Source organism: Scomber japonicus, chromosome 22 (assembly GCF_027409825.1).
Source record: "Scomber japonicus isolate fScoJap1 chromosome 22, fScoJap1.pri, whole genome shotgun sequence".
NCBI classification, from domain to species: domain Eukaryota; kingdom Metazoa; phylum Chordata; class Actinopteri; order Scombriformes; family Scombridae; genus Scomber; species Scomber japonicus.
In genome coordinates this window covers 10,693,996-10,754,943 of record NC_070599.1, presented here as the reverse complement: position 1 = coordinate 10,754,943, position 60,948 = coordinate 10,693,996, and the positions used below count along the sequence as shown (strand labels likewise).

At 40.3% G+C, this 60,948-nt stretch overlaps 3 protein-coding genes, 1 long non-coding RNA gene and 1 other non-coding gene across 5 annotated transcripts; all 5 read left to right on the top strand.

The window, feature by feature from the left end:
- Window positions 1-325: 325 nt before the first annotated feature.
- LOC128383320 (uncharacterized) lies at window positions 326-4,529 on the top strand. Its single transcript, XR_008323887.1, has 3 exons — window positions 326-491; window positions 2,941-2,982; window positions 4,305-4,529. It is a non-coding gene; the product is annotated as an uncharacterized LOC128383320 (long non-coding RNA).
- A 9,077-nt stretch (window positions 4,530-13,606) lies between these two features.
- LOC128383315 (DNA damage-inducible transcript 4-like protein) lies at window positions 13,607-15,320 on the top strand. The gene is made up of 3 exons (XM_053342928.1): window positions 13,607-13,700; window positions 13,960-14,109; window positions 14,591-15,320. Exons 2-3 carry the CDS (start codon window positions 14,019-14,021, stop codon window positions 15,079-15,081), a joined length of 582 nt encoding a protein of 193 aa, XP_053198903.1. The 5' UTR covers window positions 13,607-13,700; window positions 13,960-14,018; the 3' UTR covers window positions 15,082-15,320.
- Window positions 15,321-23,576: 8,256 nt separating this feature from the next.
- On the top strand, window positions 23,577-44,640 carry spag17 (sperm associated antigen 17). The gene is given in 49 exon segments (XM_053343075.1): window positions 23,577-23,678; window positions 24,247-24,387; window positions 24,671-24,730; window positions 24,932-25,060; window positions 25,359-25,521; window positions 25,741-25,953; window positions 26,048-26,226; window positions 26,373-26,513; window positions 26,803-26,875; window positions 26,998-27,116; window positions 27,470-27,670; window positions 28,964-29,068; window positions 29,267-29,417; window positions 29,576-29,788; window positions 29,961-29,998; window positions 30,114-30,230; window positions 30,658-30,812; window positions 31,009-31,118; window positions 31,319-31,389; window positions 31,541-31,801; window positions 31,988-32,102; window positions 32,446-32,583; window positions 32,741-32,851; window positions 32,958-33,085; window positions 33,209-33,344; window positions 33,682-33,845; window positions 33,967-34,081; window positions 34,216-34,367; window positions 34,527-34,671; window positions 34,837-35,076; window positions 35,128-35,318; window positions 35,502-35,687; window positions 36,171-36,310; window positions 36,554-36,684; window positions 36,886-37,019; window positions 37,123-37,311; window positions 37,538-37,651; window positions 37,768-37,819; window positions 38,002-38,092; window positions 38,189-38,239; window positions 38,440-38,533; window positions 38,785-38,896; window positions 39,028-39,067; window positions 39,353-39,417; window positions 39,833-39,969; window positions 40,363-40,541; window positions 40,765-40,825; window positions 43,949-44,096; window positions 44,474-44,640. Coding segments are annotated over 49 exon segments (6,468 nt in total).
- trnag-gcc (transfer RNA glycine (anticodon GCC)) lies at window positions 27,775-27,845 on the top strand. Its single transcript has one exon. It is a non-coding gene; the product is annotated as a tRNA-Gly (tRNA).
- A 1,030-nt stretch (window positions 44,641-45,670) lies between the features above and the next one.
- LOC128383305 (transmembrane protein 151B) lies at window positions 45,671-56,029 on the top strand. Its single transcript, XM_053342917.1, has 6 exons — window positions 45,671-45,739; window positions 52,605-52,943; window positions 53,776-53,910; window positions 54,294-54,433; window positions 54,550-54,589; window positions 54,770-56,029. Exons 1-6 carry the CDS (start codon window positions 45,671-45,673, stop codon window positions 56,027-56,029), a joined length of 1,983 nt encoding a protein of 660 aa, XP_053198892.1.
- Window positions 56,030-60,948: the final 4,919 nt, after the last annotated feature.

Sequence of the window (60,948 nt, the reverse complement as noted above, 5' to 3'; positions counted from 1 at the left end):
GTTAATGATGGTTTCTTGGATAGCGTGCTGTATTTTTTTGGTTTATTTACCCAAAGCTTTGTTGACATTACTGATCACAAAAAAGAAATGTTTTTGCACCCAGTAAGTCCCAGCCTTCCTCCTAAACTGGTCAAGTGGTGTCAGAGCAGGAAAAAATATGTGACAGGAGTTTACATCGCATTCAAACACATTACACCCAAGTAAGATTCCTGTCAAATGGACTGAGGCTCGCACCCGTCTGCTGGTATCCACAGCCGCCCACTTTACGTCAGGAGGGGAAGCCAGTGTATTTCCTCCCCTTCTTTATCTAAGGGAAGTGCCAAAATAAGCATCAGCAGCAGAGCTCCCAAGCTTGGACACCTTTTCCACTGCACTGGTCACTCTGTTGGCATCTGAGGAAGAAATCAGGGTTCGCAGCTGCAGGATCACCATGAAGATCATCAGGGTTCTGGTCCTTCTTCTTCTAGCATCTGTCCCGGTCTTTACAGACGGTAAGGGAGCTATTCAAACTATCTTTAACTGATACATGCTGTTAGGACAGTTTCAGTCATGTGTCTGTGCATCATCATCTCATTTGCTGATGGGCGAAACAAAATTGAATCTGAAATCTTATAGTGTCAAAAAAATAGAATTTTCTATCAAGTTGACTGCATTGTTGTGAGGAAAATGAATATAAAATGTCTTTTTTCTCGTGCTTCATCAGTTGAGATTGATTGTGATATACATTTAACTCTTTTTTTTTGGTGATGTAATTTTGTTTTGTTTTGGTATGTGCAAAGATAAAGATCACAGTGTTGGTTGAAAGACACTCACACTTTGAACGTTACCTTGGAGACATCCAATTAAAGAGTATATTTCCGTTCATCCAGGCTGAGATAAGATATCTGTGTGTGTGTGTGTGTGTGTGTGTGTGTGTGTGTGTGTGTGTGTGTGTGTGTGCGCGTGCGTACGTGCGTGTCTCTGTATGCATGCATGTCTTCAATTGTCCTCTGCTTTTAATGCAGACTATTTGTACTAACAAGAAAGAAAAACATATCACAAATAATTTAATCATTTTAGAGATTCAGTCAAAGTGAAGATAGAATTTCTTTTTCCTTGTGAAGATTAAAAATCATAATTCAAAACTATCAACCAACATGACAACCAAGTGACAAATGAGTGTCTCCTGGTTTAAGGAGCAAGAAAAAGAAAAAAGAAAAAGAGGGCTGGCTCTTGATTTATTTGTTTGCTTTTCATACAGAGAAGCAAAATAAGTTTTATCTGTCCTGCACTGTTCAGATAGGTGATCTAACTACAGATAGCCAGTGGGAACCAAACTGCCCCCTCTCTCACAGAGAAAACTGATCATTGTCCTGAGACCAAAATGTCCCAACTGGCAACAAATCTACTTCCAGTGTTTAGCAGTAAACATCTGGAGGAAACACCCTCGCCCTGCCGACAGCTCAACCAGCGGAGACATTTTTTTAACACAGTATATTAAAAAAGTTTTTTAACACAGCATATTAAGTTTTTTAACACAGCATATTAAAAAAAACAATATGAAGAAAAGAAAAAGCTTGAATGTCTTTAGGTTTTAGTGTGTTCTCCACAACTGCAGTAGCAAAAAATGTGAACTTGACATCAAACTTAAATGAGTGAAGAACAGCAGAGCCTATAGTTACAGTATATACTACACTCTAATTACCAGACCATGCAGTGAAAGGACTCAACTTTATAGAAACTACTTTTAATACACATAAAACAATGATCTGCATTCAGAGGCTTTAAAGGCTTCCATTCTAATTCTCAATTCACCTTAATAGGAATCTTCTGACTTGACTTAAAGACGCCAAATGAATCAGGATTTTATTAAAGCCTTGCTCCAAGACCTTTAAGAGTTAATTTGGACTTGTTTAAAGTGACTTCAAGTACTTGAGACGTGCACTACTTGAGCCTACTTGAGCTTGCACTTGATTAATTGATTGTTAGATTTTTTTTTTAAGATAAAATTTACATCTGCTCCTGAATACACCATTTTTCTCCTGAACTTGTCTCCAGTGGATTTAAAGTTTGATTAAATAAATCTTTCCTTGTGACTCAGTTTGGACATTTCTGGAATTACTAATGGACTTGAGATTTGACACATTCTCTAAAATACTTGAGGCTTGATTTGGACTAGTCTCATATGGCTTGCTGTAAAGGACTTGAGAGTTAACTTGGACTCCTAATGGCAAGAAGAGTTCAGCTTATCTTTCAGCTGTTCACACCCATGAAGCCAGACAGAGCTGCATGTGGTCAGTGCTAAAACGTGCACTTCAGCCCTTGAGCGAGTGCTCTCGTGTGAAATATACTGAATGTAGTCACAGCTGACAGCAGTAAAGACAGGAAGCCTGGCTGCACAGGTCAGGGGGACAACAATAGTGTGTCTGGGACAGGATGCAGCTTCACACTGTTGCGACGCTTCGAGCAGAGGATATCCACCTCGACACACCACCACGACCACCACCACTATCTTGACCTCCCATCCCCAGTCTGACACTTGAAGCAAGACTCTGGCCTTTAAAGCAGTGCCAAACAGGAATGATGCAAATATGCAACCATGAACCTAAAATAGAGATTCTGTCTGAAGACGTGTTTTACAAAGACAAATGCATGCTGATGTTTTCATGATGGGAACATTTTGAATTACTGGCTAACACATGAGTTTGAAATATTGCACTCAGACAGTAAGGATGTAGAGCGTAAGAGTCAGCAGGGTTGTTTAATGATCCCAATGTCCAGTGGCTGTGAGCATGTGAGGCTACAACATTCAGTGTGATTGATGAATTTGTCTGCAACAGAAAAACAGACTATTTCAAATTTTCAGTCAATGTATATGATGCAAATGGCTACCAGCCCCATGGTTGTGGTGTGACATGTTACAGATGTGTTTCTGCTTTCTGTTTTCATTATGCCCTCCAGATGGCCAACCAACTACTGCCTCACCAACGTTAAAGCCAGATGGTAAGTGTGGCATTAAAGGAATTATTCAACAGTTCTTTTTTCTTCTTTTGGTGGAGATTCAGATGAGAAAACTGATACCACTCTCATATGTGTGTTAAAATTAAGACTACATCAATTGCAGCAGTTTAGCTTAGCTTAGCACAAAGGCTGGTAACAGGGATAACAAGTAGCATGCAGTTGCCCAGCAGCCCCAAAAGCTCAATAAATAACATGTTTTATCTCAGTTGATAAGTCAACAGAAACCAGCCTTATCTTCCTGGAGTCTCAGCTGGTTGCCTGGCAACTCCTATCCAAGAAATTGTCACTTCAATTAAAGGACCAGTATGTAGATTTAGAGAAATCTATTGGCATAAATGAAATACAATGCTTATAAGTCTTTTTTAATTAGCGCACAATCACCTGAGTATAAGTATCATCTAATCGTACGGCTCTTCTGGACTTTCAAAGTGTGATTGGACCAAACAGATCAAATTTTGATACTAATGATGAGTCATTTTGCGGGGTTTGTGACGCGCAGAAAAAAATATCCACTGATTTACAGACATCTCCTTCACAAAGTAAGTGTATGGGGGAAAGTCTTTTTGGGTCCAATAGCATCACATGATGCTGTAATTACATAGTTCAGCAGCTATGTCAAATTAGCTTCAAAGCCCAGTGCGCTTCCTGGGAGCTTGGGAGCAGGTCCTCTTCCACGGATCCCACAATGTTTCTACAGTAGCCCAGAAGGGTCAAACCAAACACTGGCTCTGGAGAGGAACTTTTGTGTTTGTCCTTTAAAACAGCAAATTGTCATTTTTAGGCTCCAGTTTTTGAACTGATCAAACAACTGAATTTTGTTATCTTCAGACTGAGAAAGGATAGTTGTTTCTGTTTCCAGTCTTCATGATAAGCTAAGATAACCAGCTGCTAGAATAGCTTAATAATTAGACCAGATAAATAATGATAGCCTAATCATTTCCCCAAATGTATAACTGTTGCTTTGAATTAGGTTAAATATTGAAATAATTTTCTAAGAAGAGAAGAAACAGTTCATTTTTTTTCACGGTACACAAACTGCTATGGGAAGTGCAGGGTGGGGCGAGGTGCAAACATAGATTTTTACAATCCTACATTTTGTTGTTGAGCCCAGATTCCTCTGTTGAAATTATAGTAATTGTTTGATTCCCCTGACAGCATGACATGACAGAGTTTATTTTCTACTCTAACCCCCTTAGGCAACCATTTTTATGTCAATGTCTATCTTTTTCCACCAGCAGCACCAACAACAACAGCAGCACCACCAACACCAGCACCAGCAGCAACAGCAGCACCAGCACCAGCAGCAACAGCAGCACCAACAATAGCAGCAGCAGCAGGTCCAGCAACAACAGGTTGGGGGATCTATGGATGGATGGATGGATGGATGGATGATTGATTGATTGATTAATTTATTGATACTTAAAATTCTCATAGGTTTTTTTTGTCTGCAAAACTGCAAGTAGGCTTATTTTGCCATGTTTCTGAAAACAGGTATTTTCCCTTTTTTCCGTAAAAAAATTCCTGCTCTAGGCCCAACACCTAACAAGACTGTAATGACTCCAACATCCAACCAGGAGGTGAACACTACACAAGGAAGTGCCCAGTCAGATGCTAAAGGTCAAACTCAGACTTTAATCTATTATGTTTTGTTTTTCATTGGTTGGTGGAGCCACATTTTACATGTATTTATGCAAATGCTGTGTCACAGATTTGGGCCGCTAAATAAACTCCATATGTGTCAAAAGAAAACTGCTTTGCAAATTTGGCACGATGATGGCAGAGTGAAGCATGTCACCTGGAGTATATATCAAAATATATAATTTACCTGTATCAGAGTCATAATTATTAGTAATGATCATAATTAGCTATTAATGATGGATATTTGTTTAATAAAATGTTCTTTTCTTTATTAACTTTATTAGGGCCTGGGAATGGAAGTACCATGGTGCCAGCATTGACTACTAGTGCAGTAAACAACTCGGATGTTCAGACAAACAGTACTGCAGGTGAGAGGAAACAAGTATTACATTATCATATTATCACGTATCTTATCAAGTATAAGAATCTTTTTTTTTTTACATTTATGAATAAAAATGTATTGCCAACATAACATGACATATAGTCCACACACTGTCTGTGAGGTGGAGACATTTACTCTAATGGCTTCACACATCTATGACAATGTATATTTTAACTATTTACAGTCTTACAAACTTAATATGAACTTTGTAACTTTAACATCTTAATTGACGTCTCATATTTTCATGGTTTAAAAATAAGGCAAAACAATTATCAAATGTTTACACAAAATGGTCGTATTAACTTTTAAAATGTAAAGCGCTTTCACACTGAACATACACATTTGAATTCATTTCTTAATTAAACTGTATGGAAAATGAAATTACACTTTGGATCGAATAATTATTAATGAAACGAGTTTAAATATAATATTTAAAATGCTGATATGTTTGTTCTTCTCTGAAGGTACTGAAGTCCCTACTACTAAGTCTGGAAACATTTCTAATGCCACATCAGAGCCAACAGGGACGAATGCGCAGGGAAATAGTGCTAGTAAGTTATACTGTTCTACCATATGTGATTATACTGGATGTGAAGCCACACATGAAGAATAAATAAAGTCATGTTAAATAATGAATTATCAATTGTACTATTCATTAATAAAAGACATGAAACTAATCAAAAAACATGTTATTTCAAAAGATCCTCAGATTGACAACCCAGTATCCCCTCGCCAAGGTAAGGTACTAAACTATACACTGCTCTTGTTAGCTGGGTGCCCTCAAATATGTGTTTCACCAAGTGGCCACAAAATCAGTTATTACAAGTTTAACACACAAAGAAAGAGTTAACATTTCATACTGCGCATGCCAACACTAATTGGGTATTTCAGGAAAATTCAGACCAATGATTAAGCAATTGCAGCTTCTTAAAGTTAGAAAGATTTAACCTTTAATGAGTATATGCGAGGCCCTACAGTGTGGAGACTGTGGCGGTAAAGTGAATAGTTTGATTGGGATAGTGTAGTTTAAGGTCAGCAGCTGCAACTGTTACATTACTGGTTTACCAGTGATATTTTATCCTCAACTGACAAGTCAAACTGGATTAATGTGATGACGATCTCCTCCTGTTTTAGCCGCCGCAGACACAAGGCTGTGGTGGATCTTGTTGCCTTTTGCCGTGGCCATAGCTGCGGTCGCCATCGTCCTCTATTTCAAACACAAGACGGGCCACGATCACACAGGTACAGTTAACTCACTTATAGATTATTGAAATGAAAAAAGACATATTTCAGCTCCGAAAAGAGCAGCAAAAATAAAATCCCTTCTCTTCAATTCAACAGAAACCATCGACACTGGAACTGAGAAGTAAATTTAAACTTTTTTCATGTCATGTAATGGTTTGTATTGTTAAGATGCCTTCACCATCAAAACATTCACCCCTTTGTCTCCTGAACCCTCCACAGTGCATCTTTCCAAAGCAGGCCCGAAAGCACCAAAGATGGTGTCATGCTCCTGGGCGTGAAGTCATCAGGCGGAGAAGAGAATGGTGAGCTGCCTTCCATCTATTTCCTGCAAAGGCTCCTTCCAAGTTCCTTCTGTTTTTGCATTTTTCCATCACTTGTTAAAGCTATTTCTCCAGACACAGACTTGCAATTATTCCAGGGAAGTGACTGGCTTTTAATATCTCATTGTGCAGTATGGGCTTTTGGGCTTTGCTGGGCAACAGAAGGTGTTTCCTGTGATTTCGCGCCCCCGCCCTCGAACAAGCAGCAGGGCTTGAAAGATAGGGACTTCCTAACATAAACACAGATTATTTTGGACAGGAGCTATTGTGCAGCCAGTAAATGTCAATGTGGCCCAGACGTTGTGGGCATGCGTGTCGATGGGGTGAATGCATGTGCACATGCACGTGTAGCTACGCATGTGTCATACAGATTTGCACACACCCTATATACCCCTTCAACCCCAACCATGAAAATAATAAATTTGGTCATTAAATGTCCTGCCTCCCTTCCTTAATACAATCAGACCTTGATGACTGGACTGCGAGCTTTGGAGGGAAATGGAGTCATGCTTTTGGAATTTTGCTGAGGAAGAAAGTGTTTATGTTGTTACAGACTACTGGAGGTCTTTGGGTTGCAGCTTTATAAATTCTTATCTGACTGCCAAACTTGTTCGCCACAAACTGTACTATGCACAGATAAATTCACAATCCCACGCTCAAGCTCTCAAACAAAAACTGCTTCTTTACTGATTTATCAGCAAGTACACCATAAAAAATAATCTGTTCAAATAATCAGTTAAATGAAATATAACATAATGATTTAACACACTCATGTTTGACAACAGAAAATTGTGCCCTACCCCTAACTCTACCAACAAGTTTTTTTTAAAATTTTCAACAGGTGCCATCTCTTAAGCAGGTTCATTACGCTGCCATACTCTCAATAGTCAATGCAGCACTGCCATCTAGTGTTTCATTGATGAAGGGCAGTGGTGGGGTGGGGGTAATATACAAGACAGCAACTTCATTTAGATCTTGTCCAATCACTGTTTTTCTTTATGTTTCAGCTGCTGCAAGATAAAATGAAAGCCAGCTGGAGCATTTTGGTAGCTGAGTGGTTACCTCGCATACCGCATCATGGCAGAATCCCTGATTCGATTCCGGCGGGGGACCTATAATGCAGGTCATTCCCCTCTCTCTCTACCCTTTTCCTGTTGGTCTACGTGCCAACTATTATCAAAAATAAAGGCAAAGCTCAAAACTAAATGTAAAAAAAATAAATATCATGTCCGAAAAATAACTTAAAAAAGAAAAAAGAAGGGCAGCTTTCCAGCAGATGAGTCACAGGTGTCCCCCCCACCCCCACCCCCCCCCCACCCCCCAGCCCCCAACTGTGATGGAGAAACTGTTTATATGAATTTTTATGAATATAAATTTTATTTTACTTTTTTGTTAATTTTAACAGCAGGCTATGATTCTGTATTCTGAAAGCAGCTTTTTACTTTATACATTTGTGACTGTGACAATAAGAAATGTACTTTGCAACATTCCTGAAGACTTAAAACTGTAAAAGTCTTTTTGATTGAATTGACATTAGCAGATAACTCCTTGCCTGTGGAATATAGTCTCTCTTTTTTTTTAAAACAATTCTTAATCGACACAAACGTTTATTTCAATATTGTAATGATAAAGTCATGTTGGATCACAAAACACCTTTTCTGTACAGTGCACTGACCTCAGATACATCACATATTGGATGTAATAATTGATTACATAGTTTTATATTATCATAATTATCATATGTTCTGGTAGGTTTGTTACTCTTCATTTATATGCTTTGAATTGTGTTACAGATTATGATGGCATCATGTTGTTAAATCCTCATGTTAAAGCTGTATTGTTGTCTTTTGCTACTCAGAGAACAGACTTGTATGTGATGTTTTTTTTAAAGAAATCTCTGTACAATCTAAAGTTGTGTTTAAAAGCAGGTGGTTAAATATTCCATAGAATGTTTTGAAGTTAACAATCTTCCCTCTCATGACAATACTGCACATTCACCAGCAATTTTGTTTTGTGCATGTTGCTAAACTCAAAGTCATAAGAATCTGCAGTGGTGGTCTTTTCAAATGTGTGTTTATTCGACTCAAGCAAAAAGCAAAAAGCCCAGGGGATGCAGAAGATTTTATCTAAAGACACTGGAACAGTTTTATTGCTGGAATTAAACCTCAAATAAATCACAGCAAAATGTTGTTTTTTGTTATTTAGCCTCAGTGCATCAAATGTAATATTTAACTGATCTTGAATTATGTCTTTGGGTGGTTGGTTTACTGAATAGTGAAAGCCTTGCTCGCGTATCTTTTATGAAAATACACAAGACTGATAAAAATAACTGATTAAATAGTTTGTCTCTATGATAGCAGGAAATGTGGGAGTAGTATGTTTTATGTAACCTATGATCTCCACTAGGTGTAGGTGCAGTGATTCACCACTGGGAGGAGCAGCACTATGGTTTGACCTCCAGTTCATAAGAAAGTGTTTATTGCTGAGAGGTTTCATGAGGTTGTTGACAGTGGAGTGAGATATGGGAAACCAATGAAAAATCTCACTCTGTCCCTGTTTGAACCACAGCATAGTTTTCATACAGTACATAACAAATACATTTACAACCTGTGTCATCAAATCCAGATGTTTTTTTTAAAGGAAAGATACCTGAATAAATTCAAATGAGTTAATAAGAAAAAGTTTTAACCATTTTTTGTAATGACCTCAATTTCAAACTGATTCACACTCTGACTCGATCTCTGTGGCCTTTGTAAGCTGAGACTTGGTAACAGCTTCGACCGTGGGCATATTTCCACCAATGAGACAGTGAGCAGATTGGCAGGAGGCCCATCACACACAAGTATAATGCCCTCCCAGCTGTGGCATGGGCTGAGTTACATTCAAGATGCCATGCCAGCCTTTTTCCCTCACAGTGTTTGATCTCACTCTTTAGGCCAACTGTCTACTTTTCCATTTTCAAGATATTTTCACTTTCTCCTTTAAAGCACTTTAAGCCTCTGACAGCAAAAAATCAATGCAATTGTTGCCCTTAAATTTCATTTCAGTGGAGTGCTTTTTCTGCTGTAACAAAACTGAACCTTTCTGAATGTCGCATTTGTAAGGCAGCAATCTCATTGATTGAAAACAACTGTGTGCTTCCAAGAACTAATGGAGGTATTTTTCCACATATTTAATCTCTAAATCTGACATGTTTGCTGCAAATTGTACAATTTAGCACCATGATTACTGCCTTATCACTTTGCTCTGGAGGAAGTGACTTACTTAAAATGTCCATCAGAAAACGGACTGGTTGGAATTCATAATTGGCACATTAAAGCACTTATGACCCATAATTTGTCAATGATAGGATCTTGATGCCAGCTAGATGAACATTTAATGGCTCCCTTTGAATTTATTATTGAATTAAAGCAAAATCAGACACAATTTTGGTCTGTCAAATAAACACATTCATAATACATTGCATTCAGTTGGCCTTTGGTCTATTTTATAGCCGAATTTGTAGCAAGGAGTAACTCAGGGAGTGTCACAGTCTAATTATTTCAGCTGTGACAGAACACTGATCAAAATCTGCATTAAAACCAGGCATTAATATGACCTGGGTATAGGTTTGCAGGGGCATTTAGAATCAAGTAACATTATTACATGAGATGGAATAAAGGAGAGAGTAAATCAACAAACTGCAATGATAACCAAAAAAGTATTTTGTCTGCTTGCACTAACAAAGAAATAAAATCTTTTTGCATTTTTTTTAAACTAGAAGGACTTTGCTCCCTCTCGTATACACATCAGCTATGTGCAACACTAGCAACCCTCTGGCATGCTCAAGGAATACTCCTGCACATTCATCCAGCTATCTCCCATGGCAGAGAAATGCAACTCAGCAAAAGCACTCCTGTTGTTAAATTTCATGGGGGAGAGAAGTAGCACGTTTCACTGAGCGGAGACTTGGCATACCAGCCTTCTTAACAGAGCCTTCATTTAAACTAGGATGGATTAGTAACCTGAAACACAACACGTTTTTATCTTTTTGCCTCATCCAAGGAAAGAGGAGCTGGCACATGGAACAAATTCAAAAGCAGATTTTGGTTGCCTTACCAACAGACAGTGAAGGTCAAGGTACTTCACATTACTATAGCCTGGTCTCCACTCTTTTACTGCAAGTCTTTGTACACCAGATGTTTGCCACACAAAAAACACGATAGAAAGAAACAAATGTTTTGAAATTCTTTTTACCAGTGAAATTTAATTGAGATGAAAACATTTGTATCAAGCTCTCGTCTGTTGTAACTGCAGCACAGGAAGTTACAGAGAGGAGTGTTGCAGTTCATGGAAAAGCAAAGTTCATATACAAGCAAAATGTAACAGAGAGGCACGGGAGACGTCTCAGCAACAACAACAAATGGATTGATCCACCAGTTGCTGTAAACACAGTAACTCTCCTGGGCCTTAAGTCGGAGGATATTATTTCATGGAGTTCAGAGAAGGCTTTCTTTCTGAACTCTGAACTTTAGAGACGCACACAGAAAAAAACAAACTCAATCAGAATATACATTCATCACTAAATCCTCTTGATAGGTTTTAAGTAAACCAATTACAATATATTTTTTAATCTCATTCTTAATATGCTAACTGTTTCCTAAAAGATTTTTAGGTTTATGAAGCTGCTACACAGTCCCATCATATATATATGAATTACTGTTACGCTCATAACTAAATATATATCACTGTATTGCCCTGATTCTGCCCCGTATATATATAATTTACGACAGTGATATGTGATATATATGATTTTACTGTCAGCTGTGAAAATTGCAGTAACATCCCAGTGTGCTACTTTATTTTCATCTAGGCTCCTCAGTAAACCCACATTGTTGCAAAGCGTGACGGCATCAGTAGATAAGAGCAAGGGCACTATGGGGTAAAGTTTCAGGCACCATGTGATTTGTTAGTTTTATTCCTCTTTACATCAAATACATGTTGAATTTGAGGTTTAAAATTTCCAGTGAAGCTCACACTCAAAATGACAGACTTAAGAATATGAAGATTTTTCACTTACAATTATTTTTCCATTTAATTTGGCTGACCTGCATAATTTTACTATTTAAATGACTCCAAGCTTGTTAAGTTTTTATGATGCAGTATAAAATGTAGGCTATTGGGTCTGCATGCTTCGCTTTCTCAGAAACTGTAGAACCAACATAAATTTAGGTTAAAACCTCATTAAAATCATGTCACAATGACTGCTTAAGTTACACATATTTAAACTGTGATCTCCATAACTAAGATTATAAACTCTTTTTTTCTTCCTTGAGACTGATGGTGCCATGTTTCTTGTCATAAAATCTGCAGAAATTACCTTGACCTACCTGTATCACACAATGTATTAAATAACCCGAAAGCTTAATATTATCCTGTGCTAACATCAGTGCCTTTTGCACAGAACTTAAACAAAGGCCTTGCTTATCCAGCACTTTACACGGTATGCCTGCCTCCACAAAGGCAGTAACACTAGCTAAAGCATGTGACTTTTTCTGAGGCATATCTAGTTCTCCCCATGTGACTGGAGGAAAGCGCTCTCTCGTCCACTGAATTCCATCACCCTCAGCCAGCCGAGCTGCTGGGGGTAAGAGGGGCAGATCCAGTTACTGGGAGAAAATTTCTCTTGAGAAATGTTGTTTGATTGAGGATAGACTGCTGATGAGCAAAACAACTGTGCTCAGTGTTTTCCCTGCCAAATGTACACACACACATACAGATACAGTAAGATGGGACATATAGGCTCAGTGAACCTGATCAAGGGGCATCATCTTTCCACAAACGTATGTTTTGATTTGTGTCAGACATCCATCTGAGATATTGTTTTTGTGCTGATAATTACATGGCTGTGGTAGAAAGCCACCAGAATTTCATTCTGAGCTACTATTCTTGAATATTCTTTCATATGCCAACCACTAATAATGCTTCATTTTGCTGCAGACGCCTGCACCCTCCTGGTTTGGCATGTGAAGGTCCCAGGAAACAATTTTGGAAACCAATGCTTTTCAGGTCAAACCAGAACACTCCATATGCTTCTGCCTCTTGAGATTACCATGTTTTAAGAGTTAATTATGCTGAAAATGCTATTCATGCCTCAGCTCTTAAGATAAGGATTTACCTCAGCTCTTAAGATAAGATTCATAGGGGTTATATGATATGACAAACACATAAAATGTAAAACTATACTGGACATTAACATTTGGACAACTCGTTATCTTAACAAAGGCTAAAACAATAATTAGCACACTGTCAAAGCCTCAAGCAACCTGTAGCTGTTGAATGGTATAAAAATATAGTCCTTGTTTTAAATCTTTACTTGATTTGTATAGAGATGATACAATATGTGTTCAAAGAGCCTAAACTTCTCCTCTAGTGCCTGTATTTTAACAGCATGGTTGTTTTTACATTTTTAAATTTACTCTTACCAAGAATAGGCTAATATTAAAATGTTTCTTTGGGCCTTACAGCACAAAAGGTTAAAAGAAAACTTTCTCTGAATGAAATAAAAATATTTAAAATAATGTAATGCTTCATTTATGTTTTATATTATTATATTATGACTCTAATATGTCAGTAATATTTACAAATCTTCTATATTTTCCCAATAAAAAGGTGTATAAAGTTGATATGACCCCAGTGTTTGTCCACATTTTAAACTCGTGGGTGTTATCCCCAGTGAGCAAATAAAAAACAGGGTTCAGGTGGATTCGTCACCAATCAGCCTTTTTTCAAGGTAACTCATCTCACAGGCTAGAGCCGGAATATTAGTCCTTCCACATAGCAACCAAATTATACTCCCACAAGCATTGGTCAATTATTTAAATCAAGCCCTATTTACCGCCAATCAGGAATAAGCTCGAGTCTTCGAGAGGCGTGCTGTGATTGGTCCAACCCTCGGGTCAGCTGAGCAGGAGGAAGGTATAAATACTCCTCAGAACTTTTACCTTGTGTAGTGTGTTTGTGTGTTTGTGTGTGTGTTGGTGTGGGAAAGAAAAGAAAAGAAAAGAAATGCGTCTATGAATTTATTTATGAGAAACCGTCTAAACTAAAACATTTTGCACTAAATAATATTTAAGGTAAGTCATTTCAATATTGACTAGAAATGGTATAGTTAGCTGTTAACGGCCGAGTAACGTTAGTAAACTTCAGTTTTGTCGGTGGCGGGCATGAAGTGACTGTTAATTGTTGAATTTTAACTGTTTTAAGGCATTTACATGATGAAATGGTTAACTTAATGAGCCACCTAGCTCTTCGTGAGCTTAAGACTAACCGCTTCGACTGTTGCATTGACCCCTAACTACATCGTTGTTGTTTTTTGTATGTTGTTTTTTTCAGGCAGCTTTGCTGAAACCACAGGAAAGCAGTCCACTCCTGGAGAAATCAAGACTGTCACCATGGTTGCCACAAGCACATTAAAGACCAAAAGCAGCGACTGCATATCGGATTTGGTTGAGCGAAGATATGACCAGGCTTGCATTGAGAAAGGTAAGCTTACCGGGTCTTTGTGTGTTTTTGTCTTTATAGCTAACCTGCTAGTTGCTGGATACTTCCAGTTGTGTGCTTGTTTATCCCTGTGTGGTGCATGGCTGCTGCAGTAAGGGGGGCGGAGGGGGGAGGCAACAGAGGATGAAGTCATCCCTTCAGTCTGTCTGCACAACAGCAGCCTGCGTACAATAACAGGCTGCAAAACCATCTTTTGCTGTCAAAAGCTGGCTTATGTAAACCCTGTATTTAGAGTTTGTATGAAATGTATTTTTTTGAAAAACGCATCCAGAAATTGCAACCAGTAGGTAGTTATGAATCCCTGCAATCACTTATTTACTGGCATTTTTAGACTGGTCAAATATAAACAGCAACACTTAATGTGATTTGTGGATGTTGCTATCTTGAAATAGTGTTCTGCAGCATTTGGATATTAAATAAGAAAGCCACTGATTCCTAAATGTTACATTTTGTTTTTCCCCAGAACTGGATTTCTGGGATCACTGCTTGGCTGAGCCCCAGAGGAGTGCAGATGTCTCTGAAGACAGAACCTGTCAACAGCTGGCTAAGATGTTTGAGAACTGCCTGTCACGAGCCAAGAAGACAACACTGCACTGCTCCTCTGTGCTGGTACCCGAGAAGCTCACACGGAGGATAGCTCGGGAAGTCCTGCGACTGGCGTCTTGTGAGCCCTGCGGCCTGCGTGGCTGCGTCCTTTACATCCACCTGGAGCTGGAGAAGGGCTGCAAGAGGCTGGAGCGCATTGTGTACGATGCCACCGTGGTGCCCACGTTTGAACTGACACTTGTGTTCAAGCAGGATGGCACTGCCTGGCCCAGTCTGCGGGACTTCCTCTTTATGGGAACCTGCTTTGCCCCATCTTTCAGACATGTACTTAAACTGAGTCCAGGTTTCCGACTCGTCAAGAAAAAACTGTACTCCTCCTCGGCTGGTACCGTGGTAGAGGAGTGCTGAACTTTGAGGGAGGTTAGAGTGGGATAATGGGTTTCCTGTGGGTAAATGCACTTCTGCCCAAATGTAAGACACACATTTTCTACAGTGTTTTTGTAATACAGTTTGTCAGTTTATCAAATAGCAGCCAGTCAGTTCCTGAGTGACTGTTTGAAACTTGGGATACAAAGTTGAAAGCTTATGCATAAATGAGCCTGATAGTTCTGGTTTGGCTTCAGTGTTTCTAAGTGCTTTTTTTTTTTTTTTTTTTTTTTAAATCAGCAAAATTGTAATATTCTGGATGTTTTTCTAATAAGAGCATTTGTTGTCCGGACACAATTTTAAATTGTACATTTTGCAAATGAATGTAAAACTGTTCATGATTGAGAGGGACATGCATACCATGGGTACACTTTTGTGTACACCTTTTTCACTAGCCACTTTGTTGATGCATCTGCGTGTTTCCAGATACATTGAATGTGTTCAGCAACAGTAAACACTCCTAGGCTTGAATAAGAGACTGAAATTTAAGCAGTCTTTTGGGGCCATATGTAGCTAGTTGTGTTTGTGCTGTATTTAGGGCTGCAGATATTTAAGCCACTGAATGTCTTGTAAAGATGCTGCTGTCACGGTGTGGGCTTCTCACACTTAGGGAATGTGGATGCCTTAAACGTCATATCGTAAGTGTTTGGTTTGTTTTCCTCCACTCAGATCACCGCTATTTGTAAGTTTTAGTGTCAGATTTTTTTATTCTTTTTTTTTTTAACGCCCCTCCTTTCCCCTAGACACTTATCTGTTATGCCATTTGATAACAGGGAGGTGCAAAGAAATTACTGGAGGTCCAGCTGGGTTTTTTTTGGTGAATTCCCTAGTTTGCTAACTTTTGTATGCCATTTGAACTCTATTGACACTCGTTCTTGTCTATTGGACAATAAAAGACTTCAACCTTACATCACATGTGCAGACTGATTCATATGCATCTTGTATTTAATGAAGAATCTCTGAATAATTGTGCCTGTTCAGCAGTCACAGAACATTACTGTGCATATTCTGGAGCCATGACCAAGCCTGGAGTGGGCAGGCAGCAGAGGCACAATGCAGGCTTTTTGAAAGGGGACAAAAGGCACAGAAAGATCTCTGCAAGAATGTGGCGTATGTGTTTATGCTTGATCCTGACTTGCATAGCAAAGAATTTCTGGCTTGGCATCTTAACAGTCACTTCAAGGAAAACTAGAGGCATCCTAGTGTGTGTTTTTTTTTTTTTTTGTGTAACTTGTATAAATGTAATGTATTTTACTGACATTGTCAATGATTCAGTTACTGCTCTTAGCAGCTCTAGTTCTTAGTCTTCCCTTTCAACAGGTCTTATTAGAGCTTGGAAACTCTTGTCAGGTTATGGTTGCACAGAGGTTTATTCTGTGGCAGTAGCAGCTTTTGGACAGTGCTGTGGCTGTTTATATAAGCACATCAGCTGCTTGTGTGAATCTGCAGAGTTTGTGTGACATTTCTCTTGCTGTCTTTAATGGAGGTGTCTCCATAGTGATTTTGAGGGCTGGTGTTTGTGGGCTAGACAAATGAGTCGGATGAATAAAAGATTTTGGCACTTGTGTGGGATATTTGTAGTAGTTGCATTTAAGCTCAATACTTACTCCTCCAATTCAGCCTCTCATCTTTGTACTTGCAAAGTTTGAGGCTGAAGTAGGCCACTGACATAATGGTGGACTACTTTATGTTGATTGCATAAACATTTTTCCAATTATACTGTCACGTCTCTCATGCACAAACAAGAGAACAGGGTGACTTGGTCACAGTAGGTTAATGACAGAAGCACATGATCTTGTGCAAGATGCATCACAGTCATTGTGAAGGGACAAAGCACCAGTGATCATTTACTCGGTCTTACCCTATCCTCGCCTGATCCCTTTCCCTTGCTGTGCTAATGTGGGTCAGCAACACAAGTTTGCATTGTTGAGCCCATAAAAGTATACAATGCTCTGAAAATGTATCTGGAGATTCACTGGTGCTACTGAACATTTTCCAAATCATGAGACTGATTCATCCAAGCTAGCAAGGAAACTGTATTTATGCCATAATATCTAGTTTATGACTTTGTGATCCCCTGACATTTAATCTGGTGCCAATAGCGAGGTTGAGGTTTTGAGCAAGATGTCCCAATGATGACCACATTTATAGCCATGAAATTTGATACACATGTTCATGTTTCCTACATGAATGAATTGCTGCATCTACCTTCATAGTACCACCATCATTGTCATCAATACTTCAGCATCTTATCATTGTTATTGTGAACATGTTAGCATGCTGACCTTAGCATTTAGGCTAGTTCACAGCACTGCTGTGCCTAATTATAGCCTTACAGAGTTGCTGGCATGGCTGTAGACCTGTTATTAAATAACCAATCTCCCTGAGTATTTAGCCCAGTCTTCCATTCTGAATATCTATGTGGCAAGATGAGAGAACATGTTGTAGATTCATTTACAACTACGCTGAAATCCCACTAAACACTCTGTCAAATTTTGAATTTTATTAGACCACTAGGTCTGGATTTTTGTCAGTAAGTTCCTTTAAAATGTGACATTTAAAGTATATTACATTCTTGGTTTATGCTCCATGTCCAAAGAAGCAGTATGGTCTGCAAATGCTCATACTGAGGAACACACCAGCATAATTAATGTAACCTCGTATGGAAAAGTACTGAAGGCTTTTTCACACTACTGCAACCAAAAGAATCTGAGCAGCACTGCACAGGTTTGGCAGCTCATTCACTCAAGCCCATGAATCTATTGGTAGTACTTGAGATCCTCAGTGTCAACATGATTCATCTAAACCCGCGTGCAGTGTAGGTTTCAGTGACAGCTCCATGTGTTGTGAAATGAGTAGAGGGCGTTCCTTCCCCCCATAGCTGCAGAGTCATTCACACTGATCAGATTGATCACACACATGCCTACACAGCATATAGCCATGAACGACTACAGATGTTTACCAGTTCTGAGTTGCCTCTCCATCCCCATAGGGAGTCTGTGTTACTTGATAGGACTGTTTGTTCCCAGGGGATAAGCTGGGCTCAGTTCCACGTTTCCTACTGACCCACAGAACAACCTCTTTCAGGAACGATGGAAATCTGATGATGATCTGAACTTGGATAAAGAGTACATGCATGTCACACTGGGACTGGATATTATTTCATGATCTACATATGTTTATCTGTCTCCTAAGTGCCTGTAAATAACAACTTTTCTTTGCATACAAGTTAATCCCAGAATTGGCTGTTTTTGTGCGTCTTACTATCTCATATAGTGTATACATAGTAAATAGTACAGTGGATATAAATAGATCCTTGTTTACTCATTCACTATTACGATTTGGCATTAGGTAACAGTAATGTTGTAATGTTCATTTCACACCAGAAAACATATAAATGCAAGATTTAGCCTGTTGAGTGTCATATGTCATTGGTCATGTTATTACCTAAAACAGTGACATTAAAATTTAAACTATCTGGAACTTACTCAATTTGGCCACTTCTGCCAGGTATGGTTACGTAACAATGGTCATGAGTCACCATGACAAATCAAACACTGACTCCCAGAACGAGATCTCCATTCAGAGAAAGCTACACTAACTAAGTGCTCTGTTTGGTAAACAGGGGCTCACTGCTACCTCTTTACTGAAGTTACATCTCATGATCCTTGGGTATTGAAATTCAAACCTTTCAAACACTTGCGTCTAACGGTGACAGTGCTGGCAACACGCACTGCCAAATGATGCTTAAGTAGAGCAGAGAGTGGGCAGTCTGACAGGAGTTAACACGGGCTTAAAGACAGAAGTTATAAAAAATGTCATCTCAATTCTGCTATTTATTTATAGTCATGGCTTCTCAGCTGTCTAAAAAAATAGAAACACATGTATAATTTAATGAAATACAACAAAATGACTACATTAAATGAACAAAATATTGAGTTTTTATTCAGACTATTTTACTTTATAATGTTTTGAGGCTGCATTATGTATTGGTGTTTAATTGGACTGCTTTATAATGAAATATGTGTCTGATATTTCATCCACCTCATTAATATATAAGCAGGGACAGTGCCAAAAATGTTAAGACAGACCTTTTTGTATAATGCAGTGCAATGCAACAACATGAAACATAGCCTCAAAAATAAGCATATAAATAATATACAATTACAGTCATATAAATTATGTTTTACAGAGGTAGTTTGTAATATTGTGCTTATGTAATTCATTACATTCACATGTTTGAGTTTTTCTCTCTCTTTTCTGTCTGCCAGGTGTCATCTCAGTATTTTAAATCCTGCTACTTTATAGTTGTATGACCACCCTCTAAATACAGACTTGTGTTTGTGAGCACATGACTTTAATCCTGACAACAAAAATACAGAATATAAATCTACAATGTTAACAAGCGCCAAGGTGTGAGGTTTTTTGGTGTTGATGTCCAGTATTCTTTGTCTTTTCAGGTCAGTTGTGTGGCTTCAAGTAGTGTTTAGTGTACCAGGGGTACAAAACCCTGGAAATATTCTAAGTTTTTGAGACTGGACATAGAAAGCACAGTCACAAAATCACTATACATAAACTTATAATGTGGAAGAGTGCTTGTAAGGAATGGCAAGGTAGTGCTTGGGGTCCCAGGGATACAAAGTAGTGAGTGGTATGCCAGAGACGTGAAGCCCCAGAAATGTTCTACATTTTTCAACTGAAGATAGCGAGCGCAGTCACAAAATCAATATACAAGAGCTTGTAATGTGGAAGAGAGGATAGAGGATGACCTGACCTGGTGCATCAAGACCACTGCTATCATCAAGAAGGCACAGCAGAGATTGCACTTCCTGAAAGTACTCAGGAATAACCAACTCGCACAAAAACTGCTTGTGTCCTTTTATCGTTGCTCCACAGAGAGCATTTTGACCTACTGCATCTGTGTGTGGTTCTCCAGCTTCACAGCTGCAGACAGGATAGCGCTCCAGATGGTGATCACCACAGCCCAAATGTTTATCAGCTGCCTTCTCCCCTCCCTGGAAGATCTGTTCATTTCTCGCTGTTTCGGGAAAACTCTCCATATCATCAGGGACCCATCTCATCCAGGACACTGTATTCCAGGACACTGAATGAGATGGAAAATGCTTCAGGACATTGAGAGTATGCACTAATAGATTACAAAACAGCTTTTATGCTAAAGCCATAAATCATGCTTGATTTTGAGTATCTAATATTGAATGTGAAAAAGGACAATTACTATCTGCCTTTCGAGTTTTGAACTTACAGGGAAAAACTTCTACAGAAAACTGGACTGTGGGGCAAAAGCAATGTCACTCATTTTTCTTATCAGCTTGTGTGTGATGCTAAAGCGAACATTGCTGTTTTATCCCATGAGTGGGTTCAAGTAGCATGGAGTACCAGGGCTGTGAAGAAGTTGAGTTTTCACATATACTTTATTACATTTTTGCACAGGGGGTATTCATACATACAAAAGTAAAATAAATAAATAAAATGCAATAATAATACATCTTCAACAACAATACATTATTAAACAGAGCACCTTGGTAGTTGAGTGGTTACCGCGCATACAACATAATGATTCGATTCTAGCAAGGGACCTTTGCTGCAGGCCATTCCCCTATCGTTCTCTCTCCCTCTTTCCTATTGGCCTCTATGCCAAGTACTTTCAAAACAAAATATAAAAATATTGTTAAGGTGGCATGTGATCATGGATACCTCAAAGTCCTAAGTATAACACAGTGTGAAGTTCAGGTGGTGTCATCCCAAGAACATAGTGTCTCATTTTGTTTGCCGTTTCAAAGACTCAAATATGTTTTCATGTCCAGTTTTGGTTTTTATGTATGACGTGGCGCACTCCCTATCAGTATCATATTATATCCACTTGAGTAAGATGTGTTCAAGTAGCAAGCAGATGAAGCTCTTAAATAAAACATTACGCCTGCTGCTCAATGAAACAAAATAGCCCTACAAGACACATGATAAATATGTTTAACAGCAATGTATTCCTAAAAAATACTGATATTTTGAGATGTTGCTATGCTATTAGTGGCAGAGTGGACAGAGTGTTATTTCAGTGTCACTACAGTGTTTATCTGACTGTAGTGTGTGACCTTCAAAGGATGATGTCTCTGAAACATTTGGATCTGACAGCCCCTCCATGACAAATGAACTGCTGTTGGCTTCCATTATGGATTTCTCTGGCATCTAACAAGTGGGCGTTGTCTCACTTTTGACCTTTTATGGTGGGCTGCTGAAATCAGGTCATGGGTGGCCTGGGTGAAATCACCTTCATGACAATGGCCCCTTGCATTAAATAACTGTTCTGAGAGGATTGATTGGGGATCTGTGCCAAAACATGACTCTGGTAAAGAGACGTGATGCATGAGATTCTTGAAAAAGCAGAGCAAAAGGCATTCCATGAATTAAGTCCCATTGCGTCATCGTTTATAGAGGCCCAGTGTACATCCTGTCCTGTATTGTGTCATTAATTTCTTAATGGAGCATCTTCTCTGACTCAAATAGACCTTGTTCAGACTGTGCGGCTCTGCACAGTAAAAATAAACGTCTGTTATGCAATGGTGTAATGATTGTAAGTTCATAAAAATCATCATAACAGTGTATGTGCCAAGATAAATCCCTCAGAAAAACATAACAATCAGCCTTTCTGGTTGGCTTCACCTTGCTCTCATTTTTGTGATTTTTTTGATGGGTTGAACAAAAACTCAAAAAAGTGAAACTGTTCTCAGTTTCACTCTTTTGCTTATTTCTCATTATTTTAAGTAAAGTATCATAATACAGTCAAGAAATTGTTTGGTCTTCTCCTGAAAAGCAAGTTAATAACTCATTCAGCTTTTTGCAAATAAAATAAAAAAATAAATTAACTAGCAGTGATTATTATTTCACCACTTTACTTAAATCAGCAACAGAGAAAGGTCATTTCTAGTCCAAGAACTGAATTGTAATTCTTAAAAAAACAACACAAATGATCATAATTAAAAGTAATGTTGTATCTCATTGAATCACTACCTGAGAGTGGGAGCAGAGAAGTGCCCACGACCCCTTTCATACTTCACTCTTCATTATCATTCATTTAATATACAGTGTCTTTATATTGTCCCACTTCGATATTCATCTAATTACCATTTAAAACCTCTGTTTCCTTAAATAAACCTGGCCAAGGTTATATCCCCTTTGCTGTATGAAGGGTTCATTATCATGGTTCAAAATAGATTTATATTCATACAGAATATCAAAGTAGATTCAGCTGGCTCATCTTGTGGAACAATGGTTTCAGTATTCATTATACAGTTAAAAAGACACTCAAGTGGATGCGGTCCACATTTTCATTCTTTGGATGCTCTGGGTCAATTTTCAGTGACTCAGGGACTGAAACCCAAACCAGCTGTCTTGTAAAATGTCAATCAGCTCTGTGGCTCAAGTGCAGTGACAAGATCAAGTTGAGTTAATGCTTGTAACGACTGTCATTAATACGTTTAAAGGGGAGTTTGTGTATATAGTCTTTGCTTAATATTTGAATGTCATATGGTTGCAATTTATGAATTAATTCCATATTACTGTACTGTTATGACCACAATGGTACACAAAAATGATTAAAATGTATGCAAAATGTGAAATAACACATATAAGAAATAACCATTAGTTGAATAAAGCATGCTCTGATCCAGCAGGCTTGTCGTCTCACAGCCCAAAGATACTACTGCCATCCAGTGGGCAAAAGGAATGATAACATTATTTGACTGAGCAGCCACCTACAGAAATCTGGTAATTCTGTGAGGAGTAGTACGGCCACACTGAGAGAAAATATTCATAATCTAGTCATCCAGCCATCTCCTCCATCTGGTGCTGATGCGCCAAAGTGTTAGAACTATTTCATTATTAATGAAACCTGTATTTAAGTGGGCTATAATTTCACAATATGGGATTCCTCATTTCAGCAGGTGGCAGATTGCTCCACTGATACTTCCCCTTTATGTAGACTAATACATTTTTATAGAGGTAACAGTTTATCCTCTTAGAATTACGAATTTTTCTCAAACTAAGACGACTTTATTCTCAAAATGTTGTGTTTGTGAATGTTTTTCCAATCGTTTAGACATACTGAAACATCAATGTGTTTTGACACTGGTGTCCTACAGTTGCTATCACCTTCTTGAGGCACTAAGGAAGGCAAAAAAGTGTTTAAAAGAAAATGATTTAGGAGAAAGAATCTAGAGTTGTTGTCTTGTTCCGCCTCCAGGCCAATAAGTGGCAGTAATGCGTCTCCTTTAATTTGCCAACCGCTATTTAACACTATAGAAGAAGAGGTCCTACAGTTGCCAGGGGCAACACAAGCACTAGACGGCGCTAGAGGAGGAAACTTACCATTAACTTGGTTATTTTCACTCATTTGATTTTAGCTAAGAAAATATTATGACTATCATATCTATGTTATGCTTTTTTACATTTAAATAGTGAAAATGCCACCAAAGGCAGCAAACAAGGGTTCAGCCAAAAAGCCCAACACAGCGGTTGCCAACAAGAACTGGGAGACTGGTCTCACCAAGGACCCGTTTGAAGAGGTTTGTTGGCCGCCTTTTTGGTGTTTTTATTGAATTATAGGTTCAAACATTTCTCATTTTATTACTGAACTGGTGCTTCAACTTGTTACATGTCACACTCTTCTTAGGCAACTTTTACCTGGTTAATTAGGTACAACTTTCGGGGATTCAAAATATAATCTCAATTCAGTAGTAGAAAACACTGCAAAATTGACTGCTAAAGAAATGCCTCTGACTGTTACCATCATTCATCAGTCACTTCTGTTAGAAATGACAAAGTCATATTTGAACTTTATTGTGAACATTAAAAGATCAGGGTGTGGGATTTAGTGGCATCTAGCGGTGGCATCTAGTTTCAGATTGCAACCAACTACCCCTACCTGGATGATACTTCTCCCCAATTCCATTTGGTTTTCTTACATCATCATCTAAAGCACAGCGTACCTGAAGCGTTTGTATAACACCTGTCTAATATCTGTAATGGACTTTTGTGTGGGAGAAACGTGATGTAAAATCAGACAGTGCAACTTGTAGCTGTTGACTTGGATGCGTGTGTATAATTGTATTGTATCCCAATGCTCTTTTCCAGGAGTCATGGCAGGCCTGTGTGTGTTTGGTAGCTGGGATGAGTCCAGAGGACGAGGAGTTGATCCGGGCTCTGGCCCTGGCAGTACAGCAGCCACAACGCAAACTGTTCACCTCGGTGACCTGGGACACCACCCTGACAAAGGTATTCTTAGTTTTGGTTTAAGTTATTTTATTAATAATGCATCCTATATTGCCATAATGCTAGTCCACATTTGTTTGGATCAGTGCTGTATTTAAACTGCTATAAACGAAAATTAATTTTTTAATTGTTTAATTAAAAAATAATTGAAACCTGATATAGTTTAACTCTGTAACCTCTGTCTACTGTATTTTACACCATCTTATCTTCTTAATGAGCTGGCATATACTCAAATTAATATAAAAATAATGGTGTCAAATGAAAACGGTGTCTTTACTCATTACAGATCCATGAACTGGGGAATCCTAAAGCTAAAAAACCTGACGATGTTCCTGTGTACTATGAGGTAAGAATGACATGTTTTGGAGGAGCACATTGATTCAGACAGAATGAATATTTTGAGTATGTTGTGTGTTTCAGTGTGCCAGTGTCCTTTGGTTGTCTTACAGTGTGTCGTGTGTGTTTTTGTACTTAATTCATTGCTTGCATGTGTATGTGGGCTGGCTTTGCTCTTTTGTCTATGTGTCTTGTGCATGTGTGTGTGCAGGTTACAGAGCCTGCAAAGGTGCTGCTGGATGCAGGAGAGGAGATTCCCTGTGATCTTATGGCAAAAATACTGAAGTTCCAGTTGTTACATATTAAAGACAATGATCAGCATAGGAGAGAAGCGGAGCAAGTGAGTGTTTCTTCGTTTATGTGATTCTACATGAATGATTCTCTTATAATTTAGTAATAATGTGGAACTAGAGTGGATTTTCCCTCATGTTTCAGCTGCAACTTTGTTAGAATCATTGCAATTTTTGCATTAAAGGAGTTTTGAACTGATAAAATACAAGCAAGCTTCTGCAATTTCATTTCATTCATTTTTTAAAATATTTTTTTAGGCAGGAAAAAAGAGAAGAGTAGAACATTATTAGCTGTGGGCCAGTTTAGAAAATGTTTGGTGGTATCATTTTTGTCTATTTCTGTTTAAGGCTGAGCCGGTAAATGCAAAGGCTCCTCCTGTCCCTGCCAGCAAGGAAAAGGGAGGTGGCAAGGGCTCTGACAAGAAGGGAAAGAGTCCTCCCTCACCTGTGGGACCTCCCAAGAAGACTAAGCTCAAACGCAGGGATGATGTTGATCCGCCTCAGTTCATAGGTAAACCAGCTGTAGCTGATGGAGCTTAAAAAGCTAAGCTGTTTTTTTTCACCCCAGTTTAGCTTGACTGCATATCTGCTATAACATTTGGTAATGAGTAAGTGTGTATGTGTAGAGAATGCTAGTGGTTATGTATTTGTGTACAAGAGATAGAAGTTAGAGAAACAATAATGGATTAATTTGTGTGTGTGTGTTTTGTGTGTGTGTGTGTGGGCAAAGATGATGAGCCAGACGATGGTCCTCAACACTACATCCTGTTGCTGGGCTTCTATAAGCCCCAGCTGATTGGGGCGCTTGATGCATTGGGTGTTCATATATCCAACGTCATCAAGTTGAGTTCAGAGCACTCACAAACATCTGAGGGGCAGCAGGAACAGCAAACCTCTGAGGGCAACGAGAAGAGTCAGCCAACCTCTCCAGATTTGGATGCAGGTGAAGGGCCTTCATTATTTGCTGAATCTCGTTCTTTATTCAATAAGAACAGATTTTATAATTTTTTGACTTTTTATGTATGTGCCATAAGCAGAGGTTCATGGTGGTGAAGAGCTGCCTGCACAGGCCAAGAAGCTGGATCTGTTCTGGTCAGATCTGAGACTAGTTTTGGACCGTGGGCCACCAGACTCAAAGCTTGATGATTTGGCTCAGCTCAGCTACACTGTCCCAGATATCTTACCTCCCTTCCACACGCAGGACCCCGAGGCTGTGGTGAGTTGGGCTGACAGATTATGTTTTGACTTGTTTCGTACAGAATATTGCAGATTATCAACTTTTCTGCTGTTGATACATTTAGCTTTAACCATTCCCTCCATTATAATTATTTGTAAATGTTTATTGGTGTACTGTGTTTCCAGCTTGAGTTGGGAAGCCAAATCTTTGAGGGTGTGGCCAGTCTTATCTATGACTGTCTGGACTGGCGCAGGCAGCATCAGCACTACCTAGACAACATGAGACTCATCACCGTACCCACTGTTGTTGATCCGCAGCCTGCAGAGGTACACATACACACATGCATGCAACTCCACAGATTCAGACTATTCACACTGAGCATGTACATTGTTATTAAAAACTGAGTTACTGAAATACAGTTACTCTGTAAACCATTTGCTGTAGTGTTGCTATTAAGCCAAGTGTATTTTCATTTTCATATAGCATGAAATATTATGAGATATTCTACATTAGCTGACATTAAGGAACTTTCCCAGTTAAAAGTAATTGACTGGGTGTGTAATTCCAGTGTTTTAAACCTAATCCACTGTTATAATTTTGTGTTTCTTGTGCAAGGTTGTCCCGTCCCCTCCCCCCATGACTCCACGTTCCAAGAAAAAGTCGATGCGGGATGAGAGCCCACCAGAAGGTAAAAATGTTCTCTTTAACAATCCTTTTGTAATTTGGGCCTTTTGTGTTTAAATAAACAAAAATCAAACTTGAATGACAACCTAGTCTTCTTTTTTTTAATCGTTTGTTCGTTGTTGACAGAGACAGCACAGCCTCCTCTCTCTACAGATGTGGACATGCGTTACTATAGCAATCTTCTGGACCTAGTTCCCCCTGAAGCCTGCTCGGTGCCCCTTATCTTGCATTGTATGCTGGAGCAGGTCTGTGTGTGTGGGTCTGTTTGTGTGTATTGTGAGTCTGTGTGTGTAGTTTTTTAATTTCATTACCTATGTGTGAGGTCAGCACTTTGTGGTCAGCGGATTAATGATTTTGTGAGTGGTATAGAGACTGTCTAAAAATATTTATTGTGAGGCACAATAGTGAGATTTGATGTGATGTTAGTAAGATGTTAGGAAATTACTTTCTGCCATGTGTTAATGTCAAAGAATGGGATAGATCATTTTTCTCTGCTGCTGCACTCTTGTGCATTAGGCTAAGATGGGTGAATTTTAACTTAAAACTATACAAAGTGTAGCCTTACTTGTCATGCATCCATGTGCATTTGTGTGTGTAGGTGGTGGTTTCTGCTGAGCAGCCTGTCTCCTTTCCGACCCATGTGGCTGAGGAGCCAGCGCCTCACAGTGGTCCCTGGTTAGACCATCAGCTGGTCAGCTACATGCTGCAAAGCTTCCTGCCTCTGGTAAACACAGAAGAGGAGAGGAGCCGCCTGTTAAACAGCTTGTTGACTACAGTGCAGAATCAAAGTGATAAGGAGGTATAACAGCCATACACCAAAACATTCTGGCATGTGCTATGTACATAATGGAAGACACAGTTGTCCTTAGAAAAATGTCTGTAGCTATGAGTCCCCCACATGCAGCATTGGTGGTTCAGTGGTAGAATTCTCGCCTGCCACGCGGGAGGCCCGGGTTCGATTCCCGGCCAATGCAGCACATTCTTTTGAGCAGGAGAGTCTGTAGCACTCAGAGAAGGAATGAATGGTTTCCATTTCAGTGGGCAGGGGCAGTACCAAGCTCAGGACAGCCAATCACAACCAGTGTCACGTTGCGAGTGTTGTCGCTGCAGCACACATAGAGTAGGGTGGGCTGAGATGTGACGTAGGTGGGGGAGGGTGAAATACTTGCTTCCTTGAGCATAGGGAAAGACTATGAGAGCTAATGCGGTCTCCTCTTTCATTAGCTCTATTTACATTTTTATTTCTAATGACATTTTCAGTGTTACTAAACATTTTGCATTGAAATAACTGTATGTATGACATATAGCAAACTTAAACTTGTATTTTCTGTATGAACTCTTACCTCAGTCATCATACAATACCAGGAATGTTTTACACCATAAGGGGTTGTTTTACACCATAAGGGGTTTAAAAAACATGATCTTTTGACATGCCCTAACCCTAACCCCCCCCCCCCCCCCTCCATCTTTCTTTGAACTCTATTGTGAAGAGAAATCTGATTTATTTTTTTGTGTGCAACCACAATAACTACAAATATTGTAAAATAGTAGTGGGGCCACAAATACATCCTAACACGGCCAGTAGATGGTGCTATAATCACAGTAGACAGTAGCTAATATGCACATACACAGCAGAGTATGTACTTTGTGGTACATACAACTGCTACAAAATTAAGTTATACATTTCACTTTTAGCATCAGTCTAACTGTTTTGTTTGGGTGATAAATAATTAAAGAATCTGATAAACAAACAAACAGCTTATCGGGAACATTGGCTCCTGGTGGATATGAATGTGATTTCTTTACATTTTGCTTTTCTTTTCTGATCATCCTTAAACATTTCCTACAATTATTTATTGGATTATGACTTATTATCAACTTTTACTGCTTTGAAACTCTCTGACTCTTCTAAAGTCAACTGATGTTGCGTGTGTGCATGTGTGTGTGTGTGTGTGTGAGAGAGAGAGAGATAGGGAGTTCTGCACTTTTTATTGACATTATAAAGCTTGCACTATTAAGTCCAGACATTTCCAACACTGACATATATTTTATTACTTAGCTCTGTTTTATTCTCTTTTGTCTTCTGCGTTAGAGGCTTGTTGAGAAGTTTGGAGCAGAGGAGCCTCAGAGGAGGCCTGAGAACCCTCTAGTTATCAGACATCATGATGGAAGGGCACTGCGTTTAAGGGATGTAAGTGTAAGTATATTTTTAAAAAGTGGGTATCATTTATTATTTTTTATAGTGCATGTGGAATTTGTAATTTTGGTTCAAAAACATGAATGAGACAAAGGAATAGACTGTTAATGTAATATCAACTGTACACTGTTTGGCCAGAAATGTGTTTGTATGTGTCTAGTGAGTGTTTGTAAGAGTATGTGCATCTCTCCATCTTAGGCAGTTCAGGGTTTTGATCCAGCAAAGGTGGAAATGTCCATGATGAAGCTGTCTCCAGTGTGGGAGCTGATCCACTCTGCAGCTCAGCAGAGAGACAGCAACTCCTGCTGGTTGGCAATCAAACAGCAGCTGCAACACTACTGTGCAGACGGTGAGAGTTACATGTCAGGGCCAACCACTTCAACTCAACATCTTTTTTTGTATTATTTTACTGTATTGATGCAAAAAGTGAATTACTTGGTGTAAGATGTTGGCCAGTCTATGTTTCTGTGGATAACGCTTACATTTTAATGTAATGATGTCATGTAGACGTTGTGCCATGGCCAGAGGTGGAGCGTTTGTTTCATCAGAGTGTGTTTGAGAGTATGCCTCTGACCAGGCCAGATCAGCACGGTATACTACACTATGCTGCCAGACCACTGGGAGTACTGGAACCAACACAAGAACAGACACCCACAGTAAACCCCTGGGATAACCCACTGACATACGCTAAACAGCAGCTTCATAACCTACGGACAAAAGGTCTGCTATCCTTTATTGGTCAATTCAAGCACAGTGACACTGTAACATTGTAACATTGGCTTCTAAATGTTGTCTTAAATGTGTATTTCAGACTACAGTTGAAATAAAGGGGTTTTAATTTACATGAGAAACAGCATTTTGTAATAACCATGATTCATTTTTTAAATTATAGGTCCCACATTTCTAACTGAAGACTCTATTAACACACAGGTATTGGTTATATATGCTTATTGCTGTCATACCTTCATTTGTTATGTTATATTAATAGAATAATGAGAATTTGTTTTTGTTTTCCTCCTAATAACGTTTCATTGTTTTCTACCAGCAGATCAGTGGGAGAGTATTCGTTGAGCTGGACTTATCAGACATTCAAAGTTGTAGGCTGAGATCTCTGTTCGACTGGCACTATGCTGAACACCATGATGCTGCCATCTTCCCACAGGTGACCTATCTTGTCTCATCTTGTCTTTCAGAGTTTTTTTGGTTTGACCATAAGTTGGTACTACATGTTAATTGTGTTCAAACGTATCTAATGTATGCTAAATCCCCTCCAGAGCTATCAGATTAGACACTTCACAAATACTTCAAATTAAATGAAAAGTTCTCTTTGCTTGTAGGATTTTACTATTAAATGTAGAGTGAGTGTGGGAGTTGAGTGCAGGACTCATTTACAGAACAAACACACACTATGGTTATACATTGTAGCAACAGAAACTTTGTTGAAAAACACACTCCATGAGTTTGGAAAACTGATACAGTTAAAATGCCATGTTTACCTCAGTTAAAAGCATGAATTGTTGGACTGAAACCCATCGAACAGATTTTTGTACAGTTTAACACAGAAAAAAATATGTTTTTGTTATGTATAGGTACTCCAGTTGGCCTCAGAAGAATATCGCTGTCTGGACACCTTCAGAGGAAGCCATAACAACACCATGTACATCTTCTGTCACAATCCAATGGGTCCTCATCGCCAGTGCAAGGAGTCCTGGGATGTAGCCCTTCACACTGACGTCAAGTTCAGGTCAGAGAGCAAGTTCAGGTTCAGTTTTCATGTGTTTTCTTTTCATAGGACATGAATAGTAATATTCTTTACATTTCCATGTGTGAACCTTCTCACTCCACATCACATGTCATTTTACCAATCAGTAGCCCACATTACCTCACTGATAATATAGTGCACTATATAGGCTTTAAAGCTCTATGATATGTTTTGATAGGAAGTACCTGGAGCATGTGACAGACAGCATTTCAGATTGGACAAGACAGGAAGAGATGAAGAGAGAAGCAATGCAGCTCAGAAGTCTCAGTCCTGCTGAGTCTCCAAAAGGTACAATAGCTTATCAGCATATGGCTCTGGTGTTGTGACTGTACTGACCACCATACTGTTAGATCTTCTTACTCTTCCTTATCTGTTTCCTGCCTTGCTAGACTGTTTCCTGCATTGCTGTAAGTCAAATTTCCCCTCTGGGGATCAAATGAGTCTAATCTTATCTTACAAATAAAATGTTTGTTTTGTTTCTGCACTAGATGAAAAGGCTACTGATTCTGCAACAGATGAGAATATTCTGGAGCCTGTCATCAGAAAAGACTCCCTTAAAGTCAGTACTAATCAACACCAATCATTTTCTCTAGATTACTTATTATCTGCTAAAAAAACAGAAGATGGCCTCTTCCAAGTCTCCACAGCATGACTTTATAGTCCCTCGCACTTTGACTGCAGTGTGTATTACTGTGTGCATGAGGTTACAGGCGTGGAAGCTGGAGCAGGAGCAGCTCAAGGAAGAAGAGATGGCTAAGAAGTCTAAGAAAGACAATACACCAAAAGGCAAGCAGCAGAAAGAGGATGCTAAGTCGACGGATAAGAAAGGCCAGAAGACTGCGGCAAGTGGCAAGAAGAGTAGAGCAGAGACGGCAGTCAGCTCAGCCAAGACTCCCACAGAGTCAATTACTACTGCAGCGCCCCATGTGGAGGACAACAAAGATTTGCATCAGACAGAGGTACCCTTTAATGTGAGGGCACACAGACAAAATCATTAATTAACTGGGTTTGTTTGCATTAGAAAGAGAGAACTTAAGAGCAGATTGTTGATTGAAAAGTTCTATCTGATTCTTTTTTGCCATGTTTTTGATATCACCATTACTACCTCAATCAAAAGTAATACATCATCGTGCATGTATGGATGTGTGTGTGTGTAGGGTTTCACAGGCTACATTATGGATGGCAGATTGATCCATGTGTCAGGTCGTCTCCAGTACCTTTTCCCCTCAGATGGAGGACAGATCACTGTGGAGAACATCAGCTTTGTTGAAGGTGAAGTTGTAAAAAATGCTTAAAATTTGCACATTTTAAACACAATTCAAATTCAAACACATTTTTAACACAAAATGCCCTTGTCCACACAAAAAAGCAGTTTCTGATTTTGAAAACATCATGATATGAGATCTAAAAATTACGGTACATTTTGTCTCTCCATGTTTGTATAAAAGAATAATTTTCTGTTGTGTAGAACATTATTTTCTGTGCTTTGTGTTATTAAAACAAAAACAAAAAATGAATTATGAAAAACATAAACCCAGCTCTCTTCTTTATTGACAGCTATTGGGAGTAGCAGGCACTGATGGTTTTCTACATTTCTTACCATTTTTTCCTCTAGGTTCCAGCCTGATGAAAGTGGCTGTGAAGAAGGATGGGCATCATTTCTACACACACATCAATCAAGTTGTTATTGATGGGAAGACAACTCCCCCTCAGCCTCAAGACATAAACAATGACGAAAAAGAAGATTTTAAAGGTAAAGATGCTGATCACTTCAGAGATATTACATAGCGCCCTGAGTCCAATGACCTGACAGATGGCTACAGGTAGCTGTCTGTTATTTTAGATATATTAGTAGATGATAATGAAGAACAAACCACCATAATCTGTGTGTCTGTCTGTGTCCATTCCAGTGACTGAGCCTGTGGAGATTAAAATAGTGAAGCAGGGTTCCCTCTCTGCAGTGCTGGATAATGGAATCCATCTCTCATACAGTTTTTATGGATCCACAGGAGAATGCACAGGTGCTGCACTATTCCTAAGATTCCTATTATTTAGAGTGTAAAAGTTGGAATTTTCTTAATATCATGGGCAGTGTTAACAGTGTGTTTCGGTTTGGGGATGTTTTAGAGAGTACCCAGGACACTGAAACAAGGGCTCAAGAGACTTCCACCCAAGACTCTAAGGGAAAAGACCTGGATTTACCTCCTTCCAAGACACACACCCCAACCAGCCAGATCAGACTTCCAGAGTTCCAGGTTTCACATACTGTCAAACCACATTATGAAATACTATAAACATCTTGGCCCTGTAGGTTTGCCTATTCAACTCATCATGTAGTTGATGTTATACTTTATGTGCTTGTTTGTTATTGTTTGTAGTCTAAGGAGTGTGAAGGCCAGCCAGAATTGCCATCAAGTCCATTCAACAGTCTCAATCTGTCTGTGCCTAATGGCCTACTGCTACAATTTCTGCGAGAGGATACACAAGGTGAGTGTCATGCTCTTTCTAAGGAATGTATACCATAACAGTCAAAAGTTTGGACACACTTTCTCATTAAAGTGAATGGGAAAGTCCAAACTTATGACTGGTGCTGTATGTTCATACTCATCCTCAGAAGCGCAGTCTTACAAAACTGCTATGAAGTGAGAATAACAATCAACTGAAGGAGCTCCAGTCCAGTAAAACAGAGTACTACTACTACTACTACTACTCATACTGTCATAGACACTCATCTGTTGTCATTTGGCTTAATGTCTACAAAAGAGTCTAGCTGCACTGTCTCTACACATACAGTATATTTAATCACAGGTATTCATTACATAATATGTGTGTGCGTGTGTGTTGTGCCTAGGAATGTACTCAGAAGAGCAGAGTGTGTTAGTGCGACAGAGCTTTCCTCTTCATGGTCAGGGAGAGGTGGGGCAGCTTCAGGAGCCTTCTATCTCCAAAGAACTGTCACGCACTGTCACCAGCCAGGGAGCCGTGATCCGATACATGAGAGATGGCTCCACTGAGGTAAACATACCGTTCATAGATATTCATATATTAATTTCTGGGCTAAAATGGTGACCAACTCTGATCACACCAAATATACCCACAGGCCACAGATCATTAGCTGCATGTGTGTGTACTACAGGTACTATTTGCAGACAGCTCTGTCAGTTTCAGCCGGGATTCTGGTCCAGTGTGGGTGCCTGACTCTGAGGTCACGGAGGAAAACACAGATAAAGAAACTGAGGACAACACGAAAGGTTAATCTGCAACACAATATTTACTTCACTATCTAATGAGATTTATTTGGCCCCTTGTGAGGAAGATAATTAAGTGTATTTTGCAGTGATGAAACGTCATGCTGGCTTTGTATGTTTTGGATGTGTCTGTACAGAGCAGAGTGCAGAGGAGAATGATACTCAGAGAGGGTGTTGGTTAACTACGATTCCCTCTGGGGCTCGAATCTGCACTGTTGGGACCACACACAAACACATACCGACCACCTCTCTCCTCGCCTTTAAGGCTACAGACCCATTCACCCATGAGGTAAGAGTGCTTCTGGTACTACACAGGTTGCCAGGTATTTCTACCATTGTGTTGTTTTATTTTCAAATAATCACTATTATCACTATTATTATCATATTTCACTCAAAATGTCCTGTTTTTTTTTTAATTGCCAAGAGTAACCCTGTGTCGTTGTGTCAGGTGATGCTGAGCCGGGAAGATCTGGTGGTTTCTGTCCAGAACCCAGATGGATCTCTAAGTGTCGAACATGCAGACGGAACCAGGATCACCAGGGTCTACCAAGACAGACCACCAAACACACCGCCACACATACTACTGCACACAGGTAACACTTGGCTCACATTCACACACAGCAACCAGCCAATCACACCTGCACCCAGAAACTGCCGCACAGACGTACACATGCATCTATCAGATTAGCATTCACTGGTCTTTTAAATCAAATGTAATGTGTATCTGATCTTAGTCCCTGTGTCTGTCACCTTTCCAGGGCAGCAGCCTGAGAGCAGGACCCTTAAATCAACTTCTGAATGTGCATGTGGCTACACAGAGTGTGTGTGCGTCACACGCTGTGCGGGGAGCATTAATGAGAACATGCATATTCAGGGTACTTGTGGCGATGGGGAAGAGATTAACATGAATGGTGCAGGGAGCATATGTGACAAGGAGGGTGCGAGACATGTTTGCACAGAGCTGAGTGAGTGTGAGAATATGTGCAATGAAAGGGAGAGTGCTGAGGATCGTGTGTATAAGAATGAGCCGGAGATTGTGTTTGCTGAAGAGCCTGTGGCTGAGAATGGTAAGAGTAGTGCATGTGAGAGTGATAAGGGGAGTGTGTCAACCAAAGAGCGGGTGGTTTTGGTGGAGAAGGAAGGCTACGCCACTGTGGTGATGTACCCAGAGCGACACACTGCTCATGTCTTCTTGGCAGATGGAACTGTCATCACTGGGAATAACAATGGAGCCTATCAGGTGGGTGGTTTATGAAAAATATGACATCTATGTTTAAATCTACTATGTGTCACCCTTAATTATACCAACAGTGACTTTAAAATGTGTATGTTTGTCCTATGAGTTTTGCCACAGGTGAATAGCAAATATCACATATTTGTCTTTTTACTGACATGTTTGTTTGTGTGTGTACATGTGTCCAAGGTGTTCCCGTCCAATTTGGGGCTACTGCAGATCCACAGTGATGGCAAGTGTGTGTACTCATCTGACCCCCTTGTAACCCCCAGTCCAAAGGATGACACCCCCTCTAACCAACCAGGAAGTTACACCATGAGCCACACTGACAAGGTGGCCTGTGACATTACAGACCCCGATGGGAACCACTTCCAGGTCAGTTACTAGTATTATAAGAGGAAGGCTCAGTGTCGTCACACACGTGTTTGAAAGTGGCTTGCACAGGAGGACAGAGAGAATCTGCAGTCCCTAAGACTCGTCTTTGTTTCTGTGCTGGGAAGTATGACAAATTTCAAATACATGTAAATCCATTGTGAGTCTTACTACAAGCTCCAGGCATTTCAGTATTTTAGACTGCAGAGCCTCCTCCCTCTCCTTGTGCTTCACTGCCTCTATAATAATGACCGTTCCTCTTATTAAACCCTGGTCAGTTACAAGGTTAAAGTCTTATTAGCTTGAGTTTCTATTTTAAGAGTTAGACAACTAATTCAAGGGCACAAGGGAAGTGTTGTGATAGTTTTGCAGATGTGAAAAGAAAACCGTCACTGCTGAGAAGAAAACACTGGTGCTAAATATATCACATGAGTAACAAAAACAATTTTATCTGCCTCTGTGGATTCGCATGTGTGTGTGTTGCAGGTGTTGGAAGATGGGCAGATATCAGTGCTGAACTTCAGCCCGGCCCCAAGCACACTGAAACATGATGAGGAGGAGCCAGAGGAGGAGGAAGACAGAGAAATGGCCAGGCTTCATGAAAAACACAGAGAACATTGTCCCAGGTAGACCTCCATGCATATGTACATACATACATATATGTATATACCTTAGTGAGAGTGGCTACTTTGAGAGTATTTGGTCATCAGTATTTAACTACTTTTGCTATTATTTGACATTGGAAAACAGAAAACCCACAACCGGCTGCCAAATAGCCAATAGTTCAAACTACTCTTAAACAGGAACATGATATTGCTTTCGTAGATGGCAACATTTCAGAAACTTTGAAAAAACATATTGCGTTCCAGGCTGTTCCTTGTGCATGAAGATGGGTCAGGCACAGAACTACTGAGCTCTCAAACTGTAGAGGAGCTGCTCTACCAGGCGTACTCAGAGCCCACCATAGCACTGCTGAAGGACCCACTGCCAGACACAGAAGGTGGACTGATCAGTATCTTTTCAATTACAACAACTAATTATGTGATTTAGACAAATTTAAATTAAAAGCATGATTTTTTTTTCTTTTTTTTGAAGTAGATTAACTGAGAGTTGACACTTTTCTTATATTTCTTATAAAAAGAGCAATAGAAAAAACTTTCTCAGTCTCCAGAAAATAATGTGATTATTGTGATTCTTCCAGATGAGTTTGGCATTACCATCATAAAGCCTAGCTTCCAGAGTGTGTGGTCTAGGTGGTTGCTAGGGAAACAGAACCCAGACATCACCCCTCCCAACCTTAGAAACCGCAGCTGGCATGACTTCCCCAGAGAAGAGGTACAGGTACACATAAACACACAGTACATGTACAATGAGGCAAACAACACACCAACAGCCAAACACTGACTTTATTCCTCCTCTGTGCCTCTCTCTATTCCAGAAGAAGACTCTTGGTCCTCAGTTTGGTACTGAAATGGGACAAGGTCTGACTCTGACAGAGAGGTCCGATGGTTCTGCAGCACAACGTCAACCTGTCAGAAGCTGCCCTAAGGTCCTGGAGCTGAGGGAACTGTACCAGTACCGACCCTTTACCACTCCACTCAAACATACTGTAGACACTCGGCTGAAGGTAAAACGGCAGTGTCTGTGATTTCTACTCATTCAGTTTGATTTTATTGTTCTTTTATCAGGAAATGTATCTGGAAAATGGTTAGAACATTAAAATGACACAAAATAACAAACACAAATACTGGACTCTTAAAAATGACCCTAGTGTTTTTTCTGTAAATTATAACTTGGGATTTAATTTGTTTTGCTGAATTCTGACACATGTTGAAATGTGATTTTGGCTGTAGGAATACATTGAGTGTTTAATGGAGAGGGAGCAGATATCAGAAGAGGTGATGGTTAAAGACCCTCGCACTGTGGAGGAGTGTGTCCATGCCAGTGATCTGCTCAACCTGGTCCTGGTCAGCACACACAGCACACTCAATATTAAACATATAGTGTAATAAGAATATTTACAATTGGCCACAACTATATCAAACACTAATAATAATAAAATAATGAACTATGTATTTTATAGTCTTTTGCAGAGGAGGAGGGTGTAGGTCACACTTTTGACAAGAGGAGTTCAGGTGGGTGACTGCTTCTTACAACATGTAGGATTCACTTGAACATTTTCCTAGTTTTACATGTTCACAGCTCACATAAAATAGAGTAGAGTGGTGAATGTGGTTTAGCTTTTGTCTAATGTAAAGAGGTCAGAACACTTTCGGGATTGTACACTTCATTTAATTTCCTCTGCGTGTATTCACAGTGGACATAGCCAGTCTGTACAGTCAAGGAGTTGGAGCCACAGTTGAGAAGTCTGATGTTTCGGAGGACACAGCTACAGCAGCTAGTTATAGGTTGGAAAGATGACATCTATTTATAATAGTTAACTACCTAAAATGCTTTTTTTAATAGTTTGGATTGTATTTCTTAAACACTGCTTTTCAATCTAGTTTTGCTCATGAAAAGGAGTCGAAATGGAATGAAAGACTCACACAGTACAGGTAAAAACATTTTTTGTCACACATTTTATTCTGTGTTGTATCTACAACAGCTGTTGCATTGCTACTGAAAGAAGGGCGCATGTTCGATAATAGGATAAAGTAGGAAATTATAGTACTGCTGCATTGGAAGTAATGAATTGAATTTGCACTCGTAGCTCTCATTTCATCTGTAATTTCCTCTGTGTGCATATTTACTTCAGACATGAGATATATGAGGAGAAGGCTTGTAGAATGGCCCTAAGGAAGGAAATTGTTGTTCCATATTTCCACCCAGAAAATAGTCCATTATACCAGGTAATGTATGTAGTCACTTAAATGTACTATATATAATAATATTTCACATTTAAACACAAAATTAAACATTTGATAGCTGGTAAATAATGATTAAGTTACATAGTGGGTTATACTGTTTAACAAGTGGTTGTTAGTGTTGTGCGTCACTGTTTTAATCCTGGTGTTATTATTGAGCAATCTGCAGCTAACATAGATCTTAATACAAAATGTATACCAAGAGCCACAGCACTGTTGCTTTTCCCCCCCCCCAGAACCTCCTTCAGCACCAAACACCAGACATGAAGAGATTGTCCATGCGTCTCCCTCCATTCGCCAAGACAGACAATACTGAGATCTTCCTGAAAGATGCCCCACAAGAGAACAGTACATTATTATACTGTTGTGTTTTAATTTAAAGATAAACACAAAAATCAATTTTATAGCTATTAAATAAATGCATAAAAACATTCATTAACATGCATACTGTATTATGTGTCCATTCTGTTTGTCTGCAGCCCCACGACCCTTGAACCCAACACCCTCTCAATCAGCTAGGTAATTTATGAAGAGGATGTTATGGACTGCTCAATATCTGATTTTTGGATATAAAATAAGTATAGTATTATGTAGTGTGAATTAATGTCACTGTCTACATGAAATCTAACAAAAGTGCTTTTAAATCAAATTTGAAGTAAATAATTTAATATAAATTAATCTTACTTTTAACCTATAAGAGGTTAGTTGAGGTGAATTATAAAACATCTAAATCTTTTGACTTTTTTCCATAAATTGCTAATTGCTTTTGTGACATTGCTTGATTTACTGTTTTTTTGCTCTCAGTCATGCAGGAAGAAGTGAGAAGATGCCTAAAAAGAGACCCACCAACCCCACGCCTCAGACTGCTGGTTCGTTCCTCGACTCTCTCTGTTTATTTATAATGAAACGAATACCCCAATCAGAGACCTCACCAATAATGGGTCAAATGTTGGTGCACGGGCCAAATTAACCTCAAAGAACCTTTTTCTGATTGCCGGGAAGCTCAGGGCTGTTCGACAGTATAATCAATCAGGAACCACACTGAATATTGCAGGGACATTTTGAGGACATAGTCCGAATTCTATTTAAAGCATTATCAGGCAAGAAAGCATTCTATACGCGTCCCATTTCTTGACGCTATGATACAAATACATACAGCACTGGATAAACCTGCTTCTTTGTCCTGTTTGAGGGTGTTGGTGATGACATTCAAAAAAGATATGCATCGCATTTCCAGAGTTGTTGGCAGGCTTGGTAATGTCTTTGTATGTGTGTCCATACCAGGTGACAGCAGTCAGAGGGGCTCAACTGGGCAATGCAAGGCAGTCCAGTTAGATGTTACTGGAAAGCCCAGAAGGACTAAAGTCAGGTTGCCATCCTCTATCCTCAGTTCTAAACCTCGCAGTGTACCAAATCAACAGGTATCCAAACATATACATGTGCATTTATATAAGAATATAAGTCTATAATACATCACTGTATGAAAAAACAATCCCATCGATCAAGTATGATAAATTACTTATTACTGTTAAAGCCATCCTGAAATGTTTATGTATTGTATCCTCGAGTTTTCATAGATTCATGTTCTCTATGAATAGTAAAGAAGGAACCTAAAGTAATCTATCATCTACAGGTGATGATCAGTGAAGTGACCCGTTTTGCACAGGATAAACTGTAATCATAGCATTATGGAACAAACCCTGAAATACCACATGCACACTTCCCTAAGTCTCTCTATCTCTCTCTCAAAGACAGTACTCATGTTGTCTCGCTTTTTCACATTCACACACATCACCCTGAATCCTTTATTTCAGTTCCTGTCAGTGGAAGAGCCAGTGAGGAGGAAGTGTCGAACAATTTCTCTGACGGATCCAAACGTCATAATAAGGGGCTTCCAGCTCCTCCCATCCAGAGTTGACTTTGGGACACTGCTGGAGGGCACCTCATCTGCCATTACTGTGGTGATGAAGAATGTGGGTGTTGACACATGCAGGTAAAACATCATGTAATGGATAAATGGAGGGGTGGATGATGTCAGATATATTAAAAGGATTAATTAGTTGCAGCCATAGAGCTGTTTTCAAATGTCCTTTAGTATGTCAGAAAGAAATAAGTGCGGTGAAGCGTTGCAGGCAATTTGTGGGTCACCTTCAGGTCCAAAGGGAAAACCTTGACCTGTAACTATTTGTGGTTTATTTTGATCTGTCTCGTTGCAGGTTCCATGTGAAACAGCCATCTCCTGCTACTGGCCTCCGGGTAATCTACATTCCTGGGCCTGTAAGTTTCCATCTGTATTTTAAGTGTGTGTAAAAGTCTTGTATTATTTTATGGTTAAATGTTTAAAATCATATTAGAATTAGGGTTTAGAATAATAGTGTGAGTCTATGAGCTAAATGGACTGCTCACATTGCTAGAAGGGCAACCTGGGTAAATATCCTTACTTTGACCATCGTCAACTATCCAATTGAGGTCTCTTCCCAAAGAACGTGACATCAGCAATCACAAAATAAGCTGCACTGAGCTTCTCATCATGGATCTTCCCCAGCGACAAACACAGTTCTCTTCTCGGTTAGCCCGTCTAGAACAGTCGGGCTGTCAGTCCCCATTTGTCTCAGCAGTCACACCACTAGGGGGTGGCACTAGCCCTTCTCCCAGTTGGTCCTCCTGGACAATGGTGGTGAAAGGCAGAAGGAAGCTTTCTCTTCCTCTCTACAATCCCAATGGAGAAGATAACACTCTTGAACCCTTTAACCACTTTGCTCCTCTAACTGAGGTCACCCACAACCCATCTTCCTAATGTTCTCACACAAGCCAAACAAAATACATCATCAGCCAAAAGGTGCCACTTGTCTAGCATTTGCAGCTTCCAGGCTAGCTCTTCGATTGGCAAACAGCCCCAATTATCAGCCTCACTATCTTTGTGTATTAGTCCCAGAGATAACTCCATCCATGCACCCACCCGGTAATGTTGCTAGTTCAGTCAAGACCTCCTTTTCCACACCGCTGCACGTTGATTGCTAATCACTAGCTCCTACCCAAATTCCACAAGACCCGAAATTTGGGGACCTACCCAGTGCAGTAACATACTGTCTATCAGGTGGCAAAATAGATTGATTGATGACTGATTAAACTTCACCCCTCAGGCCAAACTGTCATAGTACAGGCAGGAAAAAGTTACATCATGTCCAGACAATCAATCAAGCTCCAGCGCAACATTGAATCACTGCCATTAACTATTGGGAGCCTGGGCAAACACTGTCTCCTATCTGGTCCTATTACTACCATGGTAACCATATCCGAATGTCTTAGCCACTTTTTGAGCCTCCATCAGTGGTTGCTAAATTTCTGTATAACTACAGGTTGTGGCTTTTCCCAATTCTCAGTCCACTAGTACTTCAGATAATAAACAGCTCATTTACTAGTGGATTATTAATTGTGTTTATCAGGCTACTCATAAAGAAGCCTAACCTGGACCCTGATTTGATCAGCAACGACAGACCAATCACAAACCTGCAATTTTTTTCAAAGCTCCTTGAAAAACCAATGCCTCAGCAACTCATAGATCACCTCTCATTCAATAATCTGTATGAACCTCATCAATCTGGCTTCAGGAAATTCCACAGCACAGAAACTGCTCTGACAAAAGTGGTAAATGATTTACTACTTGCTTCAGACACTGGCTCAGTTTCAATATTGGCGCTTCTAGACCTCAGTGCAGCATTCAACACAGTTGATCACCACATTCTTTACAGCACCTGAAAGTTATATTGCTCTCAGTGACACTGCGCTGTAATGGTTTTAGATCATATTTATCTGCCAGATTTCTTTTAGTCCCTTTACACCTTGCGTAAAAATGTGTCTTGTATCAAGAGCTAGATATGATTGAACCTGATTGCATTTATACCTGGTATTAATGTGTCCACATTGAGATCTGATCACTCTGTCTGGCTCAAACAACAGGAAATCCTCTGTTGAGGAAAAAACAAAAAGATGGTAGCCTTCTGCAAAGATGTACTATTTCATAGACTTTTGCTTTTTGCTTTTCAAAGTAGGATAAGAAGCTGACAGTTGGTCTTGTCTTGACCTCATTCAAGAGGGTCTTGAAAATCCATAGCTTTCTTGCTAGTAGCTTAGCTCACTAACTGGCTAATGGCTGCTACCTAACTTATTTGCAACAGCACAATCACTTATTTCTGCCCAGATAGTTGTTGTATGTGGATTGACAACGCCCTATCAAGCCTAATGCCTGTCATCAGCTGGCAAAAAAAATCGAAATCGAACAATCCTCGAACGTAACGTAACGTCCTCCTTTTAATTTCTGAAAAGACTGAAATGCTAGTTGTTGGTTCAAAGCTGAGCATAGCTGGTTACAGGTTTTCACGAAGCCCTATAAATCTCTGTGTCCCACTGTTTTTGAAGAACATAACATTTTAAAAACAGCATGTTTCCATGTAGGAAATATTGTCAAAACTAATCCTATTTTTTCTATGGCTGATGCTGGAACACTTATTCACTTATTCATTCTCCCCTAGGCTTAACTGTTGTAATACACTTTTCTCTGGCCTTACTCAAATCAACTACCGTAATAGCAATTTACACCTTGTACAAAATACTTCAGCTAGGATATTAACCAAGACTAGAAACATTTTTCATTTTAACTGTTATTTGTTCATTACATTGGCCACTTGTACATGCTAGATCTGACTTCAAGATTCTACTTATAACTTGTAAAGTATTACATGGTCTTGCACCATCCTACTTATCACCTCTAGTCCCCGTCATAAACCTGCAAGGACTATTTCAAAAATAAATGAAACATTAGAAAGGCAGTAAGGCCTTTTCTTACCAAGCCCTCTTTCAAATCTTCCTGTCCAAAGTCGAGAGGCTAACCCGGTAAACTCAAAATATATCTTTTCACGTCAGCCTCCAAACTCACTTACCCTGTCATAAGTACTAAAACTATGGCTTTTCCAGTTTTTACTCAGTCTATGTGCACATGGTTACATATGTACTTTATGTTACATATTTATCTATATATATTTTATTTGTATCCAGGTATGAATGTTCAGGAATGTGCAGGCACATATTGTGTATTATTTTTGTATTTTTCTTTTTACTTATGGAGTAGACATTTTTATTCAATTTGAATATGTCAAATATTCTGTTTATAATGCTTTTTATGTAGTCAAACTCACATTTATACATTTTTATATATTTTGCTAATGTTGCTCATTACTGTTTTATTGTATACCAACCCTTTATGTTTAGTATAACTGACACCCTTGTTGAATGTTTTTGACACAGGAGTCAGACATTTTTATCATCAGGGGAATAGTTGCAGTTTCTTGAATTACTTCAAATACATAAGCAGCATATTTTCTGTCTTTTCTATCTGTCTAGGTGGCAGCGGGATTGCATGTTGAACTGCAGGTTCAGCTGTTCGCCATGTGTACAGTTCAAGCAGGAGAGGTTGATCCAAAGAAGTATATCTCCCAGGATATCATCATCCACACAGAGACAGACATCCTCTATCTGCCTGTCACTGCTAATATCCTTTAAACACATCAAACAAGATTTTAACGGTCAAAAAATATTTAGCTTTTTAGCCTTCTTTTTTTTAGAAGGAGGTGTTCTTCATTATCAGTTTCTAGGACATGAATGAAATCAGCTAGCATTTAGCCTGCTTGCATTGTGCCTAGATTTTGCTGTCTAAATACTATATGAAATCAAATTTCAGCACACCTTTATGTCTGGCTCATTTCCCAGCCTTGTATTAACAACACTGACCTATGGGTAAAGACCCAGACTGGCTTGGTGACAGAATAGAGGGAAGAAATTCATTCAAGCAACCTTACATACCTCATTGGCTCAGCCATGTCTGTGCAGAGAAAACATACAGTGATATCTGTCCTTAAATCATTTCACCCATCCTCCCTGAAAGGTTGTATGACATTTGGCTAGAGGACCACAGCAGTGCACACAAGAAAAGCTCCAAGGTCCTTAAACTATCTTCCAGCCCCCCAGCTGGACAGAGAGTCGTATTCCAAAGACCCAATACCCTCCTGACTGATCCTGCAGCAAACACAGGTTGATATATTGCATCAGAAAATGAACTGAAATGTCCTTTCTTTGAATTTAGAGACATCACTGAAACAGGTTTTGTTTGTTAATTACAGGACATCTTAATCACACCACTAGTTTCTGAGTCAGACTTCACATCCTCCTCCTCCTACATGCCTCTTTTACTACATTAACATGAAATTAAATGAAAATTCTTATGAGTTTTTGTATTTTACTGTTTCAAATAAAAATCTTCTATTAGCACAAGTGGATTTTAAGCTTTTAGGTTTTTTTAAGCGTAAACATTTTTTGCTGAGTGTGTGTCTGTCTTTATTAATACCAGTTGTGCCCTTTTAATGTGGCAGCAGTCAGGTGCGTGCCTCTACATGTGAGTGCGTGTGCGTTTGTAGGAGGGTCTCGCGCCTGTGCGTGTGCTCAGGTGAATTAGAGGGGGTGGTGATGTTCCTATATGACGTCAATGGAGACCCAATGCAAGGTGCAGCCTTGGCAAAATAAAGCAGAATTATCACTCGCGGTCATTTTTATATTTATGCCTCGTATTTATCGCCCACGCGCCTCACTCCTCACGAGCGTCTTCCTTCATTTGTGCAGCTGCAGTTGGTTGGCTCACGAGCGCTAGGTCAGTCACGCGCGCGCACACATGCACGCAAGGACGACACGCTCAGCTTCAGCATCACACGAGAGGCAGCAGCACCGAAAACGGATTGGCAGGTGAGAGCGACGGGCTTTTGCTTCGGATGCTTAGTCACATTTAGCTTTGACCGGAGAAACGAAGGATGGAGCGGGTGGAGAAGAGACACTGAGCGGGTCAGCAGGGAGAAGAGACAAACGAGGTAGGGGGTAGGGGGGGTACCGCCAAATCCGGAGCAGATGATGCTTATTTGCCGCAGGCCCCGCCATCGTGAAATTGGATACCGACTTGCGGCGGATGGGGTGACCGAGCTCGCTGCTCCACCGGGGAGGTCCCTGCCTTCGGACGTTACCGGGGTGGGAGCTGCCTGTGCCCGGCTATAAGGAAGGGAAGGAGTGGCAAGAGGTAAAATGCAGACGGAGGAGGAGACGGCCACCGCAGAAGAGCCCATTTTGGAGGAAGGGTCAGGACGAGAGCAGGTAAGAAAAAGAGCATTATTTTTCTCCTGTTGTACCTGCGGGAGAAGGTGGTTGTTCGTGCGTGAAGAGGACTGTTAGCGTAAAGTTGCGCATATTGTTCTCCTTCAAAGACAACCTTCTGTCTTTATGTCATTGCTGTAGTCATCTCCAAAAAAGACAATACATCATTTACCACATAGTACTGGAGATAATGTTTTATTAAGTCTTTGGTGTTGTTATCGTGAACGTAAAGAAGTCACGTTTCCTCTCTCGAGTCAGCCGTGAGAAAGAGCAAGGACACAGAGCAGGACCTTGGCTTTTTATATGCATGGAGATGAGGCTATGCTTAAAGTAAACAGGACTGAAGTAACGCCACAGTGTTAATGTAATACGTCTGACATCAGGGTATGTCTAACTAAACAAGTGTAGTCTTTTTTTTACAGTATACATAGCTACACTAGTAGAGTACATCCATTTATCAGCTGACACCACTGAAACATATACAGAGGGTGACATCACAGTTTAGACACACACACTTACCTTTCAAGCCCAAATGAATGTGAATGGCAGATGACAAAATAACACCTTCCCAGTAGTAGCCTATGCATGCTAGAGAATCATGTATAATGTCAGGATAGAAACACTCATCACAGGGTTTTCTTGTTTGGCAGCCTTCTTACTAATACACATATATCCTCAGCTGATAGCACTGTCCTTATACACATACACATCATCTCCCAAGCAGTACATACTGTACCTCCTGCTCCTGAACCATAGTAATGAAAGCCCTTTTACAGAAAACACAAAAAATGACTTTAATTCATGTGTCATATTGATGGCATCAGGTTTATGTTTACATGGAGCTTTGAACCTTACTCAGTGTTTAAAAGACAGTTTTCTGTATACGACCTCACTCCTCATCCACCACTTATAACTTTTGTAAGCATGTGACTTTTTCCACGTTAGCACTTCACCACCTCATCTTCTACTACTATAGTACTTTGGGAAGCAGCATCTATTTGAACACATCATCATCTTAGCATAAAGAAACATCAGAAACCTAGTAGGCTACAGTATGTATGACAAAGCATTAAGACAGTTGCCAAACCCCCCCCCCCCAAAAAAAAAAAACTATGGAAGTGGGTACACCGTACTCTCACCACCATTCACAGTACTCACACTACTTACAGTAACATGATCATGGTGTGATCACTCGGGAGGAAGGGCAGAGTTGTCTGTGCATGTGGTGTAATGGTATCCTGGGAAGGGTCTGTACTTCAAAGGAGGAAATTACCTCCAAACACAGCTGAAATGCAGGAGACCAGACGTCCACTTACAGCACCACCCGTCACGTTGTAGTGGAGTTTACTTAGTGAGGTGGACATTGTGCTGTCTCACAGACAATGTTGGTTAGGATGGTGGTGGGTGTGTTGGCGTCACACTTATTGGACAGGTGAGTAAGCTGCACTGCACAGTTGGCTATCTTGGTCTCACCCTCTTATCTTGTACATATGAGCCTCAGGGTTGCAGTGAATTTTTTTTTTTTTAATTCATGTGTCAAATGTTCAATGTATAAACAAATAAACAATAGAGAACACTGCTGTTGCGATTTCCCTGAGCAGAAAATCCTCCATATTTAAAAATCTGGAACCAGCGAATGGTTGGCATTGCATCCTGCCAGCGACTAACTCCCTTTCAATTGTGTAGTCGATTAAGTGACTAATCGTTTTAGCACTAATGACCTTTATATATCTTGCTCAAGTGGCTTCAATCCATGAAATTTACTTTTCCTGTTTCATTGTAGAAAAGAGGAGTTTTATATTTTAACTGTCCGACTATTTCTTACAATGTAAATGACTGACATTACCTTGAATTAGCCAATAAAACTGACAAGTAGTGACAGAGTTGGGCATTTGATGATTTCCTGGTGGCAGTTTAAAGCCGTCAGCACGAGATGCTAATCCTGTTAAATGATGCCTGTTACTCAGTTCTACCAATCTCATCTGTCTTTCTCCATGCCTGCAGTGCAGTGCAATGTAATGCAATGAATTCAGCCTGCATCTGTTCTCTGCCTCCATTACTCTCTCTCATCTCCCCATCTAGATTTGCCTTTTGTGCAGTCTCATCTTCCTATCAGTCTGCACGACTAATATTAAAGTCACATTGGATTAATTCATACCTCTATGCTATCTCATTCCAGCATGGCGATGATTCTGCCAAAAGGTCTGTGGTGTCAAATCAAGCAGTTCTCATTTTTCTCCGAGTTTCGTCAGCAAATGATACGACTGCTTTCAAACACATGACAAACAGCGCAACTTCACAGGCAGGGGACAGCGGAAAAATAAGTGATGTGTAAGATAGATGGGAGAGAGTGACGTGATGAAAAGAAAAGCTCAGAGAGAGTGACAAAAATGTGAACAAAACACATCAGAAGACCCTGTGGCTAATTTTAGAGGCAGAAAATATAACCCACCCTGTTCTGTTTTAGACAGAAACTGTGTGCCTGTTCCAAAAAAAGGTTATAGTCTGTTGTTTTGAACTTTTTTAGACTCAAAGTCTGTGACAGCTGGGAAGCACATATTGTAACAGTACCTACCTTGCAAGCAATATTCCAGTTGCTGTATGACTGGGTAACACCTTCAATATTGTTTTACCACCCCAAACATCACAACATGCAGTGATGTTTGGAAAGTCGTGCCCGCTCAACCACATAAACAAAAACAGCATGGCCCTACAGTGTCATGATGCAGAAGCAGAGGCCGGTTTTACTATGTTGTAACTGGTATGAAGTAGGCTATCTGCTGCTGTCAATAATATTTCATTTAAGACACTCTAAAACAAATGAATTGGAATAGAGGAATGATGTGTTAGTATGTGTGTCCTAACAGACCAAGAATCAGACCTAATTGATTGCAGTGTACAGTGGGTAGTAGAAACTTAATGTCCCAAATGACACTCGCAGCTTTGTTGAAATGACACATCATTTTTAACAGTGTACTGCAGGCATCAACCGCACATTTTCCGATCCTCACTTCCTCACTTCATCTGCCACCCACATGCTAGGATTGCTAATTATAGCTGCTCCAGTCACACCTAACCAGCTGAATCAGTACCAACAGAGACACACAGAGAGAAAATGTTTTCTATTAGACACTTTATTACCAGCAGGGATTTGTAAAAACTCTGCCCAGCACGCAATTACTATCATAATTTGGGATTCATTAGAAAGGGTTTATGTGCATGTTATATTGGAGAGAGGATTAAGTACTAAGTATAGTTATGGTAGATACATGAAAATATGTGGTCTGTTCCTGTCCAGGGCTCAATAAAATGAAAACATTTGGATGCTTTTGTGATTTGTTCCTGCCAGGAAAAAATGTCATCTCCAGTTAGAAGATATCACTTAATACACTGTTAATGCACTACAGCAAATAAATCTGCCAACCACAGTTCAACAAAACAGTTAGTGTTGGTTATTAGTGGGAATGGATCATAAAGTAACATGTCATTACTTCCATTATTTCTCTCAACATAATTTGGTTCAGTAATTGGATAATGATACATGTTTTATGCAAATTCAAGCACCGAATTGAAGTATTAAATGAAGCAGAATATGTCATCTAACAACCGCCCTTTCAAAACAGATTAAAGTAGTGGGGTCCACACTTTCAATGTTAAAAAATAAAAAGAGAGAAAGCTGACATCCTCAAGGCTAGACCATCTAGATTTCTTTTATTGATAATGTCAAGGTTACCTTGCGAGGCAGCTGCATTTGCGAGATCACATGAGAATCAATGTTGGCAGGCTTCAAATTGTGTGTCAGTGGCCAAACCAACAGTGGTTCAGGTTCAATGCTACAGGCGAGGTAAGGTGTGACGACAATGATAAGTTAGCCCAAGTTAGACGATGATAGACAGATGGTTCATCCAATCACGTGACAGCTATTTTTTTGATAGTGTCTGCCCTTTTTCCAAACAGTTTTCAAGGAAGACTGCTCAGACGGTTCTGTGTAACGAACCATCTGGCACGTCAGGTTAATGTCAAGGAGCCTGAGGTCTGCCTTTGATCTGTATCAGCCTGACACAAGAGCAAATGTTCAACATATGCAGTTTGAGCAGAAACACGATCACGACACAACCAAAAAGCTGCAGAGTTTACACCAAGAGACCAAAGTGTACAACGCTGGTCAACAAGAATTTTCCACACTTGAAGAGACTCATTACTACAGTGGAAAGCGGTAACAGCATTCAGAGGTAGATATGGATGGAGTACTGAAATATTTTCCAGTACGCTACAGTACATCAGTATACTGGACTTTGCGTGGTAGCTTTGTAGGCTCTCTGGTTCTTTTTTTAGTCATAGAACTGCTTCAAAACCAGGCACACAAGCAGAAATAAACAGTCTGTCTTTACAAAATCAGCCCACGGTCAATGAATGGAGCATCCAGTGACAGCACATTTCAGCCTGTCTCATCCTTACCTGTAGGAAATAAATGCTCATATAGACAAATCCTGATTGGCAGTGCATACAGTAACAAGTTGACTCTTGCCTTATGGCAGATTTCCACCTCACTGGGCACACACAACCAGCTGCTAAGATACTTGATGAAAACATTGACCCAGACCTACACAGTGTCTTTTAAAAAAAAAAAATTATTGTAAGAATATTCTCGATTTTTAGCAACATTTATCTGCAGGAAGTAAGGGGACAAGGACGAGAGAGCTAAGAGAGAAGGACGAGAAAGATGGATTTTGGCAGTGGGCTTCCCTGGAGAGAGATGCTGTCTGCTGTTTTAGTCTCTCTCTCTCCCTCTCTCTCTCTCTCTCTCTCTCCCTCACTCTCTCTTGCACTGCTTCCTTTCATACATGCATTCATGAAAAGTTCATGACTGTTGTCTCTCTCGTGCCCCTCCACCCCTCCACCACCACCACCACCCTACTCTATCACTCTCTCTCTTTCTACACTACACTTTTAGCTCAATCAATCCACTTAGAGAGATGTAACAGAGGAGATGTTGGGGGGGTTAGGACAAAAGGGGAGGAGAAACTGAGGTTGGGACCAGAGAGTAAATGCTTAGGAGGTGCGAGTGAAGATTCGGGGAAGGAGAAAAAAAAAGATTACATAAGAAAAGCAAAGAGGACGTGGAGAGAGAGAAAAAAGCAGTGAAGAAAGGGAAAAGATGATACTGAATTTGTACCACTGATAATTTACCTAGCATACAGAAGTGTCTATTTTTGAAGCTGTAAGTGGATCAGGATATGTTTTGGGGGCTTTTGCAGAGAGATGATAAGATTGGTAGAGTGTAGGTGCCCTTCGCTCTGCCTCACTTTTGCCTTTCACTACTTGCCCTTCACATACAGTAGTTAAAAAAAAAAGAAAGGCTGTGTGTGCAGCCAGCCAAATATGCTAGGGGATGAAGAATGACGGCCGCATTGTGTTGGACAGAGAGAGATGGTTAAAGAGATGAGAGAGAGTGTGTGTGTGTGTGTGTGTGTGTGTGTGTGTGTGTGTGTGTGAGTGAGTGAGAGTTAAAGCTGGGGAGAGGGGCTCGTGTGATGAGAGGTGGAGGGAGGGATGTGCTGACAGGACAGGCAGACTTGGCTGAGAGGAGGAGAGGACACTGGTGTCATCCTGTCTTTTTTTTTTCTTTCTCCCCCGTCATCTGCTTTGTTGCTCCTTTTCGCCGTGTCGCATTCAACGCTAGGTGGAAAATAACAACACGGAGGGAGCACATGTGTGTATAGAAACATGTACATACTATGAAACAGTACAGGTGTGTGTTAACTGCATTTCCATGTTTTTGCACGACCCCTGTATCTCTTCACACACACACACACACACACACACACACACACACACAAATTGCAGCAGCAGTGATACGTTGCTAATGTTGGAGTGGAGTCAGTCAGATAGAGAACAGTCTAGAAGCATCGTTCTCATCTAAATTATTCACATACTCTTCGTCGGCTGCATTACAATGCTGAGAACGTGCATGTCGGTGATTGCGTAGTTCGAGAATGATGGCAAGAGTGAGAGAGAGAGAGAAGAGTGGCACATTAGACCATCTATCTTTGTGTATCTAATGCATGCGTGTGCGTGTGTGTGTGTTTGTTTGAGTGCACTGTAATATGATGTCTTCACAATGCAATTGAGGCTGTGTCAAAAGTGTGCACTTAGAGAGGCATTAAAAGTGTGTTTGTGTGTGCGTGTGTCTAATACGCAGCACTTATCCTATGATGAGTTGATGATGGGTGTAATGCATTCCTTTGATCAAGACCTCAGCTTACACACTTGCTCTGAAATATGATGCTGTTTACCAAACAGGAAAATTGTGATTATTAAAAACTCAGCAGGGGGTGACCAGGTTTAGAAAGTCTATATCGCCTTCTTGATGAATATTTTTTTCTATTACCAACACAGCTGCAATCATTTTCTCTCTAAATATCAATAGTATGGAGAATATTGTATTATAAGTCATATTTGTTGCTGTCATACATAGACATTGAGGAACCACCTTGCTCAGTTGGTTTAAAAATATATTGCCCTGGTTCAGTACAATTTCACACAAAGTTTACAGGTCATGAAGAGCAACACTTTGACTATTTATTCTTCTGCATTAAAGGGTTTTCTTAGCCAATAGTTACATAGCTGTGGAGTAGCTACAGCATAGTATGTGCCAAAATCAATGTGTGCCCATTTTTAGAATTGTAATGAAATGAAGAACTCTATATGAGGTTACTTGACTCTGTGTCCTGCTCTAACACTTATCCTGTGTGAGCTTACCATATGTGTCACTGGTTATAAAGACAAACAGGCACAAGCATTTTGTGCTACTAGTATCTTAACCTCTGATCTCTTTTCATCTCTTCTGTCTGCGTTCCCACAGCAACGGCCAGTCCAGCAGTCCCTGGCCTCCTCCCTGTGTCGGGAGTCCCATTGGAAGTGCCTCCTCCTGACCCTCCTAATGTACGGCTGCTTTGCCACGCTGGTCTGGTGCGCTGTCTGTCGCGTACCCATTCTCGGCTCTTCCTCCTTTTCTCTTGGTGCTGATGACGATGATGCCACCTCAGCGGCCTACTATAATGACATGCTTATGGAGAGTCCGTGCTCGAGTGGTTACGTCTACATCCCCCTGGCCTTCCTGGCCATGCTTTATGTGGTTTACCTGGTGGAGTGCTGGCACTGCTTCTCTAAGACAGCCATGTTGGCTCATGCTGAGTTCCAGGTATGTATCAAGCATTTGATTTAGAACATAGCATTTAACAAGGTGGCATACTAGCTTCAGAAACCACATAACACCCAACAGACTGTGGAGTCTACTGCTGCAACTTGCAATAGGTGTATGACCTTGAGCATGACACTTAACAGCAGAACCTGTTTATCTGTTGAATGTGGTTCAGTTTAATAGTGTCAGCATCATGCCTGAAATAAAGAGGTTAAATAAACATATGCAGAATTAAATGTCTGCACATACAGTTGATGTTAAGGAAACAGACCTGTGTTTCATGCAATGTAGTGAGAAATTTTCACATTTCATGAGAACACTGTTTTACTTTCAATTTCCTACTTGCATGTAGTGGAAAAATAATACTTGCCCACTCATATGGAAATAATGTGACCTGGGGGCCATCAGTCTATCTTTTGTCTATTCCTGTCTGCTCTGTCTATTATCAGGAAATCCTGGAGCACATTTCTCCAAAAGAACGGTACTTACTGTTCATCTTAGCTATTATATAAATATAAATATGTTTTATGTTTGTTCAGACTGTCAGGGCCACATATCCTGTGGTTAAGACTGCTCTAAATATATATCTGCACAAATTATAATGCCATAAACAAACATTGGCAGGGCTTGTCTTGTACCAGAATGCACAGACTTAACTAAGATGTGTACAAACAAGGACTTAATTATTTCTACTTGTTCTGCTCAAGCAATATTATGGCTTTATATTTTAAATGGTTCCTTTTTTTTCAAGTAATCTAAAGGTTCGACATTTATGACATGATTTAAATGTGACAATTAGTTAATTTGATTATTCATTAATTCACTGATGCAGGAAGTGTATGAGCGAGTGCAGAGACTTCAACAGGCAACACCCTGCATTTGGTGGAAGGCAATCAGTTACCATTACGTGAGAAGGACCAGGCAGGTGACAAGATACCGCAACGGAGACGCGTATACAACCACACAGGTGACTGCTATTCTTCAACACATACACACACATAAACACTTAGTCTCACTGTCACTCTTTTCTTTTTGTATTCATAGCTGCACTATTTAACCTTAAATTATAGTTTTGTGAACTTTTATAATAACTGCTATGCAAATCTTAATTTCTCCTATAGTGAAATATTGCGGAGCTGTGTGCAAACAGCTGTGTGCAGTAAGAAAAATATCATTCTATTTAGTAACCATGCTTCTTATGATGCTGAAACATATATAAAAGCTTAAATTTCTTCCTAATGACTTGATTCTTCTTTTTTTTTCAAACTCCCCATCTGTTATCCCACCTCTCACTTATCCTCTCCAACACATCCTTTCCTTCGGTCAACTCCCTGCTCCTTCATTCCTCAGGTCTACCATGAGCGGGTGAACACTCACGCTTCCAGTTCAGAGTTTGACTACGCCCGCTATGGTGTCAAAGACGTATCGAAGGAGCTGCTGGAACTTCAGCTGCACCCTGCTGTTCGCCTCCGTTTTACTAAGTGTTTCAGGTGAGACACTCACCACCAGCTACACCAGAAAGTGATTGTCTTAATTTTAAGACAAAAATTTTATGATCATTTTGGGGTAATAATGATTATTATTAACTAATTTTTGTGGTTTTCAGCTTCTCCAGTGCACGTGCTGAAGCTGCCTACCTCACCCAGGTAAGCTGTGGAAAAACAAATACTGTTACTGTTCTTATGAGAGGTCCAAAAGCAAAGTTTTCAGAGCTCAAGAGTAGATGTTATCTATATTGTTTTCCTTTTTTTCACTGAATTGATAGTAAAGTTTAAGTAGTAATCTACAAGTAATTTGCCCTTCTCCGTATTTTTTGTACTACCCAGCGCGCACGCTTCTTTGGCGAGAACGAGGGTCTTGACGACTACATGGAGGCCAGGGAGGGAATGCACCTGAAGAATGTGGATTTCCGTGAACACATCCTGGCATTCCCGGATCCAACTCACCAGCCGTGGTTTTCCAGACACAAGGTGTTCTGGCTGGCTTCTGCTTTCCTGCTGTCGTGGCCGCTGCGGGTAGTGTCAGAATATCGCACAGCGTACGTCCACTACCATGTGGAGAAGCTGTTCGGGGAGGATGAGGATACAGTTGGAGGAGGGCCAGGTGGTGGAGGAGGACCAGGTGGAGGCGGAAGAGGGGATGGGAATGAGGGAGGGACTGAGAATGGCCTCCACCCCGGGGGGATTGGTATTGGAATTGGCCTGAATGGGACGAGCTACCGAGCCATCTCTCGGGTCAACACGGTGGACATGACAGAATTGGAGTGGCACATCCGCTGTAACCAACAGATGGTACCAAGCTACTCTGAGGCTCTTCTTATGGACTTGGACATAAGTGGGGGGACAAATCCCACTGTCTCTACACCCCTATCTGGGCCCCCGGGCTCCACCCCCAACCAGGAGGTCAACCGGCCTTCTCTAGCCCTGCCTGTGGTGTTCAACTCGGCTTACCTCCTCCAAAGCTGCCCGCGATGCCGAAGGACCACGTCGAGTTCCAGTCTGCCCTCCAGGCTAAGGGCCCCAATGGGAACCACAGCCCTCCTTAACGCCACTGTGGCAGGGATCAGGGCAGCAGGGCAGGGTGGTGGAGGTCTAGGAGGGAGGTTGGTGCTGAGTCGAAGCGGATTCTCGCTAGGGAGACTCGGAGGAGGCCGCCAGAACAGCCTCTTTCACTCAAGAAGCATGGGGGGGCTTGGAGGAAGCAGGGAGGATGGAGGAGGAAGTGGAACTGGAGGAGGAGGTGGGGGTGGAGGAGGAGGAGGAGGTGGAGGCGGTGGAGGAGGAGGAGGAGGAGGAGGAGGTGGAGGATTCCTTGGGTTAGGGTCAAGACAGGACAACGAGGAGACCAGAGGAGTGCTGGAAGGAGAAGGCGACGAGGAGGAGGAGGAAGAGGAGCAGGAGGAGGAGGTCAGGAGAAGGGAAGACAGAGGGAGAGAGAGGGACGAAGAGGGGGATCAAGAAGGTGGAGGAGGGGGCGAGGGGAGGGAGGGCGACCGGGACCGTCCTCCATCCTACCAGGACGCATTCTTCTTTCCCGTCCTGATCATACACGGAGAGGAGAGCTGCCACGCTGGAGACGACATGTGACGATCAGAAACACAAAGACATTCAGAGGAAGTATTGGGCAGAGGCCGAGGGAGAAGAAAGAACGCACAGGACAAAAAAAGAGAGTGGATCACAGATGAAGCTCAGAGTCGCAGATGAAAGACATGAAGTATGATAGACCTGAGGAAGTTGTTTGGTGGTTGAGAGCGTACCACCAAGCACAGACAGAGAGGGAAGGGTTAAGAGGTGAAAACAGCTATGAACAAAGGAAAGAGATGGTGATAGAACGAAGTGTGAAAGAGTGAATACAGTAGAGAAGAGAGGAAGTACTGTAAGAGAGAGAAAGTAGACTTTTGGAGGAGATTTAAACAAATATGGTGCATTCTGTTCTGGGGTGCAGTAGCAAGATAAGACTTAATCTGAGAAAATCATGGCAGTTGTAGACTTTGCTGCACACAGGTTGAGAATGAGAGGAGGACATTGGGATGGGGATAGAGTGGAACAATGGAAAGACTAAAAACTTTAGGAATGTCTATTTCCAGATATATCTATGCAAGAGCAGGAGTGGGAGGAGTTGCTAGTCTAAAGATAGCAGTTTGAAGAGCAAACCTGCAGAGCAGTGGTGTGTATTTTTTTCAGAAGAAACAGAGAAGGTAAAAATCAAAATACAGCAGAGGCATACCAACAAGACAGCTCATTTAAAGGATGAAATGCAGGAAGAGGCGAGCATCCCTAAATATTTCAGAGGAGGGAGGAAGGAGACGAGATTACAAAGGATTACAAAATGAAATGTGGAGCAATGGAGGGAGAGTGAAAAGCAATGATTTGCTACTTGGCAAGGTACAATGTGAAGAGAGCTAAATGGAAATGAAAAGAGTGTATGAGTGCATCATAAAAACAGTGGACAAAGAGAAGAAAAGATAACAAAAAGAACAAAATACAGACCATGACAGACCAGATTACACTTAATCCTGTTTTCGATTTGACAGAGAACTCATGCAGATTCTTTAAAATAATTTTCAAATCAAGCAAATCAAGAGGAGGAGAAAAAAAAGATTTATTATTGAGCCGAAACACCCTGTGAACAGCCGTTCTCTGACCTTGAATCTAATCCAAAAAAAACATTCAAATAGTTCCCCAAGTACCATCTCCAAACAGGTCACCATGACGGATTAGGTTTCTCTCAGGTTTTTCACATTTTTGCCGTATTACTTAGTATTCACACACTGCTCCTGACTAGCAACCATAAACATTGATTTCCTTCCTGTCTGTGCTGTATTACTACTCACTTACTACAGCACTCTCCATCCATTACTGATATGGAGCTGATAGAAGAGAAAAAGAAAAAAAAACTCAACATAAAAAAGGGAGCAATTGCTTCCTCTGCTTCTCAGCTCTGCACTCTCCTGTACTCCTATCTGCTCTCCTTCCATTTTATCACGTCTTTTTCCATTCTCACCTTTCTCCACACTTGAAAGCAGGAGACGTCTAATTCTGAGCAACACATGTATTGCCTTTTTTTTCACAGAGACTTGACGATTTACGTGCAGCATCTGGGGTTTTTTTTGCAATTAGCACATAGTTGTGTTAGGAGAAGTGAGAGTATCTTGTACCAAAATAGATCCGGTGCTTCCATCATTGACTTTCCCTCCACTTTTACTCCGCCATCTTCTCTCCTTCTCTCTCCTGCTCCTCCCTGTCCTCTTTTTGTAGAGATGGATATGCGATACACCTCTTTGTGCTCCTGGATCTCCAGGATCACATTTAATCTCAGCTCACTCCATAATATCACATTTCTAGGCTGAGGTTTCTGCCAGATATTTCCCACCTAGATAAAGCTTTCAGAAACTTCTCACTATTATATGCCTGTATATTTTGAAAGGTACACAGTGAGATTTGAACGCATCATGTTGGTACAGTTATCAATGAATTCAACCAGTGCATAGAGGAGCAGACACTGAGTCTGGGCAGAGGTTGCTAACACAGGGTGAGGTAAAGTGTTTTGGCTCATTTTTGCTGGTTTCGCGTGTGTCCTTGTGGTACAGTTTTTAAAATGTGTACCCAAAGATAAGCCCATGGAGCGTCATGACAAAAAAACTCAAAATAATCAAAAGACCTTCTTCCAATATCAATATACTATATATTAAAGTATATGTTTAGGCATGGAAAATCATCTCTTGATCTCATTTATGTCCATTATATTGGACTGCATGGGAAATAAAACTGTCAAATTCAGCTGACATTCTCCTATTTAAAAAACATACAGGAACAAATCAGACTTTTTAATTGCTTAATATTTTCAGTGCAAAAAAAAAAGAAGAAAGAAAAACAAGTGCTGACAATGACTTACCTATAATAAAATAAACCCATAAAATAAGTACAATTATCGGTTTTGCCTGATAGAATAAGTTTGGCCTCACTGTGCCAAACCGCTACCTCCTCCTCTTGAAGAGTCATCTGTAATATAAGTAACAATGCTCTCTGAAACATCGCCTCACTATGAAAGGTGTGAAAGTAAAGCTGGCATAGAGATGCATGTGACTTAATAACAGCTACCGTGCAGGAGTTACTAATAGCTATGTAGCAAATATGGCTTCCATTGCAAAAGGCAGTGCCAACAAGCAGTAATTCATGATCAATCAACATAAATTTAGATATTGTAGACAAGGGCATAGACGGGAATCCATAGAGATTAACTCTCTGTCCTACTTTCTGAGTTGGTATGTTTTTATCGAGAAAAAAAAATCAGCCCAGGAAGTAGCAATTGGCACAGATTACACAACCATCAGTGCTTTGATGCATACTTTACAAAGCACACTTAACCTGCTGCAGTAGCAAGAAGCAGTTAGAGTAGATGAGTAGTAGTTAGATGAACATTTCTCAACCTTCCCTGCGTAGTGCCCTTCAGAGGTCACTTTGGCCGCTGTGTGATGCTGGAAGGATCTCCCTCGTTCTCTATCTGCTTGCTCTGGACATGACGTTGAAAAGCACACAGGAAGAATGAGGTTCTAAAGGGATCTCTCACACGGGTTTCCTGAAAATTGAAAGGGAAAATGATGCTTCATCCAATTCACGAACGATAGAGGTACTGGACATGTTATTGTACACAGGCACACAAATGTGGATACTGTAACCGCAAGCATCCAACCTGGATTCATCAGAGACAGAGGGGAACGTTTTTTTCCCCAGTGAAACTTTCTGAGGAGGAAAAGTAGAGCACGAGAGCTGACCTGGTTCTGTGTACAGGACACACGCACATACACACACACACACACACACACGCTGTCACACATTCACATACAGTACACTGATTCTGGCTCGCTGGCTTTCGTTAGCTTTGGGGGACATGGAGCCAAACTGGGCACAAGGAAGCTAATGAAATAAATAATTAATGGAAGGAAACTGACAGAAAATAAACGGCACCACGGACATGTGCAAGTGCGACTGCAGAACTGGAAATGCATTGAAAAAACAGTCGAGAAAGAAAGGCAGAAAGAGTAAAAATGTGAGATTTAAAGACAATTATTTTTACAGCTGTTAAACATCTTCTCAGTCTATTGACTTGTGGCTAAAATTGTCTCCATCAATGTCCCTTAACAAAAAGAAGCACTAAAAAGCACTGAACACACTTCTGTGTTAATTTGATTTGCGAGGTCAATTTGTTTTCACTGATTGTTCAAACACGTTGGTATTTTATTTGTTGTATTTTTGTGCATATATTGTAGTCACTTATATTGAAAATCCAACTCAATCTGATGGTTTTTACATTTCTATGGAAATACTTTGCTACCAAAAGTGACAAAACGTGGAAATACAATTCAGTCTGTAATTTGCTACTTTTATATCATCTGCAAACTTGAGTAGACGTTATTTAAGGTTGTTTTAAGTGATGTCTAAAATTCCAAATGCCTTTGTAAGCTGCAGAAATTTATCATGTCTTAGTTATTGTTTAATTATTTATTTTTATTCTTTATTGTTTTATTTTTCTTTTTTACAAGAGACAAATGTATTTCACTCATTTATGATGTTACAGGATAATTTTGGGGTGTTTTATTATCTCAGTGTGTCAAAAGTGTGTCCCCAGCCGCTTCAGATGTGCCAAGAGAACTTTGTGCCCATGATGTCTTACACAAACACACACACACATTCATGCTCGCTTGCATGTTTAGTCACAGCAGTAAAGCAGCCATTATAACAGCTTATTTTAGACTAGAGTGGCATTAATCCAATACCCATAATAACTCCACACATGCAGAGTCATAATACAAAATGCACACACACACACTGAAAGCATGGAATTGTCCTGCTATGTTGCCTTTGTGTCCAACGTTGCCAACTTTTTTTCTCAGGATTTCAGTTGATGCTGCGTTTCTGTGTCAAAACACGCTCTCTCGCATACAAATCCATTTACATGCCAAAGCAAAAAAAGTAAAAAAAAAAAAATTAAAAAGCATCAGAGAAGAGAAAATGCCTGTGCACACACATGCGGATACACATTTGCGGCTGCGCACTCACACACACACACACACACGTGCGCACAGCCTGCAGCACAATGTTCTGTGCGGGTGGATTGTTCCGCAGTAACAAACATTGACGTGATGTGACAAAAGGGTGGATATGCTCAGGAACATTAGAAAGAGAAATAGTTATGAATTCTGATTTGTACACTGACTTGAATGACTGAGGTGTTCATGCGTGGATCCACCCACGATTAATACCAATACATCATAGCATGTTTGGTGAAAAGCGGCAAAATGGGTTTTAGTCCACTAGGTGGCAGCAAAGCCTTATATTATGTGACAACACAGCTGTTTGTATCTAGAGGGTAAACCAACACGGAATCAGACAGGGTAGAAAACAGCTGCTGTCCTGCTCTCTGTTTTTGAATCTAAATCTGCAAACACTGCAGTCAGTGAGGTCAAACCAGGTAATTTGTCTTTGGCAGCTGATTAAAAAAACAC

Coding starts and splice junctions, on each gene's coding strand:
- LOC128383315 (XM_053342928.1), top strand. CDS start 14,019: ATGGTTGCCACAAGCACATTAAAGACCAAAAGCAGCGACTGCATATCG. Junction 14,110..14,590: donor CCAGGCTTGCATTGAGAAAG/GTAAGCTTACCG, acceptor GTTTTTCCCCAG/AACTGGATTTCTGGGATCAC.
- LOC128383305 (XM_053342917.1), top strand. CDS start 45,671: ATGCAGACGGAGGAGGAGACGGCCACCGCAGAAGAGCCCATTTTGGAG. Junction 53,911..54,293: donor ACGCGTATACAACCACACAG/GTGACTGCTATT, acceptor TTCATTCCTCAG/GTCTACCATGAGCGGGTGAA. Junction 54,590..54,769: donor AAGCTGCCTACCTCACCCAG/GTAAGCTGTGGA, acceptor TGTACTACCCAG/CGCGCACGCTTCTTTGGCGA.